We start from the raw sequence: 72,089 nt of genomic DNA, 5'->3' as shown, positions 1-72,089 counted from the left end.
CCAATTTGTCCCCATCAGTGAAGCCAATCTGTGCCCATCAGTGATGTCAATCAGTGCAGCCTTTCAGTGCCCATCAGTGCCTGCCCATCATTGCGGCTCATAAGTGCCCATCAGTGCCATCCATCAGTGCCCATCAGTGCCACCCATCAGTGAATTGTCATTCAGAGAGCGAAGGCACTGAAAGCTGAAAATTGCCCTAGGCAGGAAGGGATGAAAGTGCCCAGTATTGAGGTGGTTAAAAAAGTGGGCTTTTGTCTTAGGGGTTGATATTTGAGGGTTTTCATTTATTTTGTGTGTTGATTGGGATTTTTTATTGGTTTTGGGTACCCAAAGATGAGCATTTACAGTTCCTTGCAAAAGTATTCACCCCCCCCCCCCCTGGCTTTTTACCTATTTTGTTATATTACAGCCTTTAGTTTCATGTTTTTTTAATCTGAATTATATGTGATGGATCAGAAAACAATAGTCTAAGTTGGTGAAGTGAAATTAGAAAAATATATACATAAAACTATTTTTTAGAAATAAAAGACTGATAATTAGCAGGTGTGTATGTATTCACCCCCTTTGTTATAAAGCCCATAAAAAGCTCCGGTGCAACCAATTACCTTCAGAAATCACATAATTAATGAAATGATGGCCACCTGTGTGCAATCTAAGTGTCACATGATCTGTCATTACATATACACACCTTTTTGAAAGGCCCCAGAGGCTGCAACACCTAAGCAAGAGGCACCACTAACCAAACACTGCCATTAAGACCAAGGAACTCTCCAAACAAGTAAGGGACAATGCTGTTGAGAAGTACAAGTCAGAGTTAGGTTATAAAAAAATATCCAAATCTTTGATGATCCCTAGGGGCACCATTAAATCTATCATAACCAAATGCAAAGAACATGGCACAATAGAAAACCTGCCAAGAGACGGCCGCACACCAAAACTCATGGACCGGGCAAGGAGGGCATTAATCAGAGAGGCAGCACAGAGACCTAAGGTAACCCTGGAGGAGCTGCAGAGTTTCACAGCAGAAACTGGAGTATCTGTACATAGGATGACAATAAGCTGTACGCTCCATAGATTTGGGCTTTATGGCAGACTGGCCAGAAGAAAGCCATTACTTTCAGCAAAAAACAAAATGGCACATTCTGAGTTTGCGAAGAGGCATGTGGGAGACTCCCAAAATGTATGGAGGAAGGTGCTCTGGTCTGATGAGACTAAAATTTAACTTTTTGGCCATCAAAGTAAAACGCTATTTCTGGCGCAAACCCAACACATCACATCACCCAAAGATCACCATCCCAACAGTGAGACATGGTGGTGGCAGCATCATGCTGTGGGGATGATTTTCAGCAGTCGGGACTGGGAAACTGGTCAAAGTTGAGGGAAAGATGAATGGTGCTAAATACAGGGATATTCTTGCGCAAAACCTGTATCACTCTGTGTGTGATTTGAGGCTAGGACGAAGGTTCACCTTCCAGCAGGATTATGACCCCAAACACACTGCTAAAGCAACACTTGAGTGGTTTATGGGGAAACATGTAAATGTGTTGGAATGGCCTAGTCACAGCCCAGACCTCAATCCAGCAGAAAATCTGTGGTCATACTTAAAGATTGCTGTTCACAAGCGCAAACCATCCAACTTGAAGAAGCTGGAGCAGTTTTGCAAGGAGGAATGGGCAAAAATCCCAGTGGTAAGATGTGGCAAGCTCATAGAGACTTATCCAAAGCAACTTGGAGCTGTGATAGCCGCAAAAGGTAGCTCTACAAAGTATTGACTTTAGGGGGGTGAATAGTTATGCACATTGACTCTTTCTGCTATTTTGTCCTATTTGTTGTTTGCTTCACAAAAATCAAAAGAAAACATCTTCCAAGTTGTGGGCATGTTCTGTAAATTAAATGATGCAAATCCTCAAACTATCCATATTAATTCCAGGTTGTGAGGCAACAAAACACGAAAAATGCCAAGGGGGTGAATACTTTTGCAATGCACTGTACTTTTTACTGGCCATCTGTTCTTGGAGCTGACTTTTGTTCTCAGTACACCACTGCACCATTTTGAAAAAAAACACAGTGCAAGAACAGTGGCCACCTAAACCAAAAGTGGGAAGTGGAAGGGAAGATAGCAGATAGTGGTGATGGGGATAGTGGATAGTGGTGATGGGGAGGTAGATGGTGGGCATTGGTGAGAGGACATGGATGGTGGGCAGCAGTTTTTGAGCAGACAGGGGGCATTGGTGGTGGAAAATAAATGACAGGTGGTGGTTGTAGGAGCATGGCCAACACTACCATAAAATAACTTAAGCAGGGTGCCGGGATAGTGGGGGTGGTAAAATCCGAACCCCTAGCCACTTGCTGGGGATTCCGATTTTTACAGTGCTGCAGACGTGTTTTTTTTACACACTGTACTTTAGTAAAGCTGACTGTCGACTTTCACGTGGAAGTGATACAAGTGGCTGTGAAGCCACCTATCACTTCTGTGACCACCGCCACGATGTGCCGCCTTTCACCCCCACTCAACCCCCTTGCCATGTTAACCAGAGTCTAATGTCCCACCAGTGGGCCCGATGCTGTCATGGAGGGTGTTTCTGGGAAGGGTGGTGGGAGCTTGGTGGACTGGAGTAGAGAGGAGACATCCAGGGTCTATTAGACCTTGGGTGTCTCCATAAAGAGAACCTGTCAACTATATACTATCACATAGGGGGCTATTGGGGCTATTGGTCCCCTATGTGATAGCAAAAGTTATGTAAAAATAAATAAATAAAATTAAACCAAAACTGTTTTAAGCATACAAGGAGACATATAAAACAATTTTTTAAACATTTTAGAGGCCTCCACACACACACACACCCACACCTACAAAAGTGCACCGGGCACATACGCATGAAACCGGCGATTTTCCTACACATGTTATATATCAGCACGTATGCCAGAGTGAGAGCAATAATGTTCTGAGAGCAAAATGCACCTAACTTGGGTGGGAGGGCAGGTGTCAACATTTATTATGACTGGTTGATCACTTTAGGGGTTACACTGCAAAGGTGCACTGGCCAAATGACTTCTGGATGTCATCCTCAGCTGTTGGCTGCTGGATCAGATCCACAGAGATTGGCAGATCTGGTAGGCTGCAAGCTGACTCACTCACCGTTTGTCTGCCAGATCATCTACAGAGCCTTGAAGCAATAGAGAAGACGCTATCTTTTCATGCCTTGTCGATGTACTCAGGGCTTCTTAGCCACAGATAACATCTTTTTCACAAAAAGGTTAAAGCGTTTGTAAAGGTGTTTTTTTTTTTTTTTAAAAATAACAAACATGTTATACTTACCTTCACTGTGCAGCTCGTTCTGCACAGAGTGGCCCCGAACCTCGTCTTCTGGGGTCCCTCGGCGGCTGTTTCAGCTCCTCCCCGCAAGCATTCACCACCTTAATGCGAGCTCCCTCGCACGGTGGTGAGTGCTTGCGGGCGCGCTCCCGTGATACAGCCGGCGGCTATAGCCGCTCGCTGTATCACTCGGCCCCGCCCCCCGGCGCGCCGCGTCATCGGATGTGATTGACAGCAGCGCGAGCCAATGGCTGCGCTGCTTTCAATCCATCCACTGCAGCCAATCAGCGGCCAGGGTGAGCGGAGGAACAGATGTCGGGAACGCGAAGCTGACTTTCGAGGCTTCAGGTAAGTAAAACGGGGGGGCTGGGGGCGGCGGTTCTGTCAGAAGTTTTTTCACCTTAATGCATAGAATGCATTAAGGTGAAAAAATTTTTACCTTTACAACCCCTTTAAGTTTCAAACACCACCTAGGTGTAAGTTCATGGTTGCTAATGCAAAAATAAATTCTGCCAAATTAGGGGTTTCTAGGCTGTCCTGTTGCATATGGTCCTGCTCTGCTTTAACCCCTACGTTAGTGGCAGTAAAAAGGTGAAAGACTTTCTGTATTTTCAGTGTTGCCCCCCATGCAGCATGAAAAGATCCTCTCTCCATCTTACAGTAAGTGTATTTTTTTTTTTAATTGTGTAAGTACCTGTCCCCCATGGCAGTGCATAGATTTCCATGGCTTGACAATACTTTGCTTATTAGCCCTAAAAGTGTCCAGAATTTACCAACATACAGTGCCTTGCAAAAGTAATCACCCCCCTTGGCATTTTTCGTGTTTTGCTGCCTCACAACCTGGAATTAACATGGATTATTTGAGGATTTGCATCATTTAATTTACAGAACATGCCCACAACTTTGAAGATTTTTTTTATTGTGAAGCAAACAACAAATAGGACAAAATAACAGAAAAAGTCAATGTGCATAACTATTCACCCCCCTAAAGTCAATACTTTGTAGAGCCACCTTTTGCGGCTATCACAGCTCCAAGTCACTTTGGATAGGTCTCTATGAGCTTGCCACATCTTACCACTGGGATTTTTCCCATTCCTCCTTGCCCATTCCTCCTTGCAAAACTGCTCCAGCTCCTTCAAGTTGGATGGTTTGCGCTTGTGAACAGCAATCTTTAAGTATGACCACAGATTTTCTATTGGATTGAAGTCTGGGCTTTGACTAAGCCATTCCAACACATTTACATGTTTCACATTAAACCACTCAAGTGTTGCTTTAGCAGTGTGTTTGGGGTCATTGTCCTGCTGGAAGGTGAACCTCCATCCTAGCCTCAAATCACACACAGAGTGGTACAGGGTTTGCTCAAAAATATCCCTGTGTTCAGCACCATCCATCTTTCCCTCAACTCTGACCAGTTTCCCAGTCCCGACTGCTGAAAAACATCCCCACAGCATGATGCTGCCACCACCATGTTTCACTTTTGGGATGGTGATCGTCGGGTGATATGATGTGTTGGGTTTGCGCCAGACATAGCGTTTTCTTTGATGGCCAAAAAGTTCAATTTTAGTCTCATCAGACCAGAGCACCTTCCTCCATACATTTTGGGAGTCTCTCACATGCCTTTTCGCAAACTCAAAACGCACCATTTTGTTTTCTGATGAAAGTGATGGCTTTCTTCTGGCCACTCTGCCATAAAGCCCAAATCTGGAGCGTACGGATTATTGTCATCCTATGTACAGATACTCCAGCCTCTGCTGTTGAACTCTGCAGCTCCTCCAGAGTTACCTTAGCTCTCTGTGCTGCCTCTCTGATTAATGCCCTCCCTGTCCGGTCTGTGAGTTTTGGTGTGCGGCCGTCTCTTGGCAGGTTTGCGGTTTTGCCAGGTTCTTTCCATTTGGTTATGATAGATTTGATGGTGCTCCTAGGGATCATCAAAGATATGGATATTTTTTTTATAACCTAACCCTGACTTGTACTTCTCAACAACATTGTCTCTTACTTGTTTGGAGAGTTCCTCGGTCTTCATGGCAGTGTTTGGTTAGTGGTGTCTCTTGCTTAAGTATTGCAGCCTCTGGGGCCTTTGAAAAAGTGTATATGTAAGGACAGATCATGTGACACTTAGATTGCACACAGGTGGACATCATTTCACTAATTATGTGACTTCTGAAGGTAATTGGTTGCATTAGAGCTTTTTATGGGCTTCATAACAAAGGGGGGAAATGCATACGCACATGCCAATTATCAGTTTTTTATTTCTGAAAAATAGTTTTATGTATATTTTTTTTAATTTTACTTCACCAACTTAGACTATTATGTTCTGATCCATCACATATAATTCAGATTTAAAAACATTGAACCAAAGGCTGTGATGTAACAAAATAGGTAAAAAGCCAAGGGGAGTGAATACTTTTGCAAGGCACTGTAATACACACACACACCCACACCATAAACTTCAACAGGATTTACCTCTGTGTTCGGGTTTAGTCAATATCAAAATAGACTCCTCAAACCCTTAGTGAATGGCACCTGGACAGATTAATTCATCACAAGTTATCATACTGAAGGTAAGTTTTATGGAAAGATGTAATATCAATTCACTGGGTTTACAATTCACTTAACACTCAGCAGTGTGCTAAAAAGTGAAAGCACTGGAAAGGTGTCACCGTTTAATATTACAATAATCATTGCCTGTTTTTTATTCTGCATAAGGAGAAGTGGAGGTTCAAATATTTGTTCTGTGAAGGACAATGTGATCTTGATCCAGTTAATTAGAAGTAAGATCGGTGTAACAAGAGCATAGTATTCTGCCCTAATACAGCCTAGTACAGATATATTTAGTAAATTCAAAATGCATTAAAAATAAAAGAACACGTGTTTAAGTAAATGTTTCACAGACTCTCAATTCGAATGCCAATAAGCAAATTGCCCTTGAAATCTTTTAAAGTATCATGGGGGGGAGTCACTTCCTTGGAAAAAAAAGTAAAAAATAAGGGTTTTTTGGGGGTGACCAACCAGTACAGTATTAGAATTGTACAAAACACCAATTTCATAAAAGGTATATATTTTATTACAAAAGATTATATAAAATATAAATAGCCATAAGGGTAACAACCCAAGAATAGTGTCATCATATATAAAGTTGTAATGGCAAATTTCATATATCCAAATGTCAATGAGTTTCGGGGTCACTGTCGCCTCTTCAGGATTTCATATTTTCGAATGACAGATGCCTTGTTACCTATAGCTTACATCTATAAATCAAAAACACAGGTGTAAATGCATAGATGCATATATAGAATATGCATATGTACTGTACATTAACAGTAGTAATCAAATTATTCATACAATCATGTGTAGTATACAGGCTATTCAGCTGAGAGAGGGGAAACACATGGGCAGGAAAGGAGAAGATAAGTAAGAAAAAAAAAGGTGAAAAACCTACATACCTAAAAACAAAAAACACACATGGCTGGAGAGGTGATTGCGAACATTTGGGATGTGGGGAGGCAGACGATAAACATACAAACAGAGAGCACTTTCCAAGCGATTCCACATAAATAGTGGCGTGTGCTATACCGCAATAATGGCCTGTACTAAAGATGTAAAAAAACACCACAGCGATATTAGTAGAAAATGTGTAAACTCCACCCAGGAGTATATACCGTATTTATCGGCGTATAACACGCACCACAAGTTTAGGAGGGAATTTTAAGGAAAAAAACTTTTAGGAGGAAAGTTTAAGGAAAAAAATCTTACATTTAAATGCCCATCAATGCAGCTTTATCAGTGTCCATCTGCAGCCATGTCAGTGTCATTGCAGCCTTGTCATTGCAGCCTTGCCCCAGTCTCCATTGCAGCCTTGTCAGTGCAGCCTTGTCAGTGCAGCCTCGCCCCAGTGCAGCCTAGCCCCAGTGTCCAGTGCAGCCTTGCCCCAGTGTCCAGTGCAGCCTTGCCCCCAGTATCCAGTGCAGCCTTGCCCCCAGTGTCCATTGCAGCCTTGCTCCCAGTGTCCAGTGCAGCCTTGCCCCCAGTGTCCATTGCAGCCTTGCCCCCAGTGTCCATTGCAGTCTTGCCCCTAGTGTCCAGTGCAGCCTTGCCCCCAGTGTCCAGTGCAGCCTTGGATGGATTTGAAATTACTGCCAAGATTGCAGGGACTGGGCGGAAGAAGCGCCGCCGAGATCTCAGGGACTGGCCGGAGCCGAGATACACATAGCCGAGTGTACTCACTCTTCTCGGCTCCACTCACAGTCACGCCCAGTCCCGCCCTATGATGGACATAACACAGGTCCAATGGCGGGACTGGGCGGGACTGTGAGCAGAGCCGAGAAGAGCTGAGTACACTCTGCTATGTGTATCTCGGTGGCGATCGCTCCACTCACAACCAGCGGGGATCGCCGTATAACACGCATCCACGATTTTCCCCTGATTTTAAGGGGAAAAAGTGCATGTTATACACCGATAAATACGGGTACATGGAAAGTGAGTCACAGCACATAGATGCAATGTGTATGCCTTAGCATCAAGTGTTAGATCATATATCCTAGGGAACAGGTGTTCATCCAGGACTATATACTTGTTGGGTGGCAGTTTGATTGTATGCACCCTTTCTATCATCCTTTACTATGGTTAGTATGAAGCATTCAATGCCTATGTGACCAACATCTAATTTAGTTTCCCCAGTACTAACTATCAGTACTAACTATCAGATGTGGTTATTGATGTGGTCATTCTGTTTCATAGGATATATGATCTAACACTTGAAGCTAAAGCATATTTTGCATATCCATTTATACAAGACATTTACACCTGTGTTTTTGATTTATACATGTAAACTATAGGTAACAAGGCATCTGTCATTCCAAAATATAAAGTCCTGAAGAAGCGGCAGTGACAGCAAAACAAGTTGACTTTTAGTAACTATGACAACTGGCATTACAGTTTTATATATGATGACACTACTCTTTGGTTGTTACCCTTATGGCTAGTTATATTTTATATAATCTTTTGTAAAAAATATATACTTCTTATGAATTTGGAGTTATGTACAATTCTAATACTTTACTTTTCTTTCATTAAACTTTTGCGGGTTGATGACCCATCAGCATGGCTGAGCTAGCATTTTCTTTGGCATAATCCTCCCACATATCTGTTTTTATTTTGTGGAGTCAACTCCTTCCACAGCTAGGTTTTACTAGTAGCTGCAATTACCCGTTTTATCTTCAGCAATACTGGTAAAATCTGGCATTGTGATGCAGTGCTTCTAGTATCTACATGGGCATAATTCATACCACCCTAGTTGCATATACACTAGTATGTTATCTGAGTTCCGGTTGGGTCTGTCACAGTCACCAAGCAGACATGTTCAAGCGATTGAAAATAATGATTTGGTAAAGGTCCACCTGAAGGTTAAGGCTTTCTAAAGAGTCTTAATGAAAGAAGCTTGTGTGTGCAAGTGCGCATGCGCGGGAGTTCCAATATGGCTGCTTGAGCCAGGAGCTCCGCTCCACCCCGGACCGCAGAGCCGCACTACGGCAAACACAGCCCTCACCGCCGCTTGCAGCTAACCCTCCCGTATCAGGGATCCTCCGGGGAACCAGCGGAGATGTCCGGCCCCCCGGTGAGGAGAGATCTCAGCCCGCTTTTCGATACGGCGGGAGCCGACGGGAGTCCCAAGATGGCCGCCAGCACGGACTCCACACAGCCACACACGGCCCAGCACCTCAAAGCTCCGGAACACAGGCCAGTATTAACCCCACCGACTCTCACTTATGCCCAGGCAGCACAGGGACCCTCAACCACCCCTCAGACTTCCCATCAAGGCTCCCAGAAACCCCAGGCCTCTGCAAAGGCCTACACAGGCTCCACAAGCATGACGCCCCAGGAGTTTTCTCCCCAGGCCCTCCCCATACAAGCCCAGCTCTCAGGGGCAGCTCATCAGCCCTCAGGCTTCTCACTCAATGACTTTACCCAAATGCAAGAAGACATGTTTCTTAAATTCTCCTCATTGCTGGAGAAAGGCCTGGCCAACACGGCACATCAGATCACTAACACGATCAAAGCTGACCTATCAAGTATAGGCTCAAGAATAGAAGCAATAGAGGAAAAAGTGGAGTGTACGGTCTCTAAAACGAATCAAAATGCAGCCCACCTACAGTCTGTTCAGGAACAACTAGATGTGGCCTTTTCCAGGATAGACGAACTCGAGAACAGGTCCAGGAGGTATAATTTCAGAATTAGAGGCCTCCCAGAAACCTTCACGGATATTCCCTCCACGGTACAGGACATTATCTCTGAGATCATTCCTAATATCCCCACCCAGTGTCTCGAATTAGACAGGGCTCACAGATCCCTCGGTCCCCCCAGACAAGATGGCTCACCCAGAGACATAATTGTGAAACCACACTTTTTTGCGACAAAGGAGGAAGTCATGCGACAATCCCGTCAGAATCCCAAACTGCAACACAGGGGTCATCAGATCCAGATTTTTGCGGATTTAGCACCCTCCACCATTCAAAGACGCAGAACTCTAAAACCTCTTCTCTTGATCCTATCACAAAGGGACATTAAATACCGCTGGTCCTTCCCTTTTGCAGTCAAATTCACGCTGCAGGGTAAACCCCACTCCTTTTCCAGCTTCCCAGAAGGTGAAAAACTGCTGCTGTCCCTGAACCTCATCTCACAGGAAGCCCCAATGGACTTTTCTGCACCCTCTTCAGGCTCAACAAAATGCCCTCCACCAGGCAGCCCTGTTTCCCCCTTGTGGAATAAGTTTACGTCCAAGAGGAGCAAGGAGGGAAAAACATCATAAGGCCAGACTGGCCTCTTCTCTTTTCTCTGTCCCAGCAGGGACTTTTGCTCGGGGTATTGGTCCCCACAGTTGACGGAGCGGGAGCTCCACACCCCACCACGGCTTAAAGGCTGGATAAGCCCAGCAACCGTACTACACCTCCCAATGCACTGTATAGCACCAATTCTCCACAACAAAAAACCCCCCCACAGGGGCTAGGAAGTACCCTTCCAGGACCAGAATTTCTACATTTTTTCCTACAGCGGAACTGTCCAGCGAACTCTGACGCTCTCCAGCAGAAGTTCGGATTTTCGGGACTTTAGGCTTAGCGGTCTGTGGATTGGTTTTTGTCTTAATGTGTTCTTGGTACCTAGCCTCACTCTAGTATAGGGCAAGATTCCGTGAGGGTCTGGCTAATAATGACCCAAAGTACACGAGATATGCCCAGAGGGTAAAGGCGTTCCTCTTTTTTTTTTTCTCTCTTCCTCCACAGTGCAGAGCCCGGATCGTCCAGGTTCCTCACCAACTCAGATTGGGGGAAGGGAGGGGGGTGGAAGTGCTTGAGCGGGTGGGGTGTTATCCTTTTTGATTTAAATACTATGGTATATTTCCAGTTATCCTGGCACGTAGCGCCATGAGTTAAGGGCTGTTTGAATCTTATTTCAGTTGCTCTTTTATGTTAGTGTGTATGTATTAATGTGTTACAGTGATAAAGATAGGGTCCGGGGTGGATCCCTTGTGCCTCCTCTCACTTCCGAAGAACTTCAGTGTCCTTTGGTTTTGGGACTTCAGTCGGCCTCCCAGCTGGACTGAAGGTTTTTTTTTTTGGGTCTGCTGTGGAAAATTTTCCACAAGATCCCAAGGGTCATATTTTGAGACCCATGTTGCTACTATTTTTTCTCTTATATGTCTGTTTGTCCTTTCCTATTATTTTTCTCCGCTCATCACCTCTCTTTTTTCCAGCCGTCCTGCGGGCGGGAGCCTCGCACCCCCCTGAGTTAAACATAGAAGACACCCATTTCGTATCTTACCCGGAAATACATGGAAGACTTCCATTGGTGAGTGACTGCCTGATCCTGAGTTCCCCTCCCCTCTGCTCAGATGACTGACACACTTACACTAGGAATCGATCTCAAGGTGGCCTCTCACAATGTCCAAGGACTGAATTCACCTAGAAAAAGGAGACTAGCCTTGGATCACTATAAATCTTTAAGACTCGATGTAGTTCTCCTTCAGGAGACTCACTTTCCCATCCGGTACACCCCAAAGTTCCTCCACTCTTACTATCCGTCCTTCTTCCTAGCGAATGCCCCTAACAAAACTAAGGGGGTGGCAATCCTATTTTCCAAGAACAGCAAATTCTCCTATATTTCTGATTATAAGGACCCGGAGGGAAGATTTCTAGTGGTGAAGGGGACCCTGGAAGGAGTTATATACACAATCATTTCATATTACGCCCCGAACAAGGGTCAAGCATCCTTCTTTCAGGGACTCCTCAGTGCAATAGAACCCCTTCTGGAAGGGAAGGTCATTATGGGTGGGGACTCTAATGTGGCGTTTGACCAGGGCTTGGACAAAACTAGACCCCCCAAGGACCAGCTCACACGCCCCATGAAATTAAGTACGAAAATAGCGAAACTGCTACATACCAACGGACTCATAGACATCTGGAGGGAACTAAACCCCAGAAGTAAGGACTACACACACTTCTCTGCCCCCCACCAATCCTACGCCAGGATTGACCACATACTTATCCCTTCCTCACTAATACCCCTCTCCAAAAAAGCCACAATATTAGACACAGCTTGGTCGGACCATTCTTTGATCCTCCTTACCCTGAGAAACGTCCTCTCGGGGCGAGGTGGATCCTACTGGCGCCTAAACGAATCCCTACTCTCTGACCCCCGCTACTGTAAGGAGATAGCAGACTCCATTAAAGAATACTTTACCCTGAATGACATAGACAATATCTCCCCAGAGACCTTGTGGGCTGCCCACAAGGCAACCATCAGACGCACTCTGATTAGGATCGCGTCTCAATACAAAAAGGAGCGCTTAATAGATATTCAACGCCTTGAAAAAACATTCCTCACCTTAAAAGCTGAACACAAAAAACACCCGAACAGGGCCATTTCAGAGAGGTTGGACGCGACTAGACTTGAGCTGAACCTCACCTTAACGGCCAAAGCAGAGAAAAACATCAGGTGGAGTGGAGCTAAATTTTATTGCCAAAAGGACAGATTCGGCTCAATGCTAGCCTCCAAACTCACCCCGACGTTCCGATCTTCTTCCTTCCCTAAACTTAGAATCGCAGGTCATCCCCCGACAGCTAACCCTAGTAAAATAATGTCAGCCTTTCAGGAATTTTATGAAAATCTCTACAAATCCCCTCAATCAGGGAAGGGCCCTTCAACCACGGCCTTTCTGGACAATCTGCAGATCCCTTCGATCTCCAAAGATTGCAGGGACCTAATGGAAGGAGCCTTTTCAGTAGAGGAGGTCAGGGCGGTTATAAAAGGTTTAAGGCCCGGATCGGCCCCAGGGCCAGATGGCCTCTCGGTCCCTTACTACAAACAATTTGGAGAAACCCTAGCTCCGTACTTGGCTAAATTTTTCAATTCCATTAAAACAGGTAACCCCCTAGATACACAACTTAATACTGCATTTATCTCGGTCATCCCCAAACCCAACAAAAATCACGAGGAAGTGGAAAATTACAGGCCAATCTCCCTGATTAATAATGACCTCAAAATCCTCACCAAAATCCTAGCCAACCGTCTCTCATCTTTTATCAATCTATATATACACAAGGACCAGGTTGGTTTCATACCAGGGAGACAAGGTCCGGACCAAATTAGGAGAGCAATAGACATTGTCTCCATCCTTCAATCGAATTGGGAAGGGGGACCGAAACAGGAAGGTTTCCTCCTCTCCTTGGACCTCCATAAGGCCTTCGATTCTATCGAATGGCCTTATCTCTTCTCCTTACTGGAGAAATGGGGCTTTGGTCCTGGGTTTCTTGGGACACTAAACGCCTTATACTCCACCCCAAAAGCAGTAATTCGCTTACAAGGCCATTACTCCAAACCTCTATCTATAGCAAGAGGTACTCGACAGGGCTGTCCTCTTTCCCCCTTAATTTTTGCCATTGCGATTGAAACCTTAGCAATCGCAGTCAGATCAGATCCCAATATTTTAGGGGTGAAATGCGGCGAACAAGTCCACAAATGCGGGATATTCGCCGATGATATGCTCTTATTCATCACATCACCAATCACTTCCCTACCAAATCTGTGTAGACTCCTAAAGGAGTTCTCACGGATTTCGGGTCTACAGGTAAACTACTCAAAATCATCCGCACTGAACATTTCCCTCAAACCGCATGTGGTCACATCCCTCCAGAATGCCTTTGAGTTTAGATGGAGCGACACTTTCATTGACTATTTAGGGATCAGGCTCACCGCGAAAACTGAGCTACTTTATTCGGCCAACTTCCCTCACACATACCGCAAGCTAGAGTCAGACCTAGGCAACTGGGCTAAGGGAGGAATCTCTTGGCTAGGTAGAGTTCATGCAATTAAAATGACCTTACTTCCTAGACTCCTCTACCTTTTCAGGGCCCTCCCGATAAGCATTGTAAAAGATCACCTATCTGCATTCCAAAGGAAAATCATCAGGTTCATCTGGGGAGACAAGGGGCACAGACTTCAGCAAAATACCTTATACTTGTCCAGATCACAGGGGGGATTAGGTCTCCCTCAGCTCTTCTGGTACTATCAAGCTGCTAGACTCGCCCAGCTATCAATAGTCTATGGGAAGACAGAAAAACCGGATTGGATCCAAATAGAGAGGCAGGCTGCACCGTCATACACCCTAGATTTCCTACTATGGGTCCCCCCTAGAAAACGTCCCTCAATTCTCTCACCAACTCTTTCTCAATCCTTTAAATTATGGGACTCTCTCAGAAACAATCGGAACTTGATCTCAAATTGCCACCCACTTGCTCACATATTTAACAACCCGGACTTCATTCCAGGTCTAGACATCAAAGCATTCCGTTGGTGGTTGGATAAGGGGATGTACCGGATCGGACACTTCTATACGAGTTTAGGCCCTATTACCCTGGCCTATTGTGTGAGCCAATTGGAGATGCCTACCTCGGAGCGATTCAGATTTCACCAAATTCGTCACTTCCTCGCCCACAACGGGGAGGCAAAATTGGCCCCCCACTCATTCACGCCATACGAACTCTGGTGCGGCAGGTCTTCTGAGCAGAGGGGAGGCATCTCCGTCATATACCAGTCACTCGCCAATCAGTCAACCAAGACGCCATATATGCTAGCGTGGGAGTCAGACCTATCTATGCAGTGGGACATTGATAAATGGAGAACAACCTTTTTCAGGGCTTACAGGGGCATTAAGAATATCTCCATGATAGAATCTAGTCTTAAGGTTTTTACCAGGTGGTATCTATCTCCTGACAGATTAGCCAAAATGTTCCCCTCGGCTGACCCAAGTTGTTTTAGAGGATGTTTACTTAGGGGTACATTGGTCCATATATTCTGGGAGTGCCCAAGACTGAGGACATACTGGAATAAGATCTTCCTCCTGATAAAGAAAATTACCAAGGCCCATATCCCGAAAATACCATCGATCGCTCTCCTAAATGACAATTTGCCCAGGCTCCCGAAGCTTACCCGCAAACTTATCCATTTTATTTTCCTGGGCGCTAAGCTCACCATAGCCAAGGCATGGAAGAAACCCAGAGTATCCCTTAAGGCGACGATCCGGAAAATTTCCTGGATCATGGCCCAAGAGAAGCTCGCTAGCATTCTCGACAACTCAAAAGACCAATTTGAAGCTACTTGGGAACCCTGGGCAAATTTCATTGGCATCTCCCTGATTCCGGGCGTACAACCATAACTCAGCTTGATGTTACGGGGTTGTGGGACATCTCCCCGCGGGCTGGCTCCCTTTCCTCTCTTCCTTCTCCTTCCCCTTCCCCTCTCCTTTTCACACTCTTCTCTTTCTTGCTTATTACTTGTCTTAAAGTTTCGAATCACAGACAGTTTGTTGATCTTAGTGTCACTCTTGATCCCTGTAGGTTCCTGTTATAAGGGGTTCAAGTAATATGATGTTGTTCCACTAAATGGATATTCACTTTTCAGCAATGTTTACTGGGCGGTTGGGGGGGGCTGTGGGAGGTTTCGCCGGTCACAGCGAGTTCCCTTTTGGGGTGCCGACGGAATCCCTCTGGCCTCCTACTCCTACCCCAGGGAAAGCCTAGGGTTTTATCCTCTCTATAGCTCTTTCCTTATGGTAAACGGTGTTGTTCTTTCGGATTTTCTGTTAAAACCACAGGCCGGAACCTAACCCCTCACACCTATTATTGTTTTATTTTATTTTCTGGGTTTCGTTTGTGATTCCTCCTCTTTTTGAAATACCTACCCCACTGGGGTCTAACTGTATGTGTTATGTCCAATGTACATTTATGATTCATTGACTGTACAACTTACTTATTGTTGAAAAATCCAATAAATACTTTGAAAGGAAGCTTGTGTGTGCAGTGACTGTGCTGTGCCAAAACCCTTGAGCACTTTCTAGACTGCCATGTAAGTGCAAATGGAATAATCCAGCTGCTCTCAGTCACTGCAGCCAAGGCCAGTACAAGGGGTGGGCAGAAGGGGCGGATGCCCTGGGCGGGACCATTTACTGGAGGATGGGGGGCGCAGTAGAGGCCACGCTACAGACCGCTTTGATCTGTGGCTGCAGCGCTCTCCTCCCACCTCCTCCTCTTGTTTGACACACAGCGCCGGGAGCGCTGTGTGTCACACAGCTGGGTCTGTGTGTGTGTTCGGCGGCGCCGTAAAAAGGACCCGCCTGTCCTCATGTGGTAGCAGATTGAACCAGTGTTCCGCCTATCACACGAGCCAGTCTAGGGGGGCGGGACCTTGTTACGCCGCCGAACACACACACAGACCCAGCTGTGTGACACACAGCGCTGCAGGAGATGTCGGCTGTGTGATCCATCCAGGGCAGGCTATAGTGAGTCTGCATTCATAGGCAAAGTGAGGCTGAAAATATGGTCACAGAGAGAGAGGCTGCGATTATGGTCACAGAGGCTGTGATTATGGTCACAGAGGCTGCGATTATGGTCACAGAGAGGCTGCAATTATGGGCACAGAGGCTGCGATTATGGGCACAGAGAGGCTGCAATTATGGGCACAGATTCTGCGATTATGGGCACAGAGGCTGTGATTATGGTCACAGAGAGGCTGCAATTATGGTCACACAGGCTGCGATTATGGTCACAGAGGCTGCGATTATGGTCAAAGAGGCTGCGATTATGGTCACAGAGAGGCTGCGATTATGGGCACAGAGAGGCTGCAATTATGGGCACAGAGAGGCTGCAATTATGGGCACAGAGGCTGCGATTATGGTCACAGAGAGGCTGCAATTATGGGCACAGAGGCTACGATTATGGTCACAGAGAGGCTGCAATTATGAGCACAGAGAGAGAGGCTGAAACTATGGGCACAGAGAGTCTGTGATTATGGGCACAGAGGCTGCGATTATGGGCACAAAGAGAGAGGCTGAAACTATGGGCACAGAGAGGCTGCAAATATGGTTAAAGAGGCTGCGATTATGGGCACAAAGAGAGAGGCTGAAACTATGGGCACAGAGAGGCTGCGATTATGGGCACAGTGAGGCTGCAATTATGGGCATAGTGAAGCGGCATTGATGGGCACAGTGGTAGGCTGCATTTGATGGGCACTGGTGAGACTGCATTGATCTCTTGCATAGCAGTCTCTGAGGGGAGTTTGCTTAATTAGCAATGGTATTGGTAATATGCAGGAAGGGGGTTAATGCACTGTCACTGATGCATTAGTATAGATCCCATTGTCTGTAGGCGCTGTAGCTTTTCACAAGGGGGGCCGCAGTTTTTCATCTTTGCCCTGGGCACCGGATGACCTTGTCCCGGCACTGACTGCAGCCACCTACTTCCATAGTGCTGCTAAAAGGGCTTATACTGTCTGTCAATGCTGCCTATCACCTACTGTAATATGAGTGCATTATACTATTTTTTTATCAATTAAGAGTTTGATACCGTGTCAAATATGGTGTACTCTCTTTTGTTCTACATTTTAAGGGGCGAAGTCCCCACCTACCATCTTTTGTTCAATAAGCAGTGTTTTCAGGCCATTTCTATGTTTCATAAAGCTAGTTAGTGCAGTAATGCAATTATAGAGTATTTTGTGGGTACAAAGACAGTATCAAATGTGTGCAGTGTGTATTGTGTATAGGCTCAGACTCTTTTTAACCATGCCCCTTTAAACCACACCCAATATTCGGCACTTTGTAGCCATAGTCAATTTTTACTGCAGCACACTTTGTACACTGTCCTTTCTATTCACGCTCAGTGAGCCCTCCTTCTGCCTTCCTCCCACCAAGTTTACAAAATCAAGAGTTGAGTTGCCAATATTAATAAGATTGCTCAGTGAAGTTGCTGTGAGTTTCAGATTTCACCTACACATGGTGACTGGATAAGTCTGTTCCACCAGCAACGCACTGTCTGCTCAGCCCCCCCCCCCCTACCAGGCCTAGTCGGCCCCCCCACCCTGTACAACCCTGCTCAACTCTGCTGAACCATGCATGTGCACACAAGGTGTGGACAAGCAGGCCATGCTCTGAGTCCCCAGGTGAAAGCAATGGGCTTGTAAGTGAATCTGGAAGTCAGAGGGTCCATTCACCCCGAGTGGGGTCCATGATGGGCCCTCTGAGTTTCCTCTTTTATATACAAGACCACCGGGAATATCTTGGTGTAGGTGTATGCAGCAGGTGGTAGTGGGTCGCCCCAGGTCAACTTTTGCTTTAGGACCCACAAGCTTCAAGCTACACCTCTGTTAATAAATATCTCCCAGTCTGTTCTTACTATACCAATTTAATTTGTATTCAGCTGCTTGCTAATCTGAATTGCAGTCTTCAGTGTCTCAAAGCCTATGGTACTACAGATCAACCTGTGTTTTCAATTTTACTTTTAATCAAGGACTTGTTTGTCTAGCACTTCTAATTTGTGTATGTGTCCTGTGTCCTCCACAAACAGTACTGCCCTATTACATAAACATATAAGCCTACTGACGTTTAAAATTGTTTAAAACATGTTTTTGCATGGAATCTGTGATCCACATTTCTACTCAATGGGTAAGTTTCTGTTTTATCTTCCAATCTACATATTGTGCAAAAAGTGTGAAATTAATTTTGGTACAGTTGAAGAGCTATTGTTCACTAAATCAACAAATACAAAAAGTACAAAATGAAATCTAGTCACCAAGGTTTTAATTACTTCTGGACAGAAAGGGACAAAAGTGCTTACATGTGCTATTTTGCTGAGAATGGTGCAGGGTTGTCCATGATTACTTTATTTTAGATGATCTGCACAGTGCTTACAGCAGTGCAATGCCATAAAATTAGTTTCTACAAAAGAAATTCCTGTGAGGGAATGATAATATTGTCTTCATCACCTCCCACTAATGCTAAGGAGAGGTATTGGAAGAAACTCTGCAAGGTGACATATGGATGACAAAAATATGGAAAAAGGAAAAATTAACAAAAATTTGCAAGTGTACATGGATGCATATAATTTTAATTTGCAGTTTCATAGTGTTTGCATTCTTAAGCATTAGGTACACATTGCTCACCATTGACTGCTTTAGTTTTATGGTGATCCACACACTCTCATCCATTTTCCTTAGAGTGCGATTGCAGTAGCATCCCAGCCAGCATCTTATTTCACATATCTTTCACCTTCTGAAACAAATGTGGTGGTATGCTGAGACAGTGCTTCTTCATTGGTGGGCTGTACCTTGAAGGAATGTCATTCTCCACAATATCAGCACAAAACAGTTTCATGAAATGCTCATCCATGAACCTCACTTCACTGCCTCTCATCTTGGGTACCATTTTAACCTGGGAACCAACTTGCTCTGCCCCATCACTACCAGGGTCACTGGTAGTCCCTTCTACAGTAGGCATTCTGCCACCTGCAGTATTGTTAGCACCATTCAAGGGCTTATCTGCACCTCTTCAAAACTTCAACTCACTCGACTAATAGACCCTATCTTACTAGGTTCTCACCTAGGACACCAGGCTAGCACTTTGGTAACATATTTCACTAAAAGTCCTAGCTTGTTTATTGCAAGAGTGCAAGCATGGTTTGTAGGTGTGCCTGCTGCTAGCAACAATATTATTTCCTGTCAGGTTGGAATCTTAATGTATCTAAAAGACCTAATGCCATTCCCGAGTCATCATCCCCTAGTGTACCCGTTATCACCACGGCCCGTGCCATATTTGAGGAATTTTCCACCCAGTTCTCCAATATCTTATTTTTAACATCCATTTGGTTAGCTTCATTGTTGTGTTGTAAGTGCTTTGTAAAAAGTGCTTTGTGAATTCATAACGTCTTCTATGTATTATTGCACCAATGTGCCACCTTCACCACCACTCACCAGACCACGACGACCCCCAAATAGAGTAGGTCAATGCGCCTTATCCCTTCTGGAGATCAATAATCCAGGAACTGGACCAAATAATCTCTCCCCAAATTCTCCAGTCCCCTCAAAGGAATCCCAAAAAGAGAAAAGCTCCAATAGTGTAAAACCTTATTTTTATTTTTAAAACACACAATAAAAACAAAGGCTTATGCACTTACAGTATATTGTGCATTCCACCTGCATAATGCTTTATCTTATTGTGGACCCACTACACCATACCTATTATGAGCCAGGCTGCCTTGGTAGTCAGTAGAAGATTTAGTGAGCATATGAATAATATTAAGAAAGGATATAATAAGCACAGTGTATCCAGGCACTTTAAGCAATACTATAATAATACTATAATAAAGATGCAAGCCAACAGATCTTTTAGGGAATTAACAGAGTAAAAGGCCACTGGAGGGGACAAAACAAAAAACGTAAAGTATCTCAGAAGGAGACTATATAGATTCACACACTAAATACATTAGAACCTACTGGCCTAAATATAGATATAGATTTACATTGCTTTATTGTGAATTTTTAGGATTTTATGGTGATTTAATTAAGTCAGAATAGTTGCAGAGTTCACCATACATGAACAGATGTGGCTGGTAAAATAGTGTTTTTATGAGAATTATTTAAGGTGCTTTTTTGTAATATATGGTTTAAATTAGCTTTATATAAAGTGAGTGTAAAGAATTGCCAATGTCGGCCATATACCAGCAGATCTGATTGAATCATTTAGTAGGATCAGCAGGTTGATGCATGCACTTTTGTTGGGGTATGCATTCTTATTTAAATAAAGTTTGGCAACGAGTAAGAAAAGTAGAGACAAGTTTTTTTTTAAGACACGTGGATTTATGATACCTTTACATTTATTCAATAAGGTAATTAATGTGTTTTAAACTACTGACGTTCACAACTAATTTAACAAATGCAGTTTGTGTACTATCTACCCTCTGGAAATTTGAACATTTACTAAACAAGATTTGGATTCACTGTATGGGGTCTGTAAGTGGTGCATATGCAACTAGAGTCTAGGGATTACCTGAACATGGAGCTCCTTGTGTACTGCTTGTTAGTTCCGGGGTTTATTAGAAGGCTTCTGATGCTCCACAACATTGCATTGGGATGAACTTTCCTGATTTTCCTTCCCAAGGTACAATATCTATATAATGCTTTAAAGAGCACATTTGGGAGCTCAGCTATAACAGAGAACAGATATTGCTTCAGAGGGCACTGCAGGCTTCATATCAAAGCCTTCATTTCGCAGCCCATTCATAAAATGCAGGCCATATTGTTGTGCCTGTGGTGTCCTACAGTTTTCCCTTTAACACAATGCAGAATACTCTATGATTGGAGAAGAGTTGATCACGTGAATTTGATGGAACATGTGACTGGGCTCTCCTCCCATTTTTTAAATTCATTTTTGAACCCTTATATTTTGTATCATTATATTGAGATGGAGCAATAAAACCTGACAGAAAATCCAACCACCCCATTGCTATCTACAACTAAAAGACATTTTTGATGGTGTGTTAATTGGATCAGAAATAGGATTTCTTCTATCATGTTTCCATCGACATGAAAAAAAAATACACATTCATTTCATATAAGAATTAGACTTGTTCTTACAAGTGAGCAAATATTTCTCATTGATAAAGCAACTACAAAAGTATGTCTCCTTTCTTTTCTTTAAGTTAAAATAAGGATGTAGTATGGCATTCACAGCTTATCTCTGAAAGCAACATGACTCAGGAATTACATCTGAAAATGATAAGTCATTCCAATATGGAATAACAGGGTTGGGTGGCTGATGTGAAAGCCCAGATAACACTCCAATTATCTACTGGTCAACTTACCTAAGTCAACATTAGGGTGCTACTTAGATAAAGGCAGGAACAGTGTGCAAGCTAACAGGTTTCTGTTGGCTGTTGTTCTGCTGTCCATTTTTTTAATGTAAGGGTAAAATAGTTGCTTGTATATGTTTGCGTAGGTGTTTGGTAAAGGGTTATTTAGGTTTAGTATAAATACAAGCCATTTAGGGCATTTTCAATGTAAAAATATGAAGTAGAGATTGCAAATCGAATGTACCCCACTGGGAGCTGAAACTAAATGTTAAATTCAAAAATTTGCAATAAAGTTCCACTGAACATTAGCTCCTAGGGCACTTTTATCTACTAGGTTTTAGCTATATAAAGGGGTTATAACATAATCTGTATTATTTAAAAAAAAGCTAGTCTTTCCCATAAGAACATGAAGTATGGGCATTTTAATGTGTTTAGAACAAAACTACGAGTAATTCAATAATCTCAACTTCACAGCTTCCTAGGCTAAGAACCACCTATGTTCTGAATTTTGAAATGTTACATGTTACGTGACTCCTGGAGCAAACAAATTAGCACAAACACTGACCAAACCCACATTCTTGTTCTGGCTTCTTTCATATATGAAATTCAGAAATTCAGAAAAATAGAAATATACCTGAGATCATGTTGTGTATTTGAATTGAGCTTGTGCTTATATTAAATGCCTTGTTGTTTCTGCCCTTTCTGAATTTATATTCAGACGAATCCATAATGCTTTATAAGAGCTTTGCAAGAGCTTCAAGGATTCTCACTCTTAATAGCTTAGAGAAAACATGTTAGATACATTCTGCCAGTAAGTATAAATAAAATATGATTTAATCAATTACTGTATATACCTGTATGGCCATTTGTGGTGTGTGTACTTTCACTGATCTATTTTTACCAAATGTTGACATTGGCTGTGTCCAGGCAATTATCTTTTTCACTTTAAAATTGAAATGTTTGAATGTCCTTTACATCAGGCAAAGCAGAAAGCAAACACTGAACAACAATTACCATTTTTCAGATTTATTGTTGAATAGCTACAATATAAACTATAATGGTAGAACATTTTCTATAAATGATACTATCAAAGAAGTGGGGTTAATTTGGTATAGGGGCAGAGGCTGTTAACACAGCAAAGTGTTTGTTCACTGGGCAAAGTGAATGTTAGTTGATAAGGTGAAACTGTTAATACCCAATTATGTGCTGGAAACATTTTAAAAGCAACATTTTGTGCTAGCACACAACTGTTCATAATGAAGACAGCTTCACGTTATTCGCAAACATTGATTTTTGCAAAGAGAACAGGGAATTTACTAAATGAACAGCCTCTACTCCTTTAACAAATCAAACTCTCTGTGTGTAACTTGAACGCAGTAACAAAAACTTGTTGTCAAATTATACATTTACATAACATTTTATTAGCACTACAATATGATAAAAAAAACCTCTAAAAAAAGTAGTAGAACATGATATAGTGAACAGCACAACATAATTATTTTTACACTTTATCTAAAAAAAAAAAAAAAATTATAATATTTATAATATTATAATAGAGGGGTGGAAACAGTGGCCATATGCTAAATGTTTTACTAACTAAGATTTGCTAGAAAAGTGATTACACTTATAATCCAACAAGGTAAGGTTTCCTTTAACCACTTAAGTATTTGGATCATAAGAGATACATATAAAATCCTTCAACCATGTTTTTGGGAAGCATCTTATATGTCCAGCTCCTCTTCATCTGCCACTGCTCACCTGCTACTATCACCAGCAATTACTGGGTGTCAAAATGACAGCCAGGAATTGCTTTGTATTACATAGCAGGAATGGCTGTCAAAATGTAGGTGCTCCTGTGTACAACGACATTTGCAGAGAGTCTGCAAATGTCATTGAGTGAATACAATGAATTATTATATTGTTTCATTGTATTTTCATTTTTTTCATATGTAGATCAAAGGTGTTACCATCGGCATATGACATATGATAGCTGTAAAAGTGTTTTTTTTAAATATATATATATATATATATATATATATATATATATATATATATATATTTGCATTTTATATATATATATATATATATATATATATATATATATATATATATATATACCTATTTAACCATATTAATCCTAGGTTAACCCTAATTGGCTGTAATTGAATCTTTCTTTCTAGTTAATGTTTCTTTCTATCTTTTAAACATTAAAATGCACACAATAAAAAAAAATATTTGAAAATAACTGGCATGCTTTGTACCAGTAACATCATGGTAATATAGTTTTAAACTAAACAGATTATAGAACAAAATGTATATATTTTATTTCCAGTAAAAACTTTTTTGCGCTAACACTGGTCAAAACAGAAAAAAACTAATGAAAAAAAAAATGTTTGTAAAGCAACATTGCCAAATGAAAGCCTAGTTTTTCCCCAAAAAACTATGTGGGTTATCTGAAATAATGACAAAAGTATCACCAAAAAACAGGTGGTAGAAATGTAAAAACTGCTTTGGTCCATAAAGGGTATACAGGTATACCCTGAATGAGTGTTTCCACTAATCATTACCTTGAATGGGTGTTTCCAGCAAAAATTGATTTTAACCTCATTCTCTTTTTAGAAGCAGTGGTCTCTCTGCAGAGTCCTGATGCATCTCCTGCTGAGTCAGAGATAGAGCACTCTATTCAGTAGGGCTAGGAGCTTTGCTGATAGCAGAGCTATAAGTGTGACTCAACAGGGAACTGCAAAATGTGTCTGCTTTCTAAAAATAATGAAGTGTATGGCTATGAATTTCTTTGGATATACCTGAAATATAGTTAGCAAATGAAAACTGAAAATGTAGCTGCGCTTTAAAAGATCATAAAGCATTATTTAATGTACATTTTATGTTGATTTAAAAAGACTATGCCGCTGCTAATGTTACAGAAATGGTTAAGAGAAATTATCTTCTACTCCTTAGGGATTACTGTTAATGTTATGGTACCATTATTTCACTTTTGTCATAATATTATTTATTATATATACACTTTCATTTTAAAACCTAACTAATATAATGCTTTAATCTAGGTAATCAGATGACAATTTAAAAAAAATATTTAAAATTAATTTCTTTTTGAGTGATGTTACAAATAAGATATCAAGCTTTCTAGAACTATCACAATTCAGTGCAGCAGAGAAAAAAAACCACAGTTCTATCTTATCCAATATTTATGTTAACATGGAAAAGTACAGGGCTTTTTAAAATGAAATCCATCTTTATTCAAAGAACAGGAGTAGAATTGCAAATTAAACGGTAGTGATATTCCATAGAAGCTTAAAATGGTGCAACTCACTGATTGTATATGACAATAAAATCCTAGAAAAGTCTGTATTTGGCTTTCAAAATGCAATAGAGATGTTTCCTCAATGCCTCTTTCTTGCTTTGCTATAAAACGTCATAGAACTTTGACAGTATGTAAAATCTGAATTTATGTCATTTTTAAATTTACAGGAGGAAATGTTGTTGCATCAAGTTTGCAGGAGCTATGCCAGCACAGGAATGAACTGAGATATAGCAGATACCGAAATATGAATAACAATTGCTTCATTCAAAGGCTGTTGAAACTCCTTTAAATTCTCTCTCCTGTCCTGGATGTTCTATCACAGAATTTCCATGTTTATAACCTTGACCACCTGTGAGGGAAACTTATTTTGGATTGCATACTTTTTACCTATTTTTGTATGGAATTTTTAAGAGTTTTGTTATAAGTTATAAGAAAGTATAAATTGAAAGAATAAAAGTGTTAAAAGTTTGTAGGTTTATAACAGTGGGGAGCAACTAGTTAAAAATATCTGGATGAGGTGTTTCTACTTTACATAAAATATCTTATACAATTTATACAATTTAAAATAATTTCTACAAACATAGAGGAATTAATTTCCTAAATGTTCATTTACAAAGTTAATGTTCATTAAAGTGCTACTAAACCCAGAACCTGCATGCACAATATCTGGTCTCCTACAATACACAGAACATGAAAATGCAATATTTTTAGTAAGTATAAACTGTTAAATACCTTTTCTCATCAGCAGTACTGTATATAGCAGCCTTGTGACTTCTATCTGTTCCTAGTAAAGCTTGTAGGAGGAGTTTTCATTCTCCTCTGATCCTCTGTCTGGGCATGTCTGCTGATTGGCCCTGCGCTGATCACATGCACTCTCCAAAAAAAAAAAAAAAAACTCTCTAACAATACACACCAAACTGAGCATGTGCAGCCCGCCCACTGGCTCTGTAAATATCAGATTTTTTTTTTTGTAGATAGTGGAAAAAGAGGAGGATCAGAGAGACATGAGTGACATATGAGAGACATATGCTTTACTGCATATACACACTGATTTTAATGTTGTGGGTTTAGTAACACTTTAAGGTTGGCCATACACAGTTCCAAGATTCCAACAGTTAATGGGCAGGCTGAATGTACCAATTTGATCGATCAAACAACTTGGGTACAACCAGCCTGCTGGATTCTCTTGCAATTATCACTAGCGGCTGCAATAGCCGCTAGTAAATGTCACTGTCTTCCCCCAGCTAGGACAGCTTCCCCCGCACCAGGAGAAGACAATGCAGGAGGGATTCCCACATCAACACTGTGTGTGTTGATGGGGGAAAAAAGCAATTTTCTTTCCTGCAACCCGTGGTTGCAAGAAAGAAATTTGCTCTGTGTATGGCCGGCCTAAATAAATGAAGTAAAGCTGTGTTCACCTTAAATACCCAATAATGGGCAGGAATTTTTGATTGCAAATGGCCGGACAATTGAAGTGTACACAGCTTCTCTTTATTTGCTTTAATAAGTAAACTGTCTTTAAATCAACTCAATGAAGTTAAGGTAATGGGGCTGTTATATTTTGGTGCACCTTCTTATGAATAAAAGCTAAAAAGGCAAGATAGCCTTACAATATCTGCAAAATATTCACATGGGAAATAATCAATTTAGGAGTTTAGCACTACACACAACAAGTTTCGCAATGTTTCTGTAAACATATTTTAAAACCCCAAGGTGCAATTTCTCATTATTCTGCTAAAATAAATTCATAGTAGAAAACATTTTAAACTGGATTTTGACTTTTAGAATATATTGCATATTTCTTACTGCATCTAAAGGAATGGAGAAAAGTACATCATTAGAGCTTGTGAACTAGCAAAACATTAAGTACAAACTATATAACAGTATATATACAGTATTTATTAATACATGCTTTTATCAAAAACAAATGTCCTAGCAACTAACCATAAAAATTGGGGCAGTTACCAAGTATTTAATATGCTGAGGGAGTAAAATTGATACAAATAAAAACTTCCATAGATATAATGTATGTACATGTAACTTGTGGTAATTATTTACCCTTTTGGAAAGGAATTTAAAATATATAAACTTGCCAATATTGATTAGATGTTTGAAACACACACAAGTCCATTTGGCTGAGTCTGAAAATGGACTTTACAGTACATCTCTATTCTTCAAGTTAAAAAATATCATAGCGGTGTTTTTCTCCTGTCCTGTTGTAGAATTAAAAAACAGCACTCAAATGCTTTCCAACAACAGGACCCTTTAAAAACTATTTTAACTCAGCTTGGTGCTAAAAAGGAGCACTGACTAATGTTTTTAAAAAAGCCTATAGTTACCTGCACTAACTGCTATCTTATCAGTCAATGTTTATCTTTTTTGGTTTTGGATAGAGTAGTGAAAAGTCAGAATTTCTGCAAGGCTTTCACTACAACTGTTACTCCACTAGACAGAATTCCACTCACGTTTTTTTAATCTTAAGACCAGAAAAATAAATGAGGGGAATGGATGTCCTGAAAAGCAATACACTGCTTACAGAAGTTTTACTAAAATCTGCTGCTAAACAAACACATATTTCCAATTACTTCAAATCATAATCCTTCCCTACTCCAACCAAAACCAATAATGAGACATTTTTTGGGTGGCATTAGTGGGACACCTACAGATAGGTGCATAGCTTTCTGTTCCTGTTTTATAATTTGCTGCATCTACACTGAGCAAAATTATATTAAATAAACATATAGGATTAGGGATGTTATTAACATAAGCAGTATATACACTGAGCAAAATTATAAACGCAACGCTTTTGTGTTTGCCCCTATTTATCATGAGCTGAACTTAAAGATCTATGACTTTTATGTACACAAAAGACCTATTTTTCTCAAATATTGTTCACAAATCTGTCTAAATTTCTGTTAGAGCGGCCTTTTTTTTGTGGCCAGCCTAAGGCACACCTGTGCAATAATCATGCTGTCTAATCAGCATCTTGATATGCCACACCTGTGAGGTGCATGGATTATCTCGGCAAAGGAGAAGTGCTCACTAACACAGATTTAGACAGATTTGTGAACAATATTTGAGAGAAATAGGCCTTTTGTGTACATAGAAAAAGTTGTAGATCTTTAAGTTCAGCTCATGATAAATAGGGGCAAACACAAAAGTGTTGCGTTTATAATTTTGCTCAGTGTATATACTGCTTATGTTAATAACATTCCTATATGTTTATTTAATATTACTTAGTTGTTATGGTCTAGAATAGAATATTAGTTGTGCTACTAAATGATAAAATAACTAGCGTAATTTAATACAATGTAATATAATGTAATTTTAATTGTACGCATAAAGACCTTCATGTTGTAAGCTGGCAAATGCTTTCTGTTTTGTGCCCTAACTGAGCACATTTCTGAAAAAGAAGGCTCTTTAGTTTGCATTACAAAAACACTCAAGTCGCGGTAGACTAATGGGGACAAATGAAAGGTTACACATAGTCATATTTTGATGGGTAGCTTTTGCCATCCTCGCTTTTTCGAGACTCATTGTATATAGACTTCTTGCTCTTATCCTCGTATGCTGATGTCTTGTATCCTGGGCTTTTGGCTGACACATGATAGGAAACTGCTTTGTAACTGCATGAAAAAGACAAATTATTACAGACATGAATAAAAACATATACTCTAGAGTCCAGTATTCAGATCTAAAGGAAAGAGAGCTAATATCTACCAAGCTTCCCCTATTCATGTGAAGGTTTCTTTAGCACCTTATTCTCATATGTCATGTTTTCCAATATAAATAAATTTCAATTACTGACTGAATTTAAAATGGACCAATTAGCTATAACACAAATAATCTCTTTAAATATAATTCACCTGCAGTTAGTATACATTTTAGTAAAGAGTTTTCTGCATAGCATTTATTTTGTGTAGTGTTTAGGGTGACTTACGTAGTCTCTTCAGGCATTAGACCTCTGCATGCAATGCACATCATGACACCACCAATCAATGTAATACCACCAGCAACCCATCCAACGAATAAAGCAGAACCAAAAGTGTATCTGTTGAAAGGGTACAAAAATATGTGTTAGAAAATGTAGCATATACTTATGTTTATAAAGAATTGGTGTGGTCATTATTACAGGCAGCAATCTTACAATACAGAGATTTTAAATAGGCATACCTTGTCTGGAGAGTCTGCATGCCTCCCATCCCTCCCATACCACTGATGGCACCACCTGTGTACATGCTAGATGTGGTCATCCAGAAGTTAGTCACCAACATATTGGCAAAGACAGACACACCAATTATTGAACAGAGACCTTAGAAAAAAAATAAGGAGAAGACAATGAGTAAAAGGTAAAGTCATATCACTTTTTATATAATTATAGAATGGAAATAAACTGTATCTGAGCACCGCAAACTGAAAACGCTATTTAATTCATTTTTCATATTGAAAGCAAACTCACCCATGCAAATCACTTTAACCCCCCCAGCATTTCTAGCTGTGGCCATCTTAAATAATTGCAGTTGGTTCATGTAGCATTTGGAGACTCCTGGGATATATAACTTAATTTTGGTCTAGGCCAGAAACCAAGAAGCGAGGGAAGGAATGTAAAAAAAAAAAAAAAAAAAGTGCTACTAATGCTAGTAGCAAAAGGCCCCATGCACACTGGACTTTAAAATAACGTTATAAAAACGCCAGTAGCTTTACAGTGAGTCTTTCAACATTTTTTAACGTTTTTGCAATAGCGTTTATTAGCATTTTTTTTTTTCAATGGATCAAAAACGTTAAAAAATGCTGGTGAGCCACGTTTTTGAGCGTTTATCGACGTTTATCAGCGTTTATGAGCATTTGGCATTTTTTGTGGTCAGAAAAATGACTCCTGAATGAGATTTTATGGCGTTCAGAAAACAGCCCATAAACTCCACTGCTGATAAAAGTTCAAAAACGTCCATGTGTGCATGGACACATAGGATAACATAGAGGGGAGTTTATGGGCTTTTAAAAAAAAAACGCCCAAACTCCAAAAAACGGCTGCTTATGAGCTCCAGTGTGCATGGAGCCTAAGGATTACAAATCGTTAATGTCGTTTGAGAGAATTTAGTTCTGCTTTAAGTGTTCATTTTATCTGTACTGCTCACCATAAATATACAGTTATTCACAGATTTATTTTAGAAATTGCATGCCTTATCTAGTATGGTAAACCTTCTAAGTTGCAGATTAGAAAACTGTTTAATGTACAAAATTATAAGTGCAGTTCTACGTTTGGTACCCAAACTTGTAGTATGTTTAACCCCATGGAAAATGGCAATCAAGGTAAGGAATTATAAATCTCTCTGCAGATATAACACATGCTAGCTATTAAGAGATGCTAGGACAAGAGAACAAAAGGGTGAACCGATGTAGCTATGACTAAGCAACAATGATGTTGTGAAATGCGTCAGTGTTTGTCCTGCTTCTGTTGACTATTCATTACAATAAAGGCTTTTATCGGAGTGCGGCTGTCCAGAATCCATTTCTTCAATATTAAGAGATTCTAATTTGGTTTTGTTAGGCGATATGAATTATTGCAAATTATTTTATTTATTCCCTGAATGTTAACATGGTTCTGTCCAAAGTTTCACTAAAATAAAGCCTGAAAGAAAAGCCTCTGCTTCTTTGCTTTCACTTTAGAAAGCCCCAAATACTCCATGAAGCCCATGTACTAAATGTTTATCTGCTAAACAAAGATTTTATACAAATATTTAAAAAAAAAAGATTAAAAAGTCAGTAAAAAAATATGCAATCTGCAAAAAAAAAAAGAAAAAAAAAGGATCATTATAGTTTTTAATTTGCTTTAACAGGCTGTTTACTTGTGACTTGATAGAACCATATTTACATTTGACATTTAGCTGCACAAAAACACAAATATTGATCAATGAGTTAGCCTACGTTAGTTTTAAAAAATGGTTTGGTAAACATTCTTAAGTGTACCCCTGATATTATCAGCATGTCCCAGCTCATTTAGGTGTCCGTTTATGAAGCAGTGATCAGTGGTGATCCTGAGGATCGCCGCTGATCACAGTCCATAAACAGTTTATGAAACAGTGATAATCGGGGGAGAACATGTTTGAACTTGTTCTCCCGCCGATTATCTCTACACACGGAGAATTCTCATGAATGACACAGGAAGGGCCAGTTTATGAAGCGGTGATCTCACTGCTTCACTGGCGATCTGAGTGAGAATTCACACTCCCAGGTTCACCAGCTCAGAGGTGGTGAATCGGGGAGTGAAGAGGAAATCTGGGGGGATCTGAGGGGGAAGGAGGAAGATTTTTAACTTCCTTATGCCTCGTTCAGACCCCCCAACACTGTTAGCATGTCCCCCTGTCATATTTATGTGTATACATATATATACATATATACATATAATGTGTATATGTATATATATATAATGTGTGTGTATATACATGTATATATAATGTGTGTGTGTGTATACATATGTATATAATGTAGGGGGACTCATTATTTTATTAACATTAATCGTCCGTGTATTGAGCGGTGATAATTTATCACCACTTAATAAACTGACATCTCTGTATTTCTGGTGCTGTAAAGTCTCACGAGATTCCAGTATCAGGGGCCGTTCTCCACTGTTTGAAGCATTTGTAGATCTCTTCACTCCTCCGAAGGTGAAGCGATCTACAAAGCTTCATAAACAGGCACACAGAGGAGAAAGATCTTCACTGTGAATGCCGGAGAACGAAGCAGTGAATAGATTTCACTGCTTCATAAACGGACACCTATGTTGACAAAGGATGTATGGAGGTCCTGCCATTTCACCCTCAGTGGAGATGATTAAAAAAATAAAATGTTTCTATATGCTATTAATGACATATATGATTTTTGAAAAAATCGAACTGGAGTTAAATATCCTTGGTATCATATGGAATATACAATGATTAGTATATGTTGTGGGCATTTTATTGTTTGGTTTTAACAGCTGCTAACATGTAAACATTATTTGCTCATCAAATAAAGTGAAAAATGTTAGTCATATCAGCATAACTTTAAGACGGTTCTAAAGGAAGGTTTTTAACCTTACTGCATTCTCTGCATTAAGATAAAAAAACTTTCCACAAGCCATTCCCTCCCCTCCCCCCAGCACCCTCTAATTACTTACCTCTAAATCCAGCGATGTGTATGGGAGCAGAGACTCTCTCTGCTCTCTGCCACCTCATTGGTTCAGACACAGCAGAAGCCACTGTCAATCACATCCAGTGAGGAAGGAGCAAGGGGTGGGTCCAAGCCTCCCTCTGTGTGTCTTATGGACACACAGAGCCGGCTCAGGAGGAAGCCTGCACCCGTTCCTCCATAGCAAGCCACTTGCCACTCTTGCTGAAGGGGGACACAAGAAGAGGAGGGTTGGGGCTGCTTTGTGCAAAACCATTGCACAGAGCAGGTAAGAATGACATGTTTGTTATTTTAATAAAAAAAATGAGAATCCCTTTAACCGCTTCCCGACTGCCTCACGCAGATATACTGCGGCGGAAGGGCACGTACAGGCAGATTAACATACCTGTACCTTGCCCTTTAAGAGGCGGGGGCTCCGTGACCGTGATTGGGGGTCCCGCAGACCAAATGTCTGCGGGGATACCGCGGACATTGGACGGTGAGGAAGAACGGGGAGATGCTAATGTAAACAAGCATCTCTCCGTTCTGCCTAGTGACACTGTCACTGATCACTGCTCCCTGTAATCGGGAGCGGTGATCAGTGATGTGTCACACACAGCCCCTCCCCCCATAGTTAGAATCACTCCCTAGGGCACACTTAACTTTACCTAGTGGTTAACCCCTTCACTGCCAGTCACATTTACACAGTAATCAATGCATTTTTAATTGCACCAATCGCTGTATAAATGTGAATAGTCCCAAAATCGCACCAAAAGTGTCCAATGTGTCCGCTATAATGTCGCAGTCATGATAAAAATCACTGATCGTCGCCATTACTAGTAAAAAAAAAAATATCAATAAAAATGCCATAAAACTATCCCCTATTTTGTAGACGCTATAACTTTTGTGCAAACCAATCAATAAACGCTTATTGCAATTTTTTCTACCAAAAATAAGAAAAAAGAATACGTATCGGCCTAAACTGAGGAAAAAAATGTTTTTTTATATATTTTTTGGGGATATTAATTACAGCAAAAAGTAAAAAAATAATGCGTTTATTTCAAAATTGTCGCTATTTTTTTGTTTATAGTGCAAAAAATAAAAACCGCAGAGGTGATCAAATACCACCAAAAGAAAGCTCTATTTGTGGGAAAAAAAGGATGTCAATTTTGATTGGGTGCCATGTCGCACGACCGCGCAATTGTCAGTTAAAGCGACACAGTGCCGAATTGCAAAAAGTGCTCTGGTCAGGAAGGGGGTAGATCCTTCCGGGGCTGAAGTGGTTAAGGCATACTGCCAAGTAATTTATTAACTAATCATCAATACAATCTGATCTCAACATTTCAATTACATAGAAACGTATAGCATTATATAGCATATAGCATTAGGTATTGTATTTATTGTTATCAGCTGGACTATATTTATGATAATATTTTGTCACGTATTATCATATGGAAAATAGTAAGGCTCATATATGATTATTATTACATGTTATCATATGAACAATATAAAAGCTCATAGATTATTATCACATATTATCATATGAACAATATTAAGGCTCATATATTATTATTATCACATATTATTATACGTACAGTCATATAAGAGAATGATATCTGCCATAGCATCCTTTATGCTATGTACATGTATTCTCTGTACTAAATAAAATGTTTTGTAGTTTGTATATTTTCTTTATTTATTAATCAGGACTGACATGAATATACTTTTTTGTATAAAAATTATTTCGTGTTGATATTTTGTATTTCCATTTTCAGCAAGCAGATGGACATTTACACTTTTCTTCCTGTGTTTTCCAGGCTATCCTAAGCTGCTTTTCTGAAGGATACTAGGTCAAGCTTATATTTACATACACAACTGAATAAGTCAGGGGAATAGCTCACTTCCTTAGAGGAGGGCTTACAAGGTTATAATTAGAGAGAGAGAGTTTAAAAGTAACCAGCTTTTGCTGTGCTATGTTTGATTAGAATTCCTACAGAGCTCTTTGGTCATGGTTTTATGGGTGCACCTTGCATTAAACATTTACTTTTAAAACATAAAACTATATATAAATAAAAAAAGAAAGAAAATCCATTTAATAAACATATAGACATACAATTAAATTAAATAAAATTGACCTGACACCAATATAGTTCCCTCTTTATAAAGAACCTGTCACCTATATTTATCAAGTGTTCTGAGAACCTATGAAGTGGTGCCTCAATGGTGTCATCAATTGAATCCAAACGTGCACTGGCAAATTACAGTTGCAACATATATACGGTAGTTAACGCTAACTGGGTGATGTGAGGCAATACAGGCTGTATGAGACCGTTACTCCATTAGGTTTCTATAAAAGAAGCCTAATAGTGATACTTATGTATTGCCTGAAGCAAGAATGTCCCTCCGACATTCTTACCTCTAACTTATTGGTGAATGAATGGTATTCTTCTTTTAATTTCCTACAGTATGTTCTTATAAATACATTTGATGCATTTTTAAGTAGGGAAAAAATACCATGAAAAAACTATTATATATTTTAACCAGACCAGCCAAAGAAGTGGAAACTGGTGTTGCTAATCCTAATTTATTACACTAACATTTTTCCACAAGTACCCTGTATTTTTCCCCTACCTCTGTTTTTTTTCCCTTTCAATTAACATTTGTTTTCTCATGTGCTCTGAAAGCTGTGTCCGATATTTCCAGTCCTTGATTTTAACGTACATTTGTAGTGTGAGTCAATATTTACTTGGTTGATCAAATATATTATTTAAACTTTAAAATAGAGTTTGTTTTAGTTGATTAGATTTCTGGCTGCTTTAATAACATATTTATTTACTTTAAATATACTAATATATATTTTCAGGATTTGATGCTAAATTGATCATTTCTGTTTTTAGAATTCTCAGCACCAGGTGGATATTTCAAATGAACACACAGTCAGTTTGAAATAAATCTAACTATCCAGTGCAATATAATAATGTCAAAGCAAGTTTATTACAGTCTACAGTATATGACTGTATACTGAGACTGTATACTGTACAGGGTATAGTGAGAGGGGACTAAAGGAATAGAAAAGCCCTCCAACTGAATCAGTGCATAAGCTAGTAAACAGAAAATAGAAGGTATTGCATGTCTTAGCTATCGCATATCCCAAAAATAAGATTATTTTTCATTTCAGGATTGGAGCCATGCAGTTTATTCCTTTACACCCCAAACAGCCAAACTGCACATCCAGAACTGCTGGTGTATAGTGCAAATATAGCCCAACTTCATAGAGCCATGGTTTCTATGGAGTAGTTCTTGGAATCCAACAGTGAGTAGGTACTATTACTTACTGTGCAACAGACTTTTTGCACATCTCCCAGACTAAAAGTGGAAATGTAGAACCAAAGAAGGAGTAGCTCACCTGCTGCGATGAACAATATTCCAGATGTAAGAGTAATGTTGGCTTTGGCAGCATCTTCCATGTTTCCAATTCTGATACATTTTAGGGCAAAAATTGCTATAAGCAAACCGATTGCTCCTAGAACAATCCCTACAATCATCAATGCTCTGACTCCCTGGAACATTGCTGCGGGAGAGAGATGAAGAATTCATATTATTATTAGTGTGTTTATTTTCCCTCATAATATGACTTTTTTATATGCACTTCTAGATAATTCTAAAATCATGATGGGCTCAATTTATATTTTCTAATACATTTAGGATCTTGTTTAAATTTTTAATGTAGCAGTTTATGTTGTTATGTTATCTTTTGAATGATACATTACTAAATTAACTAATCAATACAGTTTTAAATGCATATTAATGACATCATTTGCAATATTTGTACTGATTTGCTAAAGCTGTAAATGAAAAAACTAGTAGAAAATTTTGAAAATGTAATTCACATCTCTTAAGCTATGGCTAAGGATATGGCTTGTTTTATTTATGGAAATATGGGAAAACCAATTTAAATAATTTACTTCTAAGCAAAATTCCATAGTAATACATTTATATTAAGAGACCACTTATGTTGTGTAAATAACAAGACCAGATCCTGACTAATAAGCATAGTCAATTAGAACCAAGTACAAAGAATGGCATTATAATTCAATGTCAGTATTTAACCCAACAGAAGTTCTTCAACAAGAAAAATATGTTTATTCTCCAATACCATGCAGCATCCTAGTAAAACCATAAAATATTTAAAGATTTCTAAATAAAGATATGCATGCAAACTGAAGCTCATTATTTCTTTATTCAAAACCCATTATTCATCAACAGGGTGTGGGTGGCAAAGAAATCATGCATAACTAAAAGGAAATTGCTGATAAAAGCCAGTACACCTGAATCAAGGCTGATAAGATATGTTCTGCCTTTGGAAAACAAAAGGCCAGGTTCACAGTTGGGGGGGGAGGTTTTATCAGCCCTCACATACTGAAAGCCATTGACCCATTTACAAAACATAGAGCAAAAGCTATGGAGAAAAAATATGTTGTGTATAATGTCTTTGCTTTTCTACACAGAGAATTTTATCCTGATAACAGTTTGAAGAGATATGAAGTAGTCTTTCCCCATTCCACAGCCAGGGCTCAAGTATGCCAATAACCTTCAACCACACTTAATAGTAGATAGTAGAAACTTGTAATTTGAAAGTTAAATCCTGAACAATTAATACAAGGCAGAGACGGTGGGGTTGATTTACTAAAACTGAAGAGTGAAAAATCTGGTGCAGCTCTTCATAGAAAGCTTCCAGGTTTTTCGTCAAAGCTTAATTAAACAAACTGAAGTTAGGAGCTGCACCAGATTTTGCACTCTGCAGTTTTAGTAAATCAACCCCAGTGTGTGCAAGCGAATTTCTAAAATAGAGAGCAATTTATCGCTACAAAAACCTATGAATGTTTAATGACAATTATTCATAATCTAGATTAATGAAATTACAATAAATCTTAATCACTGATCCATGTAAGATTAAGTAGGGGTATCGTTATAAATCAGTGAATGTGACATTTACTAAATATTCACCATGGGTTTATTTTCCTAGTGCATGTGTTTTAAATTACAGTGAGTTATTCACCTATATGAATGTTATGCAAGTGTTAACTTCACTACTTTATAATATACCCCAAAGAGCTAAATATGTTAAAACGACATCAATAAGTAAAATTAAACTATTTTAATTATACTAATAATAATATTTATTATGAATATTACTATTTTTGCCACTATAAACAAAAAATAATCTTAATTATATAATATAAATCTTTCCTAAAATAAATCATTCTTAGATGAGGAAGGAAATACACACATATACACACAGTTATGTAAATACAGTAGCAGAATATGCAATTTAGAGAGTAAATTAACCTGGTAGTCCAAGAATGGTGAAGTAGGGTCGACATTCTGTTAATCCTGAGCTCTGTCTGACACAACTTCTCCACAAGCCTTGGTACTGGAATATAGCAGTCACTGGATTATCATAGAGGTCTTGTGTGCTCCACATATCCAGTCCTGTGGCTGCAATGATTCCAGCAAAACCCAGGGCTGAGACAATGAAGCCCATCGTTTGGCACATTGTGACCGACATGGTTGAAAGTTGTTGCAGGTCCCAGCTGGTTGTGTTGACTGCTGCTTCTGTTGCTTCTGCTCTACTAGAGTCCCATTCTGAAGGACAATTATAACCACCTTTTTTTTTTGTCCCTGCTTTGTTTACTCAGTATGTTTTCATAAGATATCACAGTTTCGCCCTTAATGTGGGTAGTGTGGACAAGTTTCACATGACACATAAAAGCAAAGGGAAGTGATATCACTGCCACTAGCCTATGGCATCATTAGTTTCTCTCACCACCAGTTTCTGTGTGTGATCAACTCTTTTGTCTAACATATACAGTATATCATATATAAATGACCTATTTTGAGAAGTCTTAGCATTGGCATGTCCTAGAAATGTTGGGGAGTGCTTATAGACACATGAGTGTTGCCCAATTGTACCTGGCCAGATGAGGTAAAGCTGATTTTTTCTCTGCCCAACATTTCTACATTTACATTTATATTTACAATGTACCTTAAAACGGTATGTTGTATTCTAAACTTACTAAAGGTGCCCATAAACATTGGATTAAAATTTTTTAGCTTTAGAAAAAAAAAATCTAAGATTAAGCTCCCCAAATAATAAAAAAAAACATGTATACTTCCAATGCTAAACCCCTTTCTGAAATTTGCCTGGCTGCATTGCTGATCCTTTGGCTTTAGTACTTTGACATGAAACAATTAGATAAATCAGAAGTTCTGATGTCACATGTGTATTTATCCCATGCCACTAAAAGTATGACAGGCTGCCAGCAATAACAACTGCAATAACAACTTTTGTATTTCCCATGACTGGTTTATTCCATGACAAATATATCTAAATACTTTTTCCAATTGATGGAATAGGGAATAGTTAAAACCCCTGTCTACTAATTTTCTCATCTTGCTCCCATTCAAGAGACTGCCCTTCCTTCACTTCCTGCCCTTCCTTCTTTCCTTTCCCCTTCCTTCCACACCTGGAAGTAAGGGGGAATCCACCATGAGTAAATCCCCCCTTAGACAATTGTCACCACAACAAATGTCCTGTTCTGGTAACAACTCAGAATTTTTCTCTCACTTTCAGTTGTAATGATAATAGTGATTAGGACAAAATGGAGAGAGATAATTTACCTAGAATGGACTCAGTAATGGAAGCCTAATAGGGGTCCTAACCTTTCACCACACCAAAATTAGTAGCTGCAATGTTTAAGATCGCATTAACACTTTAGTTGCAAAGCACAAAGCTAACATGTCAGAATAAAGATGCCTAATTTCAAAAGTGTCAGTTATTTTCAGCTGAGCCCAACAAGATTTGAAAATTACTGCCATGTCACTAAAATAAAGATTATTTTCACAGTGTTAAAGCTGTGTGAATTGAACCTTTTGTGATGTCTTTCTAAATTTAGAGTACATGTAAAAATTTGACATGCCTAACATGTTTAATAGTTTACTTGGTATAACCAATCAAGATTAAAGAGAAACCTTGCATTTTTACATATATATATATATTTATCAGTTTGTACAATTCTCATGGGTGTTTCACTGCCCTACTGGAATGATCTATGGTCAGATGACAAAAAATAGTGAATTCATGGTAAGTGTGCAGGGCAATATGTTTTGAAGAAAAAACCCTTGATACTAATATTTAAACCTAACACAAGTTTTAAAACCAAATGGCAACAATATAATGATGTAGGGCTACTTGGCTGCCTTAGAGCATCACAGGTTAGAAATATATATGGAACCAAAGAATTCCAATTTTCATCAGGAATTTCTGCAGCAGAATATCAGGACGTGTGTGTGTTTTAAAAACTCAAATGAAGTTAGGTCAGAGATATGACAATGATCCAAAACATGGAAATATTTCCACACAACATCATCTCATGCTAAAGAAATTCCACATTTTAAAATAAAGAAGCCCTTACTGCAATCTCATTGAAATGAGGTGGCAGGCTGTTCATTCAAGTCATCTCAAAAGTGCACATAAACTGAAATCAAAAATACAATGGTGTATCAATAGTTGGTTCAATAAAAGTGTTTTAATTCATTACTATGACTTGGATAAGAGCTGGGCAGTAGATGTAAACCCTTCCTGGATGAGCTATGATTAAGCACCAGATGTCGGTGTGAAACACGTCAGTTGATTACTGTTGTTCACCAACCAATTGCTGTATGGTATTGCTTTTACTTGGAATAAAGAGATTGCATCAGAGTGCAGCCATGCAGCCTTTATATTCCTATGTACTTCTGTTGTAAGCAGGGCTGGCACCCGATCGACACACAGAGACAGTCGAGCAGCAGAGGAGGTAAACTGTTCTTTGAGCAGTACACTACACGCCTTCCTGGATAATATTTAGTTTGCTATAGTACTTACATAGTTACATCACATAGTTAGTCTGGCTAAAAAAAAAAAGTCCATCCAGTTCAACCAATAGAAGGGAAAACAATTATACAACCCTATATACACAATCCTATACTCACAGTTGATCCAGAGGAAGGAAAAAAGAAAAAAAAATCAATAAAGCTTAATCCAATTTCCAGCAGAGGAAAAATAAATCCTTCCTGATCAACAAGAGGCAATTGGATATTCCCTGGATCAACTTTACCTTTAAATATTAGTATCAAATTATATTATGTGTATCCAGGAAAGAATCCAGGCCTTTTTTTTAAACAATCCACAGAGCTAGCTAGAACCAGTTATTGAGGGAGTCTATTCCACATTTTCACAGCTCTTACTGTAAAGAAGCCTTTTCATATTTGGAGATTAAATTCATTTTTATCTAGACGTAAAGAGTGCCCCTTTGTCCTCTGTGATGACCTTAATGGACCTATATGGACCACTTATGTATTTATACATGTTGATCATATCCCCCTTAATCTTCTTTTCTCAAGAGAAAATAAATTCAGTTCAGCTCATCTTTCCTCATAGCTGAGCTTATGAGTTTGGTTGTTCTTCTCTACACTTTCTCCAGTTCCCCCATATCTTTTTTTGTGAATTGGTGCCCAAAACTGAACTGCATATTCCAGATGAGGTCTTACTAATGAATTATACAGGGGCAAAATGATATCTCTCTCTCTGGAGTCCATACCTCTTTTAATACAAGAAAGATTTTGCTCGCTTTGGAAACCGCAGCTTGGCATTTGAATGCTATTATCAAGCTTATGATCTACCAGAACATCCAGATCCTTCTCCACCATTGACTCCCCCAGCTGTTCTCCTTTTAGTATGTAAGATGCATGCATGTTTTTAGCCCCCAAGTGCATAACTTTACATTTATCAACATTAAATCTCATCTGCCACACAGTTGCCCAATTAAACAGTGCATTGAGGTTGGCTTGTAAGTTGGAGACATCCTGTAAGGACGTTATTCCACTGCAAAGCTTAGTGTCATCTGCAAACACTGAAATAGTACTTTTAATCCCGAACCCTATATCATTTATAAAGATACTAAAAAGGAAGGGTCCCAACACTGAAACTTGGGGTACACCACTGATAACCCTGGACTATTCAGAGTAAGAATCATTAACCACTGCTCTCTGAATACGGTCCTTTAGTCAGTTTTCTATCCATATACAAACTGATTTTTACAAGCCTGTAGACTTTACCTTACACATTAGCCATGTGTGGGGAACTGTGTCAAATGCTTTTGCAAAATCCAAGTATACCACGTCCACAGCCACGCCCTTGTCCAAGGTTTTACTTACCTTTTCATAAAAAGAAATCAGATTTGTCTGATAACTTCTGTTTTTCATGAATCCATGCTGTCTGTTGTTTAAAATACTTTTTTCTAGCAAGAACTCATCTATGTGGTCTTTTATTAAACGCTCCACTATATTCCCAACTATTGAAGTTAAGGTGGTTGTAAAAACTTAAGGTTTTTCACCTTAATCACTTGCCGACCTGCTCACGCAGATATACTGAGGTAGGTTGGCTCTCCTGTGCAAACTGACGTACCTGTACATCAGTCCGCAAAAGCAGGATAGTGGGCACGCGGACTCGATGTCCGCGGATTCGATGTCTGCCAGCGGCCCGCGATCGCGGCCAGGAGAGGCAGAACAGGGAACTGCCTATGTAAACAAGGCATTTCCCCTTTCTGCCTAGTGACATGACAGGGATCTACTGCTTCCAGTGTTTCAGTAAGCCCATGCCCCTATGGTTAGAACATGCTGAGGGGGCACACCTAAACCCTTGATCGCCCCCTAGTGTTAACCCCTTCCCTACCAGTGTTATTTTTACATTGATCAGTGCATTTTTATAGCACTAATCAATGTAATAATGTCACTGGTCCCTAAAAAGTGTAATTTGCGGTCAGATTTGTCCGCCGCAATGTCACAGTTCAGCTAAAAATCACAGATTGCCGTCATTACCAGTAAAAACAATAAAATAAAATAAAAGTCCCTAAATCTTTCCCATAGTTTGTAGACGTGATAACTGTCTACAAACCAATCAATATACGCCTATTGTGTTTTTTTTTTACCAAGAATATATAGAACAATAAATATATAATAATATATTTTAAAAGCACCCCACTAGCGGGCGAAAATCGCTGCAAAAACTACAGTAAAGCGCCGTTAAAAATAGTGGCGCTTTACCGCCGACGCCCGGGCGCTGGGAGTGTGAAAGTGTTCTAATAGTCTTCTCTGCAAGTTCATGTGACAGCGTAATAATGCAGGAGAACAACTGAGTACCAGAGCAATGCCACCCCATAAAAGGAAGTGACTGAAGAATGACCTCTAGAAGTAGGAATACTTCTAGAAAGACGCTAACTTGTTAAAGATTATATGAGATTTTTTTTAATTGGATCTACATCTACTGTAATTAAGAACTCCATTTTTTTCCCTCAAAGCATTTATATGTTATTTAACCACTTCAGCCCCGGAAAAATTTACCCCCTTCCTGACCAGAGCACTTTTTGCGATTCGGCGCTGCATCTCTTTAACTGACAATTGAGCAGTCATGCGATGTTGCACCCAAACAAAATTGACGTCCTTTTTTTCCCATAAATAGAGCTTTCTTTTGGTGGTATTTGATCGCCTCTGCGGTTTTTATTTTTTGCACTATAAACAAAAAGAGAGCAACAATTTTGAAAAAAACACAATATTTTGTACTTTTTGTTATAATAAAAACCCCAATTTTTTTAAAAAAAAGCAAATTTTTCCTCAGTTTAGGTCGATATGTATTTTTATACATATTTTTGGTAAAAAAAACCACAATAAGCGTATATTGATTGGTTTGCGCAAAAGTTAGAGCGTCTACAAAATAGGGGATAGATTTATAGCATTTTTATTATTATTATTTTTTTTACTAGTAATGGCGGCAATCTGAGATTTTTATCATGACTGCGACATTATGGCGGACACATCAGACAATTTTGACACATTTTAGGAACCATTGGCATTAATACAGCGATCAGTGTAATTAAAAATGCACCGATTACTGTAAAAATGTCACTGGCAGTGAAGGGTTTAACACTAAGGGGCCATCTAGGGGTTAACTGCATTCCCTGGGAGGTGATTCTAACAGAAGGGGGAGGGGACTGACTAGAGGAAGTGACAGATCGTGGTTTCTAGCTAATAGGAACACAGGATCTGTCACTGATCTCAGAACAGAACAGGGAAGTGTGTATTTACACACACTCGTCTCTGTTCTGTGTCTCCTGCTCATGATCACTTGTGGCCGGCGGTCATCGCGACCATCAGCCACGAGCATTGGTACCCCCGCTGTGCAGCGGGCACGCGTGCTCCGCCTGCTATTCCGACTCCGCAAGCCGACGTATAGCTACAACAGCTCGCGCAGGGGAGCCAACCTGCCGCAGTTATAACTGCGGCGGCTGGTCGGGAAGCGGTTAAAAAACAATAAACTCCTTCTACATGTTAATAATAGAAGTTGAAAGATAAAGAAAACATTTTCAGGGAATAGCTGGCACTTCATAAAGAAACGTACAGGGTTACAGTATACTGTATCAAAAACACTGTTCCTAAGTAAGACGGAGAAACAAAGAGATAATGTTATCTTATGAACAAGAAAAACACAAAATTGTAGGAGTGTTCTCTGTTTTATGAAACATTGTACGTTGGAACACACCTATACATCTCACAATAGATTGCATATGATCTGTCTTCCTGTTTTTTGCACTCATTTAGTTTCATGTATTTGAGTTGATGCCTCCTGTGTCTAATCTGTTTTTGGTTCTGATTTATAGACCAAAAAGCAATATTAAAATGCAAAAATAAACAGCAACCAATGATTAATTATCTTTCAATATTCTGAAAGTTCTTAATTAATTAAGGTTAAAATTAATTAGTTGGTAGGAATTTCTTTTAGTAGTTACACTGTTTTGTTTTTTTAATTACGGTACTTACAAGTAAAAAAAAACTGAAAAGTCTCAATTGGATAGGCATCATCCTGATACAGGGATAAATTAACTCCCCTGTGTGTGCACCAGAGATAAGTCATCCCTGGCTGGTCAATCAAGATCCTGAACCCAGAAGACTGAGCAAAGATGTCAGTACATGGAGGGACCTCGCGGACATTGCATCACTGAAGTGGAAGTGAATATTCGAGGACTTCAGTTCTGCTAGGCTGACAGAATATTAGGTCTGCCATTGCTGACCTTTCCTACTAAAAATGCTAGATGCCTGGCTGCCAACTTTATCCAATTACTTTAATACTATCTTAAGCTCAGACCTGAACCAGGTATGCAGATCAGGGTTTTTGGCTTTGTAATTTGCATGTTTTTTTTCAGGGTTAGTGACCAACATATTAAAAAAGGAGGCATCCAACCAACTAATATTATTAATTGAAGGTAAGGAATGAAAGCCCTGGAATTCCTCTCAGATCAGATTTCTATTCACTCAGTTCTTAAAAAATATTGAGATCATGGCATTACCATAACTCTGCCTAGAGTAAGCAATCCAATAAATGGCATCAGGTAAGGAAGAGAATCAACCGCAAGGCCAAAGGTAACTTTAAAGGAGATCAACAGCTGAGAAGGCAGAACAGCTCATGGGACAACTAAGCTAGATGAGTCACGTAGCTGGGCTTTATGGAAGAGTGATGTGCAGAAAGCTATTTATAAGTAAAAACTATTTCAAATCCATCTGGAGTTTGTCAATAGGCCTGTGTAAAACACAGCAAACATGGAAAACTACAAATTTTGAATTTTTGATCCTAGCACAACTCTATCTTGGGCAGAAAGCCACAGCTGCTTATTAACAGTCCTATATTTAAGCATGATGGTTGTGGCATCATGTTGTGGGTATGATTTCATCATTAGGAACTGGAAACTAGTCAGTATTATGGGCAAGTGGGTTGTGCCAAATCCTGGGCAATTCTAGAGGAAAACTTGGTTCAGTCAGCAGGGAACCTAAGTTTATAATGGATGCTCACCATCCAAAACAGTGACATAAACAGGTAAATAAAACTTCTATAGGGGGCGTGGCTTGGCGCACAATGGAGTTGGATGTTCACTAGCAGAGCTCCGTGAAGGAACTTGGCCTGCAGCCTGTTACCTGGTGCATATCAAATGGGCAAAAAGCTTGACCAGACCCACAGATCCGCTCCAGGCTATCTCCTCAGCCAGGAACGTACTAAAACTGTTCAAACTACAGTCGGCCTTCTGTGGCAGCATGGCTGGGAACAAAATGGAGCAGACACAGAGGGAGGAGGAGGACTTCAGCGAGGACTCGCAATCTGCAGCGGAGGACAAGGGTAGGGGATACAAACAGACAAACCATCCCCTGACTTACGCTGACATGTCAGGCTTTGCAGCCGACATCAAATCCACCTTCTCTGCAGCCATAATGGACATTAAATCTAACTTGCTGGTCCTCACGGAGAAGTTAGCTGCAGTGGAGACAACTGAGAAACACAGGGATAGGAGACAGCACAGACTGGAGAACATAGTGATATCCCACTCCTCAATCTTAATAGGCATTTAGAAAACATGGACAACAGGGGCAGGAGAAACAACATTCGAGTGAGAGGGATCCCCGAATCTGTGGACACAGCCCAAATCATCCCTGCCCTGCAGAGAGTGTTTAACAGCCTCTTAGAGAGACAGGAGGGCATTAAAATTGAATTTGTGTGTGCTCACAGAGCCCTCAGAGCCAAAGGACCTGATATCGCCTCTCCCAGGAACATCATCTGTTGCCTGCAAAGCTTCCAACTAAATAAAGCCATAATGACTAAAGCACGGAGAAACGATAGCAATTATCTTCAATGGGGACCCATTATGCTGTTTCAAGACCTCTCACAGATAACTTTGAGGAACCGAATGGCATTCCTCCCCCTGTTGGACAAGCTCAGGGAAAATGACCTGAAGTACACCTGGTGCTTCCCCTTCGCCCTCATTGTCACCCAAGCAGGCAAGCAACATGTCCTACGAACTCCGGCAGATTTACCAGGCTTCTACGAATCCCTGAATCTGGACCCCATAGCTCTCCTGGAATGGTACCCAGAATTTGCTCTCCCCGTGCTGAAGGAGGGGCAAACAGATCTCCTCTCTCCTCCCCTGATAAATGGGCATCAAAAAAGATGAAACACAAAACACAAACATGATTGGCCACAAGCTTTATCTTTCAGGCACAGATCAGATCTTAGCTTATGTGAGTTCTCCAGATGGCTTACTCCTCACTGGGGCGAGGCCCCACAGTCATATCATACGATGTAAGAGGGCTCAATGTACCGGAAAAAAGGGCTACACTTTTAAGAGAACTCAAGAAAGGTATGCCGCACTTTGCTCTCCTACAAGAGACTCATTTCAAGACCAACCAGATCCCAAGACTGACGAATTTATTCTTTACTGAGGCATTTCATGCCACAAATGACTCCGCCAAATCGAAAGGAGTTTCGATCTTGGTTAGCAGAGAAGCCCCCTTGACTCTGACAGACTGCCTGACGGACCCGGAGGGCAGATACATCTTTCTCAAGGGCAATTATGGGGGCACACCCCTTAACCTAGCAAATGTTACTTCCCCAATTCGGCCCATGTAACTTTCTGTCAAAGAATGATATTGGCACTCCAAGGGTTCACGTTGGGCTGCCTCATTTTGGGGGGATTTCAATGTCCCTCTAAATCATTTCGCTGACACATCTTCTGGGAAGACCAACATTACATATAAGATTCTGAACTGAATTAAATCCCTCCTACACTCAGTACAATTATCTGAAACCTGGCAATTCCTCTACCTGGACGAGAGGGACTTCACCTTTCACTCCATACCACATAACCGCTACTCCCGCATAGGTTACCTGTTCATATCCCAGAGAGATCTATTCAAAGTGATGGAAGCACAGATAGGAAACAGAAATTAAATGATTAACGGATACAATCTCTCAACTAGAGACGAAACATAAACAATCCCTGACTGAAAAATCAGCCACAGAACTAATAGAGGCAAGGAAAGCACTGCAACAGACACTAGAAACAAAAACGAAACGCCTACTCTTCTTCAAAAAGAAGATATACTATGAGGCAGGAGATAAAACGGGCAGATTACTCGCTAGGGCATTATGAGAACCCAATATCTCCAAGAATATCATGGGCATCAAAAGACCAGACGAAACACTTGACATAACGACAGAGGCCATCGCAACTCATTTCCACACCTCAAAAGGAAGAGAGCAAGGAAAGTGGGACTTTAATTGAAGCACCTGGTAACAAAGGATAATTTGGTTGAACAAGAGGAATTTTATTGATATAATAATCTAAACATACATAAATTGTTGATATCAGGTACATAACAACACAATAGTAGCAATAACCATAATGATAACAAAAATGTCTCAAAATGTAGCCGCTGGAGTGGGAGGTAGAAGAATAAACATAATAAAGAGCAGTAAACTGTTTAAATGGCAGTAATATCTCGATGGAGACCATAATAAAAATTCCGTAGTTCAACCCAGACCAAATTGGATAAAATCATCATTGCGAGGTAATGCCTGCATCACCTATGGCCTCACTAGACCTGTCGAGGTAGATATTGTATAGTAGCTTAAAATGGGTATAGATAGGTAAGGACATGGCATCAAATAGCTCTACGCGTTTCGTGGCTGATACGCCACTCATCAGGAGCATGCACGTGGTAATCTAATATAAAAGAATATATGTGAGATGATCAGTAGTAGTTGTAGACCTAGGCAGGGGTAGGATGACACCCCCAATGGCACCAAGGTGCATACTTACTAATTGGAGTTCAATGGCTGATGATGCGGCGGTGAGGCGCCAAAAGCATCCGGGGTTGGTGGGCGGTTTACCCAAACTGGGGTCCAGTGATTCCCATGGTCCCTTGTCCACTCCGTTGGCGTCTTGTCTGTGTTGTCCCTGCTGGGCAGACCGCCACGACCCCCGGATGGAGGTAACCCAGGATGCTATTGGCGCCTCACCGCCGCATCATCAGCCATTGAACTCCAATTAGTAAGTATCATCCTACCCCTGCCTAGGTCTACAACTACTACTGATCATCTCACATATATTCTTTTATTTTAGATTACCACGTGCATGCTCCTGATAAGTGACGTATCAACCACGAAAGGCGTAGAGCTATTTGATGCTGTGTCCTTACCTATCTATACTCATTTTAAGCTATTATACAATATCTACCTCGACAGGTCTAGTGAGGCCATAGGTCCTGCAGGCATTACCTCGCAATGATGATTTTATCCAGTTTGGTCTGGGTTGAACTATGGAATTTTATTATGGTCTCCATCGAGATATTACTGCCATTTAAACTGTTTACTGCTCTCCATTATGTCTATTCTTCTACCTCCCACTCCAGCGGCTACATTTTGAGACATTTTTGTTATCATTATGGTTATTGCTACTATTGTGTAATTATGTACCTGATACCAACAATTTATGTATGTTTACATTATTATATCAATAAAATTCCTCTTGTTCAACCAAATTATCCTTTGCTACCAGGTGCTTCAATTAAAGTCCCACTTTCCTTGCTCCAATGTCAAGATAAATCTATCTAAATCTGAGGCTATGAACATCAATTTATCTGCAGCAAACCTAGCTAAAACACAAGAAAACTGTCCCTTCAAATGGGAGAGCACAGCACTTAAGTATGTAGGAGTATGGCTGACCCCTAAGCTGCCCCTGATCTACGACTCAAAATTCCCACCGCTACTCTAGACAATAGAAAAAGACTTAAAACTATGGAACGCTGGCTATGTTTCCTGGTTCAGGAGGGTTGCCATCCTGCAAATGGTCATCCTACCCAGGTTGTTACAGTATACCTACTACGCGCACTACCGGTTAAAATTCCCCAAAGGTTTTTCAAATAATAACACTCAATCCTCCTGCAATTCTTGTGGTCACACAAAAGGCCCAGGATCGGGTTTGCCCTACTGACCAGACCGAAGGAAATGAGGGGATGGGACTCCCCGATTTTAAGTAGTATTACCTGGCTTCACACATAACAAGAATAGCAGACTGGCACTGCCACGGGGACACTAAAGACTGAGTGCCCTTAGAGACTGGTCTGAGCCCCTTTCCACAACTTTTTTCACCATGGAACCCAAGACTCCCACACAAACAGTTATTACAACTACACCCACTGACGAGGACCATGTTGATGGCCTGCAGAGAAGTTGCAAAACATCCCAAGGTAACCTCCTTACTTCGCCTCCTAACACCGACATATGACAACCCAGACTCCCCCCCGGGATCAAGAACAACCTACTCTGCCACCAGACAACTAACTAGCACTTACTAGCGGGTGAGTGTTTCCACAAAGAAAAGCTCAAGGATTATGTGGCACTGAAAAGGGACAGTGGACTCCCTAATCTACCACTATGGACGTACTTCCAACTGCGTAGCTATATGAACAGAACAGTTAAACAAGGCAATTACACCAGACAGTTGACAGAACTAGGACAGATCTGTGCCGAGGGCAAACATCTATGGAAGGTGACTTCTATGGCATACACATGGCTACAGTACACAAACCTTAATGCCGAGGAAAGATTCAGAAATCACTGGTCTAAAGCACTTGGAGTGACCATAATGGACGATTAATGGAAAAAGGCTTGCATACTCACACATTAGTGCTCATTTAGTACCAAGACACAGGAAACGTCGTACAAATTACTGGCTGACTAGTATGCCACACCAGCAAAACTTCACATATGGAATGCTCAGACTCCAAGCACATGCTGGAGATGTTCAAATGACACGGGTAGCCTTGTGCACATTTGGTGACACTGCCCTCCCTTGGCTTCATTTTGGAGTCAAGTCAGGGAACAAATCAAACACAGAGACCAAGATGGTGCTCAATGCTGCCTGTTGTCTTCTACACATCTCAAACTTCCCACTCAAATGCTACAAAAATTCTTTGACTAAACACCTGCTGAATGCAGTTAAGGCATTGATACCAACCCTCTGGAGAACTACACGAGTGCCTTTTGTGTCGGAGTGGCTGGCTCGGGTAGATGAGTATGTGAAATGGAAGAGACGCTAGCACAAGCCACCGATAGGGTAGACAGATACCACAAAACTTGGTCACCTTGATTTGAATTACACTACTCTGATGGTTACAAAGAACTGAAAGCAGGCAGGTAAATTATAATAATAACCTCACAATTGTTGAGCAGATAAGCTAAAGTACACCTACTCGCACCCAACCAGTGCTAGGGCCCTCCGCCATCATGGCAAGAGTACCAAGCATCACTGGGTGGGACACAACGGAAACTTACGTGCTTAACTCCACATCCGCCTTTTGAAACCAATCCAAACCCCCCCTCTCATTATTCTAACCTTTATCTCTATATTCTCTCACCACTGTTTAGTCCTTTCCTTTTAGCATTTGGTATGGAACATTTCAAGAGTAATGAAAAGAGTGCTTCTGCAAACGGATAAACTTTATAGATTGTGACTGACTTAACTACAGGCTCACCCTGATAATAGGTGTAATACAAGCTTACGTACAATTGTGTTGCTATTGCTGTGGTACGATCTCACTTTCACACCTGAGACACTTATATGCAATACCATTACCGCCAAACACAATATCTAGTTGTTATGCTGATTTTACTCTTTATGTGATTTCTATACATGATAGTACGCACTCTGTAACATTGTTGAACTTCAACTAACCTTGAATGTATAAAAAAAAAACTCCTATAATGGGGCTTCTGAAAAGCAAAAAAACTTTGTGTTAATGCTGCTAAGAGACTGCATCACTTTATGAGCATGTCACTGGCAATGATTTCCATTTGTTTTGCATAGCTCTAAGGGTGAGACAAACTCAGTATTTCAAGTTTCTGACTGTAACAGCTTGCCAAACTCCTATTGAACTCAATGAGACCGCACTGCAACTGTGTGCCAAACGTTTGACCTGCCATTGTGGCCTGGTAATTTAATGTAAAATCCTCATTGGGTAAAAAAAAAAAATATATATAGGCATTAAGGAGGCAGCAATATCACCTCCTAAGGCCCAGCAAAATGGCTCCAAATTGTCTCTAGAAAAGTGATCTACCACAGATTCAGGGTGGGGCATTACAGTGAAAGAGAGTTTTCAATTACATCAGTTTGTATCTGATAAAATTTACTTTTTCACACTATGCCCCTAATACGTTATTTCAAGTGCTTAGGATATCCCTGGAAGAGGGCCACTAGTACTTAGCATGGCCCAGAATGATAATCAATGCACTAAAATGATGAAAGGATTCAAATGGGTCAAAACCAGTGCCCCCAATTTTTAGATGTAATAAAACAAACGCATGAGGCCTTCTTGACTTCTGTAAGCTGCATCCACTGGGGGCACTTGGCAGAAGGATGAGAAAGACATTACTAAGAAACACATTTAATAAACAATATCTATTGAAAATTGCTGGAGCATATGAACACTAAAATAAAACAGAAAGAATTATGGGCTGTTGAGACAAAAGCAAGAGAACTGGAGGACCTTAGGAGATGGTTTCTTGAGCTGTCTGGAGTTGGAACTGAGAGGTTGCTTAGGCTCTGAAACAAGGCTGGTATTCTACTGCTAGGCCACTACAGAGCTTGAAAATTTAAACATTGATCATTGTCACATGAGACCCCCATAAGACTGTACTGTAGGTATTTCATTTTTTAGCATACAGTATATGAAAATGCACATATCAGTTTTAACTGAAGAATTAACAAATGCCTGGCCAATTTTTATATCTGTTGTTAATGTAATTTAAACATACAGGTATATGTTTTTTTTATGTTTTTAGTTATATTTTATTGTGGCTATTACTGATTTACAGATAATTTATTTGACATCCACAATGCTTGTATTATTTAATTATTATTTTTACTCTCACTGGTATAGGCGACAGTGGTGATGTTAGCAATAGTAACGCTATTACCATAATATGATATTCATACAGCACAGTCATTTGTATGACCGTAAGATTTTTTTCAATGACATAAATAATGCATAAATAATTTAGGTGTTAAGTAAATGGGTTTGGCCTGTACCACTCTGTAGGGTTTATACCCTTACGAGAATCACCTCTATTGTGTACGGCTAATGGCAATTCTTAAATCCTTTCCGGTATTTAGGAATACTGTTCAGCATTATACTTATGCCCATGTATGATCTTCCTTCAGTTAGAATAAATACCTACCAATGTTGTAAGACATCAGTGAGGGTTCATTGTATTATGTGGCTAAATGAGACCAACAGCATAGATAGCTTAATTTACTCATAACCACTAAACAGATCCATCAGGGAAATATTACATGCACATCAGGAGCACTAAATCAAAGCAAGCTGTTTTGCTGTGCAAATGGAAGACAATGTATATATGCAGTAGTACAGTATGCATGTGATGCTATACACTATTATAAATAGAAAGATCAGTTAAACTTTGGTTCAGCCAACAGTGTGCTATATTGATAAATAAAAAAATATATATATCAATAAGTGTTTATAAATATTGCATTTAAAAATATTAGCATTTAGAATTCCTACATAATACTGAATTATTCTAAAATGAATATATAATAATACTGTTGTGTAAATAATAGGGAATAAGCCACTACTTTCAGAGACTATCCAAACATGATAGAATATCAGTAACACAACATTTTTGTTACATGTTGTAAGTATTTCATTTATTTGCTTGAATCTAAATATTTTTTACATAAACATATTATTTGCATGTTTTTTCTTTCTAAACTAAATGCTTTAGTGCTTTATTTTTTTCGGTATTACTCAACTTTTAGCATAAAGTATGTTTGAACTAGATTTAGAAAGAAAATAATGTAAACAATACTGCAGAGGCATATTTCTCAATGTAAACCCCATTTTAAGTACCTTATTTTACTTTTTGTTTTTTTAATAACTATTTTAAATTACAATTTTTGGTGTTCAAATAAATTATTCCAGTTACAGGTAGATTTAAAATCAAAGAACATAAAGAGTTTAGGATAATTATTTTGCATAAATAGTTCTTGAGCACAATGGATACAAAATATTGCAGAAAAATATAAATGTTTTTTGCCACAAGGGCCACTGTACTGTAAACATGTACAGTGTTTCTTAATGTGTGTATTATTTTTATACGGTATAGTACCGACAGTTTATGCAGCGCTTTACAAAATAAAATTACCTTTATTTTTCTATAAACTAAAATGAGAAATCATATAGAATATAAACGCATATGGATGTAGTAAAAGATCCGTTAACTCTTTCTAGCCTTTTAAATGTTGTATTAATCAGTAACTAAAATAAGGCAAAGGAAATAATTAAATAAAAATGTCTCACCAGGTAATCCCAAGATTGTGAAATATGAGCGGCATTCAGTGTATCCAGAGCTGTCTGTTACGCAGGTTTGCCATAAGCCCTGGAAGTTGAATGTCTGTGTCACTGGGTTATTTGCAAGATCTTGGGTGCTCCATTGGTTCATGACAGTAGCTGCTATAATACCAGCAACTCCACCAACCGCAAGCAGAAACCCCAAACACTGGCATAGAGCAAGTGCCATGATACCTCTCTATCTGCCTGAGCACCTACAAGAATGGATTGTTAAGGAATTAGTGTTAGACCACTAGAGATTTTTTATTTTCAAACGTGCTGTGTTATATACGTCATATATTGGACAGGCCAACAGCATGGGTTGAGTTACCGCCCCAGACCTAATCTGATGCTGGCAGATAAGTGTGACTTTCAGTACCAGGTAGCTTTTGTCGTATCAGACCTTCTGTGTTTACCAAGGAAAAAGCCGTCTCTCTCCACCCCTAACATAACCATGACTAATGGCCAGCTTAGGAAAGTGACAATGACTTTTCTGAAGTCTAAATCATTAGGAATCTTTGTTTGCCTGTTGTTGAAAGTAAGTTATTAAAATAAAGAGTCTTGCTCATTGAATAGTGGGCAATAAAGATGTAGTGAAGGGAAAAAAAGCAAGAAGTAAGAAAAGCAATTGGAAAACTAACAACTGTATTTTTATAAACGTATTCACTCCTTATTTAAGGAATTTTACATCCACTGGCTCTGGAACAAGAATCATGGATGTTAGGGGGGTAAATGTCGCTCCCTCCACATGGGTCATCATCTCTACCTTTGTGATGTGCCCCATACTTCCATTTTTTGCTGGCTTGATAAGATATGTAAAAGGTAGCTGCAGACCATGATAGTAGGAGGTAGCTGTAGGCTATGAAGCAAAATGAGACCCTTGATTCATGCCATCCCATTAGAACACTATCTGAAGATGAGACAAAATCAGTACTATCAGGAATGGCCCTGGCCAGGAGTCATAAATGACTGTCTGCTGTTTTTCCCATTGTGCATGGCAACGTTTTAGGTGTTGCTGGTGCTTTCTGCTTTAAAGATTTGCAGTAAGCCTGTCAATACATTATACAATTTTCTTGTACAATTTTCCTTTAGATTTACCAAAACTATATACCTGTAATATGAGGTCAAACCTAAACAGTTTAAATTTGTAAGCAATTAGGCAGGCCCTTGCACTACATAGTTGCTATGCACCACATAGTTACAAAATTGTATAATGTATGGCCAGCTTAAGAGTCCAACCTACAATGTCACTGAAGTGTTACGCCTCATGCACACTAGTTTATTTTAAACGCTATTTCTAATGACAGAAATAAATCAACGCTAAAAAAACACCTAAGCCATAGTTTGTCAAATGCGTTTAGGCATTTGACACATTCATGCTCATTCAGGAGCATCTGGCGTTTGGGCGTTCATTTAGTTCATTGGCCAGAATTGTAATGTATTCTTCCCAATGAAATGAATAAACGCTCAAGCGCTAAACTCGCCAAGTGCTTAGGCACGCCTAGAAGCATTTAGTGTGGCGCATAATGATTCTTTGATCCTCCTAAGACATCTTGTTCTCTAGTTCCCTTGTTACCTCCTCCCATGGTCGCCTCCAGGATTTTTCCAGAACTTCTTCCATCCACTGGAACTCCCTACCCTCGTATGTCTGGTCAGTTCCTACCCTGTCTGATCCTTAAAAACTCATTTATTCATGGAAGCCTAAAGCCACGTACACACGAGCAGAATGTCCGACAGAAAAAGTCCAATGGAAGCTTTTCATAGTCTATGCCAATCGTGTGTATGCCTCATCAGACTTTTTTTTTTCGAAAATTCTGGCGGACCTAGAAATGGAACATGTTCTAAATATTTCCGACGGAACCAATTCCTATCAGGAAAACCGCTCGTCTGTATGCTATTCTAACGGACCAAAAACAACGCATGCTCTGAAGCAAGTACGAGACGGAAGCAATTCGCTACTGGCTATTGAACTTCCTTTTTCTAGTCCCATCGTACGTGCTGTACGTCACCACGTTCTGGACGGTTGGACTTTGGTCGGACTTTGGTTTGACCGTGTGTAGGCAAGACCGCTTGAATGGAATTCCGTCGGAGTTCCGTCGGAGAAACCTTCGGAGTTTATTCCGATGGCAAAACCGGTCATGTGTACAGGGCATAACCCACCTCCACCAAAAAAATCTATACCTGAGTCACCTCCATCGGATCATTCCCTGTGGTTATTACCTTTTGTACCACCTCCCCCTCCTTTAGATTAGATGTAGAAAATGACTGTTACTGTTTGTTAACATTCAGCTCCCATTGACTTGATGATTTACAATGATGTTCGGATTGGTACCTGAACTTCAGTATAGTTCACAGAACCTGCCCGTATTGAACCCAGGTACCGTTGGTTCATTTCTAATTGCAGTCTTTATTAATGTAAATTGAAGGGATGACAGGCAAAGCTACTACCCTACTTAGGTCCCCATTCTGCCCTAATCTATCTCTGGTCATTAAATGTTTGTTATAGTCAATGGTCAATTAAACAGTTGATCAGTTAATAGTTAAGGAAACAAAAATAAAAAAATAAAAGTTCATATAAGCACCAGCTGACAAGTGTGTATGACAGAAACAACACGAATAAGAGAATTCCTGTCCTGTAGTTGCATATAAAGGTGGGGTCTGAAATGTTTTAGGATTATAATCTACTCAGCCAATAAAATAAAATATATTTAAACACAAGAACAAAATGTGATATACTCCTGTTTACCAGTCTTTTTTTAGGATAAGTACATTTCCTATGAGTACAACAAAACCTGCAATCAATTGTCCTTGTAACTTGAAGTGGACTGAACTGAAATCTACCAACAACTACTGTATGTAGTGCAAAGGCCTGCCTGATTGAATGTAAATTCTTTGGATATTTTAGGGAGGTACTCATGTTAATCTAAAGCGGATTGTGTATGGTCATATTGCAATATGTATGGAGAGCTTAATGAAAATTAGGAGGGGAGGAGGTGTTTATAGTCCAAATCCGGAGAGCAGCCTAGGTTGACAACAATGCCTTTCCCTAAATACAATACAGTAAGAGAGTATTATCAAACAAGAAGTGTGTTGCTGACAGGATCATCAGGTGAAAAGAAAGGGGAAAAAAAGCCTTAAAAAAAAACTAACACAACCGCCACATCTAAGTTCAGGTAAACTGCAATATATTGCAATTTTGTTTTTGAGTTAATGTACACTAAAATTTAGTGCTATATTTGCCTGGATTGCCGAATAGCTAACGCATACACAACTCTAATATACACAGAAGGGGCACTTAAGTGCCGATTGGTTTAAAAGTTCACCAGCAGGCTGTGAGTGTTGGAGATCCTGTTGAAGGTTACTGTACATTGTATTTGCTATGTGTTGTACCTGCTTAGCATTAAAGTAATGTACTGTCAGCCAAGTATCCTTGTGTTATGCCTAGAGCTTTCCAAGTGCATTAGCAAGGCCTGAAGCTCACCAAAGCTGCCTAAGTCCGGCCACAGACAGTGAAAACTTCTTTCTTGCAACCATGGGTTGCAAAAAAGAAATGTACACGATCCCACCATCAACACAGACAGTGCTGACAGGGGAATCCCTCCTGCTAAGCAATTGTCTGCTCCCTGCAAGGGAAAAGACAGTAATTATTGCTAGCGTCTATAGCCAGCCTAAAGGCCCATACACACAATCAGGAAATCGTACGAAAAATATCACTTTCAAAGCAATCTTACGATAATCTGATTGTCAGTACACAGCTTTCGAGAGCCAATCACGACAGTTCATCCAATATTATCCGATCAGACAAGCAAGAAAATGTTTATCGTACGATACCAGATCATGCAATTTTCATTTAATCGGTACAGTTGTCGTTCGAAAATACAATACAAATACATTACAAGACATTATATCACTTCCGAATCTTTGTTCTGTCGTACAAGAATTTTCGTCACTTTAGTAACCTCTTCATTTTCGATATGAGATTAGCATGCAAAAAAAAATGAACGATCATTCGTCCAATAATCTCATTGTGTGTACAGTAAGTGAATCAGTCATAGCAAAATCAAGGGACTGCAGAGTTCTATTGTCTTTGCACAGGGTAGACAACAATAGGGAACTTGAATTTTTTTTTTAGTTTTCATGCTATCTTCCCAGCCAGGGGCATATAGTACAATGTATACATTGTATGCATTGAATGTATACATTGAATGCATGCCATAAAATGTATACATTTGAGTGTATACAATCAAATTACATTTGAATGTATTATTTGTTTAATAATATACAGTAGATATACAAATTTCTCTTACATTCATTTGACGTCATTTTAAAATATAAGAGATGGGAGTTTGAAAAAAAAACATTATTACCTTTTCCAATCTGACCAAGTGACCTATGTTTCACATTACCTGATCCAGAATAAAACAAACATCTGCTCACTGCATATGAGCTAAAACAAACACTACTGTATTTACTAATGCTGATTAGATTAATTCCACACCCTGCTTTCTTTAGATCAGAAAAACTGGACTTTTTTCAATTTCCCGTAATGGTTCATGCTGCTGGTCCACTTTCTTGTCACCCACATAAAGCAGACAGAAACCCTGACTCACTATGCCAGAGGAAATACAGTAATGTTGTGGACAATACATAGGTGATATGGTCAAGTGACTAACCTTATGTATCAATTGCACCTCTGTTACTACTGGTAGTTTTTTTTTTGTTAATTATAGACTGTTATCAGTTTCAAGAATAAAGTATCGAAGTAATATTATTAATAGAGGAATAACAGCAGTGCTTTGCTTACAGGTATTGCTGACCGATCCAGAAGATTTTATTGTTTACTGGCTTGGTGGAGTGCCACAGAGGGTATTATTGGTGGACATTTTTTGTTTATTACTGAATGTTAACGTTTTGAGTGCCAAAATGATCACATCTGAACCTTATCAGTATTGCTACACATGAGCAGGATAGGTTACCCCTATCGTAAATAAAGCAGATATAAAATTTAACCTGTGGCTTTATCTTACCTTCTACAGTGGCCCCAGGTCCACAGAGTAGGAACCTGTATGTTTTTGCTTGGTATTCATGCATCATCATCATGATCATCAACTGAGCATCTCTGCCTTCCCCATAACTTGAGCACCCTAATACCTTTGGCTCATATTTCCCTGACACTATTGGCTAGTGGGGCTGCCCATTGTATTTAGCAGTCTGTAGCAAGCTACCTTTGGTAGGAAAGGACAGTGTCTAGATTGAATGTGCAAGCTATGGTCGATATTTGCAATCTGTCCCGCTCCTTATAATCATAGGCAAGTGGTTCGGCAGACATGGGCAGAAATGGTATATCACTTTCACAGCACACTGGGCAAATTATATGGTGACTGGAAAGGGTGCCTAATGGGGCACAAGGCAGTTGCTGGTGGTGTTTATCATTGTCTGGCAGCTTGGTGATGGTAACATCGCAGTCACCTACCTCTCCCTTTTCAGTTCAACTTAACTTTTTCATAATAATCTGCTGCTATTGTGTTAGTGTGTTAGTGTTGTGAACTTGATAGTGATACTAGTGTTGCTAGTGTTGTGATAGTCTCAGAGGCTGCCCGTGTTGTGGGGGGGATTTATTATTATAGATTCTATATTATAATGCCATATCAATATCTGACACAACGTCGGATGCCGCGCCCGCCATTGCACTTGGAGATTGAGAAACGAATGTGAAAATTGGCTGACTATTGGGGTAGAGTAGACCATTCAACATGAACGATGAAGATTCGACAAAGCAACGAAAAACATACAAAAGTCGAAGCTTTGGCTTATGGTGTCTGTCGAAAGTTCTAAGAAGATTCGGCAGAGCAGCTAAACTGTACGACGCTGCAAGCGTACATTTTCGGCCAAATGCATCCTCCCATAGGCTATAGAAAAATTCTAATGTTGGTTGACTAGTAAAATCATAAATAAATATAATTATTACTAGTCATACAACATTAGAATTCTACTACAGCTAGCTTGTAGGAGGAAAATTTGACCAGAAATGTACGATTGCGGCGTCGTACAGTTTAGCTGCTCCGTCAAATCTACTTTGAACATTCGACAGACACCATAAGCCTTCAATGACAGACTCGTCCTTAATTCATTTGGATTTTCGGACGAATGCAATTTTTAACGAAAAACGAAATAAATAAAAATGAATTTCGGGAGCAACTAAATACATTTATTTTTCGGACAAAAACAAAATTCCGAAATTAAATATTTCAGTGTGCACAATAGTGTCTAATAGGCATTACTCTAGCAGCAAAAGCCAATAAACCTAACAAAGACCGAATCATTATCAATTGAACTTTCTGTTTAGTTAAAATAAAATCCAACAACATCCTGGTCTTTACAATTTTTTCCATAAGGAGACGAAATTCCATGGCCACAGTGTCAATTTGCACACCCAGAAAGTCCAAACATGTGGTTGGGAAAACAGATTTCTCAGGAGCCAAAGGTACCCTGAATAAATGACAAATCATCTTAAATTCAGTGAAAATAAATAAACAAACAATCTAAAGTACTTAGTACTTTACCTATGAATAAAAAATTATCCAAATAATGAATACAATTAGAAGAACCCAAACGATAACAAACTACCCATTCTAGAAAAGTAGAAAAAAGTTCAAAATAGTAACAGGAGATAGAACAACTCATGGGCAAACACTTATCAAAAAAATATTTGTTATCAAAAACAAAACCTAAAGAATTGAACGCAGATGGACGTATAGGCAAAAGACAGAAAGCTGATTTTATATCAGCTTTTGCCAACAATGCAGAATTACCAACAGTTCTGATTTTAATCAAAGCATCCTCAAATGAAGAATAAGACACAGAACACAAATTTGAATTGGAATCAATTTCATCATTCAAAGAAAAACCATCAGGGAAAGATAAATGATGTATAATCCGGAAAGAACCATGTTCTTTTTTCGGAATAACCCCCAAAGGAGAGACCCTAAAATTAGAAAATGGTGGACGATCAAAGGGGCCAGCAATCCTCCCTTCTTCAAGTTCCTTATTAATTTTAACCCTAACAATATCTTCATGTAAATCAACTGAAGTCAAATTCTGAAAAACAAAGCAACCAACACCTGAAAAAGAAGGTAAAATAAAGCCGAAATGGAAACCGTCAATTAACATGTCTGCGTTTTGCGATTGCGATCTGGGTATAGCAGAAGCCATGGTAACATGTTTACCAATATCACTGGAGTTACCGCATTTAAGAAATGTGTCCTTTAATGCAGAAATGGTATACTAATTCTACTTTTTAAAGCAACGTACAGCTGGGTGCAGCCCTGTACAATAAGCACATTCGTGCTTGTATCTACAATTATTAAACCATTTACAATGACCCTCGTTAAAATTAAAACACAATCCTTTATGAAAAGGTCCAGCAATAGGTGTAAGTGGTTTAACAGCTTGTTTCTGTGGCAACAATAGATTTAGCCAAAGGCCAACATCTTTTATACCCCATTTTAGCGATTTATGTACAGAAGGCTTTTGCTGAAAAGACTCATCATAAAAGAACCAGGACAAACCTGGAAAATTCTTGTATGCCTCCAAAATGATCTCTACATGTTGGAATAGACCACTGTACAATTCAGGATGTTTTTCACCCATGATAATAGCATATATGCTCAATGCTTGCAACCAATTGTTGAAATTACGAGGACTAGACCTTTGCCGTTCATCCTCAAATTTTTCACCATCTTTTTTTTCTTCAAGCCTATTGTCTTTTACAGAAGGCAATAAGGAAAGTAAATCATAGTCTCCTTTCCATACCTTTTCTTTTATGGCAATATTTAAATGGAAACCCAACAGTGACAATTCGCAAGAAAGTACTTCTTTCATACACGATTCAGGTATAAGAGATACCATCGTAGAAGAAGGATCGGCAGACATAGCAGGAGCCGACAAAGCAATATTTTGTATTACAGGAGAATCTACAGTAGTATGCATATTATCTCTCCAGGTTAATCCAGCTTGAACAGTAGAATGAGGTAACACAGAAGCAGGTAACAATTTTGACAACAATTTAGACATAGACAAAGCAAAGTCTTGTAAAAGTGAGGCATCTAAAGACTCACCTCTGGACATTTGCAAATTAGACTGTGCAGCTTGAACAAGGCCTTGTGGAACTGCATCAGCAGCCATGAAATTAGCAGCCACAGTAACTTGGGTATTGCTAGTTGTCATACCGACAGCATCAACAGCAGGCGCATCAACAAATAATTCTCCAGCAACTGAAGAGTTAATTCCTAAGGTATTACCCTCTGAGCAGTGAGCAATGTTATCAGGCAATTTGACATTCAAATGACGTTTTTACTTTTTTTCTTGAGACATGTCTTATTTACTTCTCCTGCAGAATCCTGTGGCATCAAAGGGGATTTGAATCTTCGCGGTCGCTTACAGATTCTTTTCTTCAAAGCCGCAGGCCGTATTGTGCATGTGCCGTCTTCTGAGACCGGAGAGTAGCCGAGACCATCCTGAACAGCTCCGAATGAGGGATCTTGCGTCACGGGGTCAATGGGCGCAACAGGAGGAAGATCCTGAGGAACCATAGGGGAAACATCCACCATAGGATCGTGGTAGAAATGAGGACGTGGAGAAGCTGAAGGAGCTGAATGTGGAGCCCTGTAAGCCGAGGATGAAGGGGGAGGCATTGACAAACATGACCGAAGCCACTGTTCTCCGTCGTCGGATCCATCATCTGGCACAGCCACGATTCCATGGTACGACCGCAGATGTGCTTCTTTCTCTTGATCCTGCTGACTGAGCTGTTATGACGCATTTTTCTTTCTTTTATAGGTCTCTACTCGTGCCAGGACCGTTACAGACATCTTAAGCCAGTCAAAGGTAAGTACACATAACTGACACAAACTGGTTTAAACTGTAATATTTTACTGTCTACCAGCATCCCATATATGGTGGGTGGGGACATTTCTTGCCCCTCCCACCACTTTTATGGTATGCTAGGTAGAACTATGTAATTAAACTTTGACATATAAATAAAATTATAACACTGGACTCATATATGTGTGGATTTAACTGGCCGCGGCCTTTTATTATAGGTATATATCATATATAAATATATATAGTGAGGGTGGAAAGTATTCAGACCCCCTTAAATTTCTCACTCTTTGTTATATTGCAGCCATTTGCTAAAATCATTTAAGTTCATTTTTTTCCTCATTAATGTACACACAGCACCCCATATTGACAGAAAAACACAGAATTGTTGACATTTTTGCAGATTTATTAAAAAAGAAAAACTGAAATATCACATGGTCCTAAGTATTCAGACCCTTTGCTCAGTATTTAGTAGAAGCACCCTTTTGATCTAATACAGCCATAAGTCTTTTTGGGAAAGATGCAACAAGTTTTTCACACCTGGATTTGGGGATCCTCTGTCATTCCTCCTTGCAGATCCTCTCCAGTTCTGTCAGGTTGGATGGTAAACGTTGGTGGACAGCCATTTTTATGTCTCTCCAGAGATGCTCAATTGGGTTTAAGTCAGGGCTCTGGCTGGGCCATTCAAAAACAGCCATGGAGTTGTTGTGAAGCCACTCCTATATTATTTTAGCTGTGTGCTTAGGGTCATTGTCTTGTTGGAAGGTAAACCTTCGGCCCAGTCTGAGGTCCTGAGCACTCTGGAGAAGGTTTTCGTCCAGGATATCCCTGTACTTGGCTGCATTCATTTTTCCCTCGATTGCAACCAGTCGTCCTGTCCCTGCAGCTGAAAAACACCCCCACAGCATGATGCTGCCACCACCATGCTTCACTTTTGGGACTGTATTGGACAGGTGATGAGCAGTGCCTGCTTTTCTCCACACATACCACTTAGAATTAAGGGCAAAAAGTTCTATCTTGGTCTCCTCAGACCAAAGAATCTTATTTCTTACCATCTTGGAGTCCTTCAGGTGTTTTTTTAGCAAACTCCTAGAGGCTTCCGTCGGGCCACTCTGCCATAAAGCCCCGACTGGTGGAGGGCTGCAGTGATGGTTGACTTTCTAAAACTTTCTCCCATCTCCCGACTGCATCTCTGGAGCTCAGCCACAGTGATCTTTGGGTACTTCTTTACCTCTCTCACCAAGGCTCTTCTCCCTTGATAGCTCAGTTTGTCTGGACGGCCAGCTTTAGGAAGGGTTCTGGTCGTCCCAAACGTCTTCCATTTAAGGATTATGGAGGCCACTGTGCTCTTAGGAACCTTAAGTACAGCAGAAAGTTTTTTGTAACCTTGGCCAGATCTGTGCCTTGCCACAATTCTGTCTCTGAGCTCTTCAGGCAGTTCCTTTGACCTCATGATTCTCATTTGCTCTGACATGCACTGTGAGCTGTAAGGTCTTATATAGACAGGTGTGTGGCTTTCCTAATCAAGTCCAATCAGTATAATCAAACACAGCTGGACTTAAATGAAGGTGTAGAACCATCTCAAGGATGATCAGAAGAAATGGTCAGCACCTGAGTTAAATATGAGTGTCACAGCAAAGGGTCTGAATACTTAGGACCATGTGATATTTTTTCTTTTTTAATAAATCTGCAAAAATGTCAACAGTTCTGTGTTTTTCTGTCAATATGGGGTGCTGTGTGTACATTAATGAGGAAAAAATGAACTTAAATGATTGAATACAAAGAGTGAATACTTTCTGTCCCCACTGTGTATTAACCGTTTATTATCAAATACTGATATTAACATATCAACAACAACACATTTTGTAGCTTAGCTATTAAAGCTCAAGCTAATCAAACCATAACACAAAGTCCCACACGCCAAGCTCTTCCCTCCCACCACTTTTATTCCTCAATAAATAACCCATCCCAACACTGACCCTGCACCCTAAGGCAAGAAAATTTTCACAGCCTTTTATCCCCCCCCTGTAAAGGTATATCACTTTTCTATGCTGGATATAAATTCTATGCTGGATATAAATTCTATGCTGGATGTAAATTTTCTACACTTCGGACGCCATTAAAAAATGGGAGTTAGATCTCAACCAACAGTTTTCTGAGGCACAATGGATTGTGGCATTTCGATCTGTGTATTCAGCATCACGTAATGTCAATCATTGGGTGTTGCATGAAAAAATTGTATCTTCTTGGTACTATACACCACTACCTATATCCAAATATTCCTCCACTGGTTCCCCTATGTGCTGGCGGGATTGCGGCAAGTGGTTTCTCTGTACCATATACTCTGGGCCTGCAACTGTTTAACCACTTGCCATCTGGGCCAATTCTGGCACTCTGCTCCTACATGTACAAATCATCATTTTTTTGCTAGAAAATTACTCAGAACCTCCAAACATTATATATGTTGTTTCAGCAGAGACCCTAGAGAAAAAAATGATGGTTGTTGCAACTTTTTATGTCACATGGTATTTGTGCAGCAATTTTTCATACACTTTTTCATGAATTAAAAACAAAACAAAACAAAAACACTAAAATTGCGCACACTTGAAGAATAGTTCCAAACTTCAGTACTTAAAAATGTAAAAATCCCTTGTAAAAGGAATAGGGCATGACAGGTCCACTTTATGGAGAGATGTGGACTCAATAACCCAACATTTCTCCTCCAGGCTGGAAATCCTGAGATAAAAAAACAAAAACACAAAACGCTCTCAGCTTTCCAGCTGAGTACACGGCAGTATTTACAACTGCTATGCGGAACGTGATGTCATAACATCATGCCCGGGCCTCCAAGAGTCATAGAGACCGCTGGGGATCATCTGGTCACTGGTATTCTCTATGGTGAACTTCCCAACAGTTATGCCCCGTACACACGGTCGGACTTTGTTCGGACATTCAGACAACAAAATCCTAGCATTTTTTTCGACGGATGTTGGCTCAAACTTGTCTTGCATACACACGGTCACACAAAGTTGTCAGAAAATCCGATCGTTTTAAACGCGGTGATGTAAAACACGTAGGTCTGGACTATAAACGGGGCAGTGGCCAATAGCTTTCATCTCTTTATTTATTCTGAGCATGCGTGGCACTTTGTCCGTCGGATTTGTGTACACACGATCGGAATTTCCAACAACGGATTTTGTTGTCGGAAAATTTTATATCCTGTTCTCAAACTTTGTGTGTCAGAAAATCCGATGGAAAATGTGTGATGGAGCCTACACATGGTCGGAATTTCCGACAACAAAGTCCTATCACACATTTTCCTTCGGAAAATATGACCGTGTGTACGGGGCATTAGAGTTGGGCTGGGTTCCCAACAGTTAGAGTTGGGCTGAACACCCCCCATTTGGTTTACACCAGAACTCCCGAACAGGGAAAAAGTTTGGACCTGAACCACAAACCCTATTAAAGTCTATGGGACCCGAACCTGAAAAATCAAAAGTGCCCATTTTGAAGGCTTATATGAAAGTTATTGGCCATAAAAAGGGTATAGGGGCCATGGTACTGCTCTGGGGGACATGCGATTTTTTTTTTTTTTAAAGATCGTTTTTAAAGGAGCAGTGCTTTTAATGATGCTTAAAGTGAAACAATAAAAATTAAAAATTCCTTTACCCACATAAGGACTGTAAGGATTTACCCCCTTAATGACCAGACCATTTTTGGTGATACGGCATTGCGTCAATTTAACTGACAATTGTGTGGTCGTACAATGTCCTTTTTTCCCACAAATAGAGCTTTCTTTTGGTGGTATTTGATCACCTCTGCAGTTTTAATTGTTTGCGCTATAAAGAAAAAAAGACCGACAATTTAAAAAACTAACACAATATTTTTTACTTTTTGCTATAATAAATATCCCCAAAAAATATGTAAAAAAATCTAATTTCTTCATCAGTCTAGGCTAATATGTATTCTTCTACATATTTTTGGTAAAAAGAAATCGCAATAAGCGTATATTGATTGGTTTGCACAAAAGTTATAGCAACTACAAAATAGGCGATAGATTTATGATTTTTTTTTTACCTAGTAATGCCGGTGATCAGCGATTTCTAGTAGGACTGCGACATTGCAGAGGATTGATTGGACACTTTTGATACTTTTTTGGGACCAGTGACATTTATACAGCAATCAGTGCTATAAAATTGCAGAACGGGAATCTGCCTTGTTTACACTGGAAACTCCCCATTCTGCCTCTCTGTGGAGCAATCGCGGGTGGCCGCTGGACATCGCGACCTCTGGCCATGCGTATCGGCTCCGGTGCTGTCCGTGCGCTTAGTGAATCTATTACACGAAGCACCGTACCGATATGGCAATTCGCGCAATAGAGCCGCCCTGCTACAGTATAACTGCAGCGGCTGGTCGGCAAGTGGTTAAATATAGTGCCTGGGGGAGTCCCCTTAGTCTGCCTGTAAAGTGGCGCATCTGTACCATGTATAGAACCTGCTGCAGCAAAACTGAGCTATGTAAAGAAAAAAAATGACATTTAAATTAATTTTCCGGTCTGCAAGCCAGCAATAACATTTTTTTCTAAAAATAGCGTGGGGGACCCCTCCCAAACCATACCAGGCCATTTGGGTTTGGTATGGATTTTAAGGGGAACCCCATGCCAACATTTAAAAAACATTTAAACATTAAAAAAAATAGTGTGGGGTTCCCCCCAAAATCCATACCAGCCCCTTTCTGAGCATGCAGCCTGGCAGGCCAGGAAAGGGGGGGGGACGAGCGAATGCCCTCCTGAACCACACTAGGCCACATGGGGGAGTGCTTGTTGATGGGTAAAAAAGCCTCTTTCCCACAGCCCTAAGCATTTGCAGCCAGGGGGCCCCGGAAGATTTTAACCCCTTTCTGACCAGAGCATGCTTTGCGATTCGGCACTGCATCGCTTTAACTGACAATTGCGCGGTCGCGCAATGTTGCACCCTAACAAAATTGACGTCCTTTTCTTCCCACAAATAGAGCTTTCTTTTGGTGGTATTTGATCACCTCTGCGGTTTTTATTTTTTGCGCTATAAACAAAAAAAGACCGACAATTTAGAAAAAAACGCATTATTTTTTACTTTTTGCTATAATAAATACCCCCCAAAAATATATTAAAAAACAATTTTTTCCCTCAGTTTAGGCCGATATGTATTCTTCTACATATTTTTGGTAAAAAAAATCTCAATAAGTGTATAGTGATTGGTTTGCGCAAAAGTTATAGCGTCTACAAAATAGGGGATACGTTTATAGCATTTTTAGTATTCATTTTTTTTACTAGTAATGGCGGTAATCTGTGATTTTTATCGTGACTGCCACATTATGGTGGACACGTCGGACAATTTTAACACATTTTTGGGACCATTGGCATTAATACAGCGATCAGTACAATTAAAAATGCATTGATTACTGTAAAAATGTCACTGGCAGTGAAGGGGTTAACACTAGGGGCAGTGAAGGGGTTAAGCGTGTCCTAGTTTGTGTTCTAACTGAAGGGGGATGGGGACTGTGCAGGGAAGATAACAGATCGCCTGTTCATACTCTGTTCATACTCGCCCCTTACCTATTTAACCACTTCAATACAGGGCACTTAGACACCTTCCTGCCCAGACCAATTTTCAGCTTTCAGTGCTGTCGCAGTTTGAATGACAATTGCGCGGTCATCCATCACTGTACCCAAACGAAATTTTTATCATTTTGTTCCCATAAATAGAGCTTTCTTTTGGTGGTATTTGATCACCTCTGCGGTTTTTATTTTTTGCGAAACAGATAAAAAAAAGAAAATTCTGAAAAAAATAAAAGTTTTGCTTTTGTTTTTGTTTAAAAATTTTGTAAATAAGTTAGTTTTCTCCTTCACTGATGGGCACTGATAAGGCGGCACTGACGGGCACTGATAAGGCGGCAGCGATGAGGTGGCACCAATGAGCGGGCACTGACAATGGGCACTGATATGCGGCACTGATGGGCACTGGTAGGCGGCACTGATGGGTGGCACTGATATGCAGCACTGATTGGCATTGATAGGCGGCACTGATGGGCACTTATGGGTGGCACTGGGTGGCACTGGTGGGCACTGATGGGCACTGTTAGGCAACACCTATGGGCACTGAAAGGCTGCACAGATGGGTTCTTATGGGTGGCACTGATGGGAACTGATAGGCGGCAATGCTGGGCACTGATAGGCGGCACTGATGGGCACTGATACGTGGCACTGATGGGCACTGATACGTGGCACTGATGGGCACTGATACGCAGCACTGATGGGCATCCCTGGTGGCACTGGCAGTGGTAGGCATGGGAGTGGGCACTGATTGGCAGCTGCCTGGGCATTGATTGGCAGCTGCCTTTGCACGGATCAGTATTTCCCTGGGGGTCTAGGGGGCATACCTGGTGGTCCAGTGTGGCTGGTTTCCCTGGTGGTCCTGGGCGGCTTCCCTGGTGGTCCTGGGCGGCTTCCCTGGTAGTCCTGGGTAGGATCCGAGGGGGGGCTGTGCTGATAAACAATCAGCACAGACCCCCCCTGTCAGGAGAGCAGCCGATCGGCTCTCCTCTACTCGCGTCTGTCAGACGCGAGTGAGGAAAAGCCGATCACCGGCTCTTCCTATTTACATCGTGATCAGCCGTGATTGATCTCTGACGGAGACTCTTTACCTAGATCGGTGTTGCGGGGTGTCAGACTGACACCCCGCAACAACGATCGCCGCGATGCGCGCCCCCGGGGGGGCGCGCAGCGGCTCAATATCCTGAAGACGTCATATGACGTCCAGTCAGGATATTGAAACCACTTTGCCGACGTCATTCTGCTATATGGCGGGCGGCAAGTGGTTAAGAACTATCAGATAGCGGAGCAGGCAGCCAGCTGTTAGCCTTCATTGCAGCCAGCGGAGATTTTTTTTCTTTTCTTCTTTCGGGTCCAGCAGTGCAGCAGATGTCATGATTGATGATGGATCTACATGGGGGGGACATTGTTTTATTTTTAATAAAGGAATTGTCAAAAACTCTGTGTGTGTTTATTTTTATTACTTTTTGACGCTTTTTGGTGAATAAGTAGGAGTAAAATGTAACCCATACTCATTCACATGGGGGGGGCTTGGATCTGGGGGTTCCCTTGTTAAAGGTGGCTTCCAGATTCTGATAAGCCCCCTGCCAGCAGACCCCTACAACCACGCCCAGGGTTGTGAGGAAGAGGCCCTTGTCCCTATCAACATAGGTACAATACCCCAAAGCACTCCCCCCATGTTGAGGGCATGTGGCCTGGTATGGTTCAGATGGGGGGGCCCTGCTCGCCCCCCCTTTCCTGGCCTGCCAGGCTTCATGATCGGATAAGGGTCTGGTATGGATTTTAGGGGAACCCCACACCATTTATTTTCCAAATTTTTCCCATAGTGTTCCCCTTAAAATCCATACCAGATCAAAAGGGCCTGGTATAGATTGGGGGGACCTCCATGCAATTTTTTTTTTCACATTTTTATTTTGCCAGTGTTTTTATTTTTTTTCATTCAGCTGTCAGTGGGGAAGCCCACTGACAGTTCATGACTCATCCTTTGTTAATGACACGTGGCCAGGTTAACAACCGGCAGCTATTCACTGTGCGTTCGGCGAGGAGATCCTCCCGCTGAGTGCCCTGAAAATTTGAGTGTTCGCCGAACACGAAACCAGACGATGAACTGCTCGACAAACACTATTCATAAATTTTGTGGATTTTAAAGTTTTCATATAATAAATTAATTGTTCGTTTCAGCAGTTATGCATGTATTGTTTAGTTAAAAATCTATGTAGATGTAGCCAGGTGCTGGCTAACTTGCCTGTGTCATCGTGGGACATTCTGTAAAGAACGGCTGCAGTGAGTTTGTTTCCCTCTAGTGTTCAGTCTGGACATTGTGTCATCATCTCCTGAATGCAGAGAGAGAGAGACCATTAATGAAAGCAGGAGATCGTGGGATATGTGGTCTGGAGAGCTAGAATTTACATTGGAGCCAGTGCTGCTGCAGATTACAAGTTCCAGCTGGCTGGGACAGAGAGGGATGCGGGGCGAGGACATAAATAGCCTAGTCCGGGGAGGAGCTCTTCCTCTTGGGACCAAGGCCTTCAGCTGAGAGCAGGGACCCAGCCACTCTGGGGAATGTGAGCGGGCGCCACGGCCTGGACAGCGTGGGGAGACTCCAGCAAGTGAGTCTTGCTGGTTGCCATTGTACAGAAATCCCCCTGGGGCCTTGTTGAGCTAGCTGAAGACTCTGAACATCTACACAACAAGGGCTTCCCCCCCCCTCCCCACTTAAAGGACTCTGTGCATAACATCTGGGCACAAATTGTTGTGTTATAATTGTGCCACAAACTCTCTGGCCCGTGGCATCAGGATTTTAAGGGAGCAGTCTGACACAGAAAAAGGTAATTCTCTTCCCTTTTATACCTGGGGTCATAGGTTCTTTCAGGACCTACTGGATACTATTATTGATTACTTATTGTGATCTTTCTTTGCATATCCTTTGTATATTTACTAAGACCAAAGTTTAATACTGAAAGATATCTACCTTAGCAATTCTTGTTCTTATCTGACTTAAGAATCTTAAGTAAATACTTGTTTACTTTGCTACAGTCTGGTGTCTGTGTAACTGCATTATCATTTTGAATTATGTCCAAACCCAGGGTGTCAGAGGTGTCGGGTGGCTTGCAAGGTCAGGGCAACTTTTAGGGACAGTCATCTTCCAGTGGCTTTCTTTTGTTATCCCCACTCTTTCTCTTTAATGCTTGGGGAAAGTTAGCATGCAAATTAGTGCTGGATTTTTTTTGAGGGCGGACCTGTCAAGGTGTTCCTTCAACCAACTAAAGAGATCTTATTTCCACCCATAAGGAACCTTGCAAGTTTTGCCAACTTTGCAAATTTTACTGTTCCAAAGACTTACATCCTTCATTTTTTGACTTATATATTTATTTTACATGTTTTATCTTCTCTTTTATGTTTTTCAGGTTCTGAAGACAAGTCATCCACATTTACTGACTAATGCTTCTAGTTTGAACAGTCCCTATCTAGACACTACCTACACCTTTATGCTTGCCAAGTTTAGATGTATTTAATTTTAATCATAGAGACATGGCTTAGGAAAGTAATTGTTTTCTAACACTTCAAAAGACTGGAAAAACATGCTCCTTATTGCACTTGTCTTAAGTAAAACTATGCTGGTGTCACGTACCAGAGCCTGATGTGTAGAAGGAGACCTCTTTTACAACCCTGGCTCAGGGACCACTGGAGTTGCAACAGCAGCCGCGAGAGCACAGTGAGGTAGGAGTGCCTGTGAGATCCTCTGTTGACGGCAGAGATGTGCAGCCCATGAGTCGCCAGACCAGACTGGGTTGTAAGCAGCAGATGGCAGAAGGTACGGATGCACAGCAGATGTAGGACAACATCACCAGGCACTGGATGGAGCAGGATGGGCAGAAAACTGGAGTAGAGTCAGACAACCTGGGTCAATCACAGATAATCAGATATGGCATTAACGGCAGGCAGAGATTGGTTAGTAGGCAGGCAGAGGTTGGCAGCAGGATATCAGACAGAATAGCAGATATAGCAAAGTTAAGGCAAGCTGGGGTCATGACTGGAGATAAGCAAGTGTAGTCAAGGAAGCAACAGAACTCAGGTAAAGCTGCAGATCAGACAGCACTGCACTAGTGCAGAATAGGCTAAGGCATAACCGTTTGCATCTGGTGAATATTGGTGTGCATGTGCGCATTCGTCGCATTGTGTCGCACGCACATTCAGGTGCCGTGCACGCATCTTCCCGGGATGTCCCTGACAGCTGGGTTCAAATTATGTATTTAGAGTTAAGATGTCTGTAGATTCTGCAAATTCAGAAAGTGTCCATACTGTCCACACAGCTTAGGTCAAGAAGGTATGTCATTGCAT

At 40.3% G+C, this 72,089-nt stretch overlaps 1 protein-coding gene across 2 annotated transcripts; it reads right to left on the bottom strand.

The window, feature by feature from the left end:
• Positions 1 to 27,961: 27,961 nt before the first annotated feature.
• CLDN18 (claudin 18) lies at positions 27,962 to 53,561 on the bottom strand. Of its 2 annotated transcripts, none has more exons than XM_073625499.1 (5): positions 53,249 to 53,561; positions 35,358 to 35,522; positions 28,979 to 29,117; positions 28,746 to 28,856; positions 27,962 to 28,431 (listed from the first exon to the last, which is right to left on the bottom strand). In XM_073625499.1, exons 1-5 carry the CDS (start codon positions 53,466 to 53,468, stop codon positions 28,284 to 28,286), a joined length of 783 nt encoding a protein of 260 aa, XP_073481600.1. In that variant the 5' UTR covers positions 53,469 to 53,561; the 3' UTR covers positions 27,962 to 28,283. The 2 variants fall into 2 exon arrangements, with proteins under 2 accessions (XP_073481600.1, XP_073481599.1); XM_073625498.1 differs by lacking the exon at positions 53,249 to 53,561 and adding an exon at positions 37,301 to 37,622.
• Between the last annotated feature and the right edge of the window lie 18,528 nt (positions 53,562 to 72,089).

Source organism: Aquarana catesbeiana, linkage group LG04, assembly GCF_042186555.1.
Source record: "Aquarana catesbeiana isolate 2022-GZ linkage group LG04, ASM4218655v1, whole genome shotgun sequence".
Classification (NCBI taxonomy): domain Eukaryota; kingdom Metazoa; phylum Chordata; class Amphibia; order Anura; family Ranidae; genus Aquarana; species Aquarana catesbeiana.
Note: the sequence above shows the minus strand (reverse complement) of the source record. Positions and strands in the feature narration are given on the sequence as shown.

What these genes read in the sequence shown, in the direction of transcription:
- CLDN18 (XM_073625499.1), bottom strand. Translation starts at nt 53,468, where the DNA reads ATGGCACTTGCTCTATGCCAGTGTTTGGGGTTTCTGCTTGCGGTTGGT. An exon ending in CACAATCTTGGGATTACCTG is followed by an intron (nt 35,523 to 53,248) that starts GTGAGACATTTT and finishes TCTCTCCCGCAG; the next exon opens with CAATGTTCCAGGGAGTCAGA. An exon ending in AATATTGTTCATCGCAGCAG is followed by an intron (nt 29,118 to 35,357) that starts GTGAGCTACTCC and finishes TTTTTTTCTAAG; the next exon opens with GTCTCTGTTCAATAATTGGT.